Below are 58,096 nucleotides of genomic sequence, written 5' to 3' on the forward strand. Positions count from 1 at the left end.
ATCTATAATGTGCCTTGTAAAGAAAATTCGTATATTTGAATGGGCTTTCTTCAGGTGAGTTCTAGTGCCGCTGGCCGTGAGCTCAATGTTAACGAATCAACAGTATATATCAACAAGGTGGCTTTAAACAAACACACATAAAACAAAGTGACAGATTGATCATTTGACAAAAATGTTGTGACCAGAGGCTTGAAGTATTTGCTAATTTCATGTTCGTGGATACCACAGAACATTAGCATGAATAAGAATCACAGAGAAAACAAAATAAATGAACAAAACAAAATAGAAACAGACCCACAGATATAGAGAACAAACTGATGGTCACCAAAGGGCAGGGGTGGGGAAATGGGATTTTTTTTTTTTTTTAAGTGCTTGGCCTTGACAGTTGTGGTTCGTTCAGTTGGTTGGGCGTCATCCAGTGAGTGCAACAAGGTCACCAGGTTGATTCCCGCTTCATTCCTGGTCAAGCGCACATGCCCGGGTTTCAGGCTTGATCCCAGACAGGGGGTGTGCAGGAGGCAGCGATCCATGTTGCACTCTCGCATCAATGTTTCTCTCTCTCTAAAAATCAAATTATTCTTTTTTAAAAACAGCTGTTTGGTTGAACTGTTCACTCTCTTCCTCCTCCAGTAAGCCCCCCACCCAGGGAAGGACTTTCTGTCTGCCTGGTTCACAGAGAGGAGGCAGGTGCCCTACGGGGGTCCTCCGATGCTGGCTCTGGCAGCCCCTTCCCTGCATTTCCTTTTACAGCCTGTTGGGGGCGGTGTTCGAGGCAGAGTTCTGCCTCGCAGGACCCCTGAGCTCAGAACAGGGCCTGGCACTCAGTAGGTGCTCAACAAAAACATGTGGACTAAGCCCTCTCCAACCCCATCGCCACCCAGGTTTCTCCCCAACCCCCCGACTCCAAACCCCCCAAAGACCCAAAAGCAAAGGGCTGAGGGGGCATCAGTAGTTTTAAAAAAAGGATCGGTTTTTAATTTACAAGAGTTCTAAATGTACAGAATTCTCCATTAAAAAAATCGTTATACACAATAAATACAGTACAAAAAAATTTATCTTACAGTACTAGTTTTTTCTCCGAGATTTCAAAATCTGGCGCGGGTGGCTGGCGGCAGGAAGAACAGAGGGAAGACTGGTTGGGCGGGGGTGGGAAGAAGACCCCGGTTTCCTGTTTTGGAGGTGCTCAGATTTCAGTCGAGGGGCGGGAGGGTTCGAAATCATTCTCTCTCTCTTGCTCACTCGAGCACACACACAGGGACACAGGACAAGGAGCTGGGCGCACACACAGGGACGTGGCAGGTGCCCTACGGGGTCCTGCGGTGCTGGCTCACGCCGCCCTCCCCTGCATTTCCTTTTATGGCCTGTTGGGGGCGGTGTTGCGAAGCTGAGCGCGGCCTCCAAGGACCCTCCCAGCTCCGAGCGCGCTCCAGGCCTGGATGATAAGGCCACACAGACAAGCCTGGTACCCAGACACTCGTGAGCAGGGGGAACGATTAGGGTGCCCCCATCCCTGACAAACACATGTCCCCCAGGTGGAGGGGTGGAGTGCGGCTGGAGGTGGGAAGAAATGGGACGAGACACCAGTTTTACCCCTCCTTTACATTTACAGCCCCTCCCCTAAATCCACAACCCCCACCCAACATCCCAGCTGAATCTGGTGGTGGGGAAAGAGGCCTTTGTGACTCAAATAACTTAGGCAAGAAAAACTCAGGGGATCCCGGCTCGTGCCCCCAGGAGGCTGAGGTCAGATTCCCAGCTGCCCCTGGCGTCGCACAGAGCGGGGGAGGGAAGGGAAGACCAGCCCGGTGTTATCTGTTCAACGTCCTGGCGCCGAGGCCTCCGTTGTGACTGGAGGGTGGGTAGGCCTCCGGCCTGTGCAGGGGTGACGGGGAGGCGGGCGTGACTGCTGCTGGTGGGACGTGAGGGTACGGGGGTGCAGGTGTCCGGCCGGGGGCCTGCTGGAGGTTCAGGATGCTGTCGATGGCGCTCTGAAGGTGCTCGGTGAGCGTGTCGTCCTGCGGGCTGTCGCTGGAGAAGCTGGCCTGGTCCACGTCGGGGGACTCGGACTTGCGCCTCTTGGCAGGGGGCAGCGGGGGCGCCTCCCAGCTGGGGTCCCTGCTGCCACTGCCCTGTCCGGCACTGGCGGGGGCCTCCGGCGGGGCCCCCTTCAGCATGCGCTGGTACAACTCGTCCTCCACCGCAGCCAGCTCGCGGATCAGCCCGCTGGTGGCTTCGTCCACTTTGGCGGGCAGTGGGGCAGGACTGCTGGCCCGGGCCCTGCCCGGCACCGCGCCCTCGGCCGCCCCGCCGCCCAGGGCCTCCACGTTCTCGCGGTATGTCTTCCGCAGGGGCAGGCGGGGGCAGTGCGGGGCCGGCGGCTTGTGGTCTGTGGCAGCCGGCGGAGGGTGGTCCACGGTGCCATTCATCTGGCCTGTGGTGGTCTGGGGTGGCGGCGGGGGCCGGGGCGGGGGTTCCGCCGCCTTGAGGGCGGCATGGGGCGGTGGTGGGGGCTGGTGCACCGGATCCAGGGCCGTGTTGTGGACGACCTTGCTGAGCCCAGCCTCCTGCTTGATCTTGAGCTTGAGGCCGATGCGGCTTCGGGCCTCGTAGGTCTTTATGGGAGGGCGATTGCGGGAGGGCATCGGGCCATCCTCATCGGCATCTAGGGAGGCCGCCGAGGACGAGGAGGAAGAGGAGGACAGCGAGGAGGATGCTCGGGCCCAGGTCACGGAGGGGGAGCCGCCGGCCCCGCCATGTCGGATCACCAGCTTGGTGGGCAGGTGCAGGGGGGGCTGGGCGGGCGCCCCAGACGCTGAGGACAGTGGTGGGCCGTGGCCCGGAAGCCGATGTCCCTCAGAAGAGGCCGAAACAGGGAGGCCGAGAGAGCGCGAGGAAGACACGTACTCATCTGTAGAACGAGGGGGGCCAAGAAAACCCCCGGGGATCAGGGACTGCGTGGGCGTCCGGGCAGAGCACAGCTGGGAGAGGGGGCGAGCTCTGAGCACCTACTATCTGCGGGCCTGGGCTGAGCCCTGCCTTAGCGCTGAGACCTTCTCAGCAACTCGCAACCCCAGCAGCGTGCGGGGTCGGGCACACACATGGCACCTGCGACTGGACGCCGCTCACATTCTGCAACCTGGGCACTTCCTTGCTCCCCCTAGTCCGGGCTCTGCAACCTGCTTTCCCATCCTCCTGGAGGTGGAGGTGTGTGCCCTCCATGCCAGGATCCAGGGGTGGAAAGAACACGGCGAGAGGAACTCAGTTCTCAGGGAGACCAGCGCCTGGCCAGAGTAAGCTGCGGCCACGCGCCCCCCCCCCCCCCCCCCCCCCCGTCTAACTCTGGGGCAAGGAAAGACACCTCTCCCTCCCCTCCCTTCCCTTCCCTCTCACCAGGCTTCTCCTTGGCCAGCTGTTTGTCCAAGGCCAGAGTGGTCTTCTCCTCCTGAATGAACATTCGGTCGATCATCACCATCTCCGCTGAGGGGCTCACCCTCTGAGGGGGGAAAAGATGGGCGAGTGGAGAAGCCAGGAGCGAGGGAGGGGACGCGAGTACCTCGGGAGGATGGGAGCGGATGCCAAACCGTCCTTCTTGTGATTTGAAGGCCAGCCTCCCTGCCTCCCTCCCTCCTCACGTGGGGGAAGGGCAGGGTCCCCGGGGGGAGAAAGTGACAGCCCCCCTACCCGCGACTCCTCCAGGAGCAGGAGGCGGTACTTGTTGAGCATGGCCTGGGTGCGTTTCAGCAGCTGCGTGGAGACCGTCTCGAACTCCTCGTCCACTGCGGAGAAGAGCGGAGGCCAGAGGCAGACGTTGAGGGCGGCTGGCGGGGCAGGGCGCGCACCCCCCAGCAGGGACAGGGGGGGCAGCCCCGGAGACCTCACCTCGGTGGTAGTCGGTGGGGGAGGGCAGGGCGCCCTGGTAGACGTGGTAGGGCAGGAGGCGATGCAGGGCGTCCTCGAAGGAGGGGAAGGCTGTCTTGTAGTCTGGGTGCAGGACGGAGCCCTGATGTTTGTGCAAATGCTCCAGGAAACTGGGGGGCGGAGACCACATAGCAGAGGGGTGGTGAGGTCAGGAGACAGGACCCCAGCCCCAGGCCCCACGGCAGACAGCAGCAGGAGCAAGAGAAACTTGGGAAGCAGGCGCCATCGGGTGCTGAGCGTGCTTGACCTGTCTCACTGAATCTCTGCTGACAGCCGAAGGAAGTAGGTGCTATCGTCACCCCCATTTCACAGAAGAGGAAATGGGGCCCAGAGAGGTGAAGTACCTCCACCCAAAACTCAGTGAGGAAGAGGCAGAGCTGGGAGTCAGCTGCCGGAGCCTGAAACTCATCTCGATGCTATCCTGTCTCTTGCCACCGGGGGGCAGCATAGCCCCGCGCTGCCAGGCCCCAGAGCAACCCTGAGGAGAGCAGGAGGCTGATCAGCTGGTAAGTGAAGTCCTCTTCTCTCCCAAGGCTTTCCACCACAGCACAAGTTACAGGGAGTTCTGTCTCTCTGTCGTGGGATGGTCTCCCCCACCAGACAGGCTGGTCCCACCCTGTGCTGAAGACCAGCGGCCCCCACACACCACGGGGGGCAGGACTTGGTCTGTCTTGTGTTTCCAGAGCCCAGTACAGGACTGGGCAATGAGTGAGACTTGACCAATACTCTTGGTGGAAGGAGGGCAGGAGAGGGAGAGAACGCAGGCAAGCATGCACCCACCCAAACACCCATCCTCCACCCACCCAGATATCCCTCCACCCACCCAGATATCCCTCCAGCCACCCAGATATCCCTCCAGCCATCCACTCAAATATCCATCTATCCACCCAAATATCCATCTATCCACACAAACACCCATCCCTCCATCCACCGATCCCTCTATCCACCCAAATATCCCTCTATCCACTCAAATATCCCTCTATCCACTCAAATATCCCTCTATCCACCCAAACACCCATCCCTCCATCCACTCAAATATCCATCTATCCACCCAAATATCCATCTATCTACTCAAACACCCATCCCTCCATCCACACAAATATCCTCCTATCCACCCACCCATCCAGATCCCCATTCACCCAAATATCCCTCCATCCACCCAAACACCCATCCCTCCATCCACCCAGCCAGCCGTGTGTGAGGTGCTGAGGGTGCCAGTGACCAGGGCACACGGCGCCCCCTTCTGGAAGCTAGCAGCCTCGCAGTGCCAGGAGTGCTCTTGGTCTCATCAAATCCTCAGCCATCAGCCTATTATCAGGACCGTCACTGCCCATTTCCAGAGAGAGACTGAGGGCACGTGAGCGAACAGGCCCTGGGAAACCGCAGGGCTAAGAGGAGGTGGGCCGGGGATTTGTATCCGGGCCTGCCTCGCCCCACTTTTGCAGGGTGGGCCTCACTCCCCCGCACAGGCCTCTGGGAAGGCGCAGGGGCAGGTGGACCTGAGGGCGGCGCTGCCACTCACCAGGCTTCTTTGCTGGGCTGAAGTGCGGGTGGTTTCTTCAGGCCACTCAGCTTGTTCTCATACTGCGGGGAGAAAGGCAGTGAGGGGTGCACAGCGAAGCCTTCCCCCCCTGGCCCTGACCCTCTGCCCCAGCCCGGGACAGACAGGAGGGGTCTCCCCAGTAGGGTGCTGCCCTGCCCAGGACACTCAACCTGCGGGGGACCCTGCAGTGGGGAACGCGGCCCGGAGAGGGTGACGAGCAGGTACGAGCCCGGGCACCCTCAGCCAGGGCCCCTCCAGCCCCTTCTCACGCATGGGTCTCTCGGTCTCTGCCTGCCCCCTTCGGGACCCCGGGAGCCCTTCCGGTGTCCCCCTCCCTGCTCCTCACGCGGCCCGTGTCCCTTCTGGTCTGCAGACCTTCTTCCCACCAGCTCCTCATCCTGCCTCAGGTCCTTCACCGTGACCTCTCCCCTCTCCCACGCTGTCTTCCCGAGGGGCCTCCGGTGAATCCTGTCTCCAGTCTCTCCAAACGGTCCACCCAGCTGTCCCTCTCCTATCTGCAGATGTGTCCTGTCTTCCTGTCGCCCCCATTTCTCACAGGTGGTCTTTGCCTCATTTTCTCCCCCCTAGCCCCTGCCCGTCTGGGGTCTCAGCAGACCCTCTCGTGCATCTCTGTCCGCCTGTCCTGAGCCGACACCTGCAGTCTTACCTGCCTCTCCTCCTAGGTCTCAGCGCCTCGCCTGCTCCCGCCCCGTGACCGACCACACTGAGGGCTCACGGGGCCCTCTCTCCTCGCCGCCCTGTCACCTTGGTGTCTGGGGTCTGAGCAACTGTCTCATTCCTCGCAGGCCCCCTGCCCAGCCTGTCCTGCTCTTCACCCGCGGCCTGGACTCGCCTCACCACCGGCAGCCTGCCCGTGGCCCCTGCCCCAGGGGACGTGGCCCGGCCCCGGCCCTCCGCTCTGGCGGCCCCTTACCTGCAGCCCAGAGGACTTCCCGGGCCCAGAGGCTGCAGCCTTGGCCACACTCAGGGTCGGGAGGTTGCTGGCAAAAGCTTTGCTCTCAGCAGGAAGCAGAGGAGGGAGGCCTGGGGAATGGGGGGGGGAAACAAGGCTCAGAGGTCACCGCAGAGTCCCCCTCCTTGGGACCCCAAGCACCCTGCTCTGCTCCAGTTTTTTGGACTCGGCGACCCGGCCAGCCCTCGGATCTGGGGGACAGCCCTTCTTCCACTGTCCGTGGCCTCTGAGGTCTGAGCGCCCCTTGGGTTTACACCCCCAGCTCAGCCCCCACCCACCTTCAGGCCCCATTTCTCCTTCGTGGGCGGCCCCTCCCCTACCTGCGGTGGCCATGGGTGCCGGGGCAGGGGGATGGCTGGGGGCGGTGGGGGTCCCAGATGGGGCCTGCCCGCTGACCAGCACAGAGGCAGTGGGGCTGGCGAGGGGCCCCAGGCTGGCGGAGGTCTGCGGGGCGGCGGGGGGTCCCCCGGCCTTGCTCTGGAGAATGATTCCGGGCGGCACCTGAGGAGGGGACAGGTGGTTGAGGGGTGGGGGGCACACGCTAGAAATGGGGTGGCCAAGCACCAGGGCTGGGGGTGAAGTGGGAGGGGCTCCGACCAGGCGACAAGGGCAGGGCGGGGCTTGTGGAGCGTGCAGGGGCCGAGCCGTTACCTGGTGAAATCTCTCCAGAAGAGCCTTCTGCTGGGGCAGTGTCGAGAAGGGGGTGGTCACCATCTGGAAGGTCCGAGGAGGCGGTGGGGGGGGTGCTGAGGGCTCGGGGACCAGATGGAGGGTTGGAGGGGGTGTGGGGGACTTGTGGGGCCCCTGGCCGGGAGGGAACTGAAGCTGGAATTCGGGTGGCGTGGGGGCTGGCAGCCTGGTGGACGTCTCGGAGGCGGCCACGACGGAGGAAGTGGAGACAGGTGGGAGGTGGGGGGCTGGGGGCAGTGGCCCCTCGAGGGGCTGGGAGGGGGGGCGCAGGGGGGGCTGGGGTGGGCCTGGGGCAGTGGGGGCAGGGGTGCTGGCAGGTGGGGGGACACCCAGCTGGTTCTGGATGACAAAAATGCCAGGCAGAGTAGGGGGAGCCTGGGGTGGGGGACAAGGGTGCAGAGCAGGTTCTGAGGGGGGGCGGGACAAGCTCTGGGGCTGGGAAGGCGGGCGGGAGTGGGGTCGGGAGGGTGGGCGAGAAGGGGGCCGGGCGGGGTGTGGGGAGGGCAGGTGGGGGCTGTCTCCCAGAGGGGCCTGGTGAGGTAGTGACGGGGACGAGGAGGGGCCTGGGCCCTTCAGTGGAGCCGCTGCTGGGATCTGGGCAGGGGAGGGAGGTAGAGGGGAGGGGGCAGGGGTCAGAACCAACCTTGGCTCCCATTGCCCCAAGACAGTGGGGACCCCGGCCACTCCCACCAGAAACCACCCTTCTAAGCAACCCCCTGTCCTGGAAGAACCCCACTATGATAGAGGCTATCCTAGCCTCTCTCAACTCCCCACCTCACCCCTGCACCTGTCCTCCACCTCACCCCTGCACCTGTCCTCTACCTTGTCCCCTCCCTCACCCCTGCACCTGTCCTCCACCTCACCCCTGCACCTGTCCTCCACCTCACCCCTCCCTCACCCCTGCACCTGTCCTCCACCTCACCCCTCCCTCACCCCTGCACCTGTCCTCCACCTCACCCCTCCCTCACCCCTGCACCTGTCCTCCACCTCACCCCTCCCTCACCCCTGCACCTGTCCTCCACCTCACCCCTCCCTCACCCCTGCACCTGTCCTCCACCTCACCCCTCCCTCACCCCTGCACCTGTCCTCCACCTCATCCCCTCCCTCACCCCTGCACCTGTCCCCCACCCGTCCTCCACCCCGTCCCCTCCCCCACTACTGTGCCTGTCCCTCACCTCACCCCTCCCTCACCCCTGCACCTGTCCCCCACCTCATCCCCTCCATACCTCTGCCCTCTGATCTCTCCCCCTCCCCATATGCCCCACACCCCACTCCCCCATAAAGGCGAGCTCTGCAGGGTGGGGGCAGCAGCAGAGGAAGCAGCAGGCGCCACCACACCAGCTGTCCAGCGGGGAGGCGGGGGCCAAGGAGCGGAGCACAAGCAGCAGGGGAAGGAGGCGCTGGGCGGGGCAGCGACCCAGCAGCCAATCCCGGCCTGTCTAGCTAACCAAGGAAAACAGACACTGGGGTGGGGCTGAGGGCCTCGGAGGGCACAGTGGGGGACTAGGGGACCCAGGGAGCTGAGGATGAGAAAGGCAACTGAGGGGCAGGGCCCGGCCCCTCTGGACACCAGCCTGTGAACCCCAGGCCCCATCCTCTGTGTGCCTGTGTGGTCAGGGCCGCAGGCCTACCTGGGTGGCCCGTGAGCCTGCAGGGACGGACATGTGTGTGCACACGTGAGTGTGGTGTGTGTGCGCGTATCAGACCTGCACACCAGATCCGGGCACAGTTCTAGTCCACAGACACAGCGACCCCGCCTGAAGCACGCACGTCTCAGCCACAACGCCTGCCCCCTGCGCTCCCCTCCCCACAGGTCACCTCCCCAAGAACCATGACCTCAGCCGCTGCCTCCGGTGACTGTGCCGCCATCACCAGCACAATCACAGGACCCCCACCCTGGTGACAGCTCACACCATCCAGCAAGCACGCTGGCCACCTGCGGCCACGCGTGTGGTCATCCACGCCCCAAGAGCTATAATCACGTGACACTGATTTCACAGATGAGACATGGAAGCCAGGAGCGGAAGTGACCGGTCCAGAGTCTCCCTGTCTCACCACCACCCAGGACTTCAGAGCTGACCCAGGAGGACTCAGGGGCTTGCCCAAGGCCACCCAGGGCCCATGCTTCGAGGCTGGGGCTCTCTGCTCTGAGCCCCCAAAGTGGGCTGACTCATGACTTCAGAGACATGACTTGCCTGAAGGCTCCGAGCCTCTGGACCCTTCAGCACCCCCTCCAAGCCTGGCCCTGAACGACTTCAATTCAAAACAAAAACAAATCACTCACCCACTCAAGCCGTATATCCCAAGGGCTCACCACCCCCTGAGGGGGCAACCCTAGCTCTCACAGGGAGCCGGTGAGACTGTCACCTGGATAAGCCCTCTGGAAGGCAGTTTGGTCTGGTGACTTGGAAAAGGCCCAACCTCCGACCTGCTGGTCCACTCCAGGCATCTGCCATTAGGAGCCCCCGGGCCCTTGTTCGCAGGACCCTCTACCGTGGGAGTATTCATGAGACAAAACAGGAAACCAGCCCAAATGACCCAAAACAGGTGTGTGGCTGGGTGAGTCAGAAGAGAGCTGGCCCTCTCCACACCTCCCTAAACACATGGCCAAAACACACGCGTGGGAATGGCCGGGAAGCAAGGAGAACACTACGAGACGGCTGGACACTGGCTAATTGCCTCATGGACCTGGATTAGATAACAGTGCTGTCTCCGTGCTAAATCTGCTGGATTTGAATCTCTCTACCATAGTCAAGTGAGAGAATGTTCTGTTCCCAAGGGCTGAAATACTCTACTAAAATATTAAAGGGTAAGGGAGCCTGATGTCTGCAACTGATTCCCAAGTGACTTGGGGGAAAAAATGCTACCGAGAGAGCTAAGGATTCAGGGAATGTAGCAGAGTATTTGGGTCAAGTCTGGTGTGGCAGCCAGCCTCTGGGACGGCCCCCAGCGATCGACCCCACCTCCTCATATCCAGTCTCCTGCGACACTATACTAGGGTTGGTCTCCGTGACCAAGAGAACCGGCCAAAGTGATCATATGCTACTTCCAATGTTAGGTTACAAAAAAGAAGGTGGCTTCCATTCTAGGCACAGCCCCACTCTCTTTCCGTGGGATCATTAGCTTTGGTGGAAGCCCCTGCGGGGGAGCCGAGGCCTCCTGCCACAGCCACGGGAGGGCCCGATCCCGGAAGCCAGGTCTCAGGCCGGTCAGGCCTCCAGATGACTGCAGCCCTGGTTCACATCTTCAACTCCAGAGAGGTGGCCAACCAGAACCCTCCAGCGACTACTTCTAGATTCTTGCTACCTAGAAACTGTCTGAGACAAGCTGGTGTTGGTGGCTTTAAGGGGTTAAGTTTTGGGGTAATTTGTTGCACAGCCCACACATAACTGATACATCTGGTCAAAGGGTAAAGAACTCCCATGACTTCCGTGCACTATTCATGCAACTTTGCATGTATTGGAAATGGTTTAAAAATGAAATTTAAAAATACCCAAATTTAGCCCTGGCTGGTGCTGCAGTGGTTAGAGCATCAGCCTGGACACTGAAGGGCTGCGGGTTCGATTCCTGGTCAAGGGCACATGTCTGGGTTACAGGGTCAGTCCCCGACCCTGTCAGGGCAAATGCAGAGGCAACCAATTGATATCTCTCTCATATTGATGTTTCTCCCCCACCCATCCACCCTCTCTAAAAATCAACAGAAAAAATATCCCTGGGTGAGGATTAACAAAGATAGATAAATAAATAAATAAGCAGTAGAGGAATACACACACACACACACACACACACACACACACCACAAAGTAAAAAACCAAATGATATACTGGGGAAAATATCTGCAATTCACAGAACAAAGTTCATCTCCCTCATATGTAAAGAGCCTCTAGAAATCACTAAGAATGACAACCAGTGAGAAAAGGGGGGTAAAAGATATGACCAGACAATGCATAAGAAAGAAAACACAAAAGGCTAGAGTATTTCCAGAGACACGCAAGTTCACCTGTAATAAGATGCACATCAAAAGCACCCTACAGAACCATTTTCACTCATCACATCAGGAAAAAGTTGTGTCTCATAAAAACACTGTCGTATATTGCTGGTGGGAGTCTAAACTGGCATGATGACCTACAGCTCCAGAGGAACGCCACTCAGCAGCAGCTACCCAAATGATAAGTGCACATCTGCTTTGTTCCAGCACACAGGCTTCTGGGAAGTGGTCAGACGACACCCCCGCTCGTGTGGGAAATAAGACGTGAACAAGATCTACTGCAGCTCTGTGTGGAGCGCCAGAGCCTAGACGTAGTCTAATATAGCATTTACTGGAGGGGATTGGTTACAGGATCCCCCCCACCCCCGACACCAAAACCCTCAGATGCTCAGGTCCCTTCCGTAAAACGTTGTAGTATTTGTATATAACCTACGCATATCTTCCCATAAACTTTAAATCGTCTCTAGATCACTTCTAATGCCTAATACAATGTAAACGCTATGTAAATAGTTGTTACATTGCATCATTCAAGGACCAACTTTCTGGAAACTTCTTCCCCTGAACAGTTTCGATCCGTGTTTGGCCGATTCCGTGGATGCAGAGCCTGTGGATACGGACTGTCCTGTGCCGGCTCTGGGCAGAGAGCAATGGGACAGCAGTGTCACCCCCAATGGGTACCAGGCCGATGCGCACACAGAACTGTAAGGGTTTAGGAAAACAAGTTACTGTGGCTGCCGGAGGGAACGGGGGCTTGGCATGGGGTGGGATACTTTCCCCCTCTTTTTGATGACTGAACCATATGAAATAACGCCTACTTTAAAAAATGAAAAACGTTTTCAGTGAATGGAAAGAAAAAAAGGATGAAAACTTTCCGCATCAAAAACATTACCAGCCCTGGCCGGTTTGGCTCAGCGGTTGGAGCGTCGGCCTGCGGTACAGAGAGACCCGGGTTCGGTTCCCGCTAAGGGCACGTACCTCGGTTGCAGTTTGTCCCCGGCCCTGGTCGGTCGTGCGGGTGGCAGCCACTCGATGTGTCCCTTCACGTCGATGTTTCTCTCTCTCTTCCTCTCTCTCCCTCCCGCTCTATCTGAACAAAAAATAGAAAAGTGTCCTCGGGTGAGGATAAAAACAAAACAAAACATTACCAGCGGCCCTGGCCAGTGTGACTCAGTTGGTTGGAGTGTCGTCCCGATACCCAAGGTTGCGGGTTCGATCCCTGGTCAGGGCACACACAAGCAACCAATGAATGTATAACTAAGTGGAACAACAAATCTCTCTCTCTCAAATCGCTAAAAACAATCAACAAATAATGCCACATTCACATAACTTTTATATTTTATAAAATATATTTTATATTTTATTAATTAATTGCTCACTGTGCCTAATTATAAACTTTAGGTATGTGTATATCGGGAAAAACAATTCACAGAACAAAGTTCGCCTCTCTCACATGTAAAGAGCTCAGTACTACCCTCGGTTTCAGGCGTCCCCTGGGGGTCTTGGGAAGCATCACCTACAGATAAAGGGGGATGACTGTATGGACAGAGACCCCCAAGCCCGAAATGTTTCCTCTTGGCCCTTTAGAGCAAGCCTGCCTGGCCTGTTGCACTTTGTAAGACTCTCAGCATGCCGGCCCTGTCCAAGCACTTGCTGTACTCCAGTTGTCCCTCCCAGCAACCTGGTGAAGTGGATACTACTCTCCTCTTCATGTTACAGGTAAGGAAACTGAGGCACAGAGTGGCAAGGTCACAGAGCCTGTGGTGGCAGAGTCAGGGTTCCTGAGCCTCTGTTCCTAATGACCACCCACAATTTTCCGGGACGGCGAAGCACACCTGGTGCCCACTCGTCATGGCCCTCCCTTGACCTCACGGTGGCGTCCTCGGCACAGGGCGGGTGCTCCCGGGGGTGGCCGGAGGCGGTGGCTGGGCTCCCTCCCCCACTCACTCTCGCCGGGCTGTGTGCCAGGCAATGTCTGGGCACTGGGGATACAGCAGGGATGAAATAGACAAAACCTGCCCTCGTGGAGTTTATACTGTCTCCGTTTTAAAACTGAAGTCCTTTATCCCAAGAACCTCCTCAGTACTGGGTGAACTGGGATGGCTGGGCAGCCGATGAGGGAGTCTCGACGGGCACCCGGCATCCAGCAGGTGCTTGGCAAGTGTCTGCAGATAGCACAGGACACGGGACACAGGACAAACGCGCCCTGGCCGGGCTCTCCACCAGAGCTCAGAGAAGGGACCCTCCCCGCCCTGGGCCACAGCTGGGGAGGAGGCTGGAGGAGGGGAAGCCGCCTGCCGGAGGGACCCAGGCCTGCATGTGACCTTTCCAACTTGGGTCTCTCCCAGGCCAGGCGCCCCTGGTCCTGTCTGACTGCCTGTTCTTCCTCCCTGTGGGGAGGTGACCTGATGCCATCATGGCCCATGGCCCTCTGGATAGGACCCATGCTCCACCCCGTAACAACAAAGGTTAAAATAATAACAGTACATATGTATGAAGGCCTTACTCTGCGCGAAGCATGTGTGACCTCATTCACTCCTAATGGCTCGATAAGAAATGATCACCCCGTTTCCCAGATGAGAAAAACAAGGGTCAGCAGTTCCAGGGGATGCTCAGGGTCAGCAGAGCCTGGCACGTACCAAGTCCCACCCTCCTCTTGACGGAAGGAAGAAACTGGTTGCTTCAAGTCACATGATACTAAAATCACATGCGAGTGAAATCCTGACTGTTTGGGGCCAAGGCCCAGGTGATTTCCGCCATCCTGGACCTCACTGATGCTCTCCCCTCCCCTTCCTTCCTACCCCAATCTACCCTTCCACTGGTCCTTTTTGAATGAGCATGACACCCACCCCTCCAGAATAAAGGGTGGCCGGCTCTCCCTAACCTCTCGTGTGCCATATGAGACAAAAGCTAAATTTCCGAATATATAAAGAGTTTCTACAAATCAACAAGAAAACAACCAACAACCTAAGTGTCAGAAAGGCAAAGGGTATGAACAGACGATTCCATAGAAAAGAAAACACACATAGTTTTAAATCTGTGAAAACCTGCCCGGCCTCATTCACAGCAGAAGAAATGCAAATTAAAACAAGACAGTTTTTTGCCTACTGGACAGGCCAAGTTGAATATATTGCTGAGGCCGTGGGAAAATAGGCATAGACCATATATACTGATGATAAAGAAGAAACCAATTTATACTCCATGGAGAGCAATTTGGCAATACCTGTCAAAACTACAAATACATCTGCTCTAAGACACGCCAACTTTCTTTTTTTGGTGGTTTGCGCCCCTAGCGGGAACCGAACCCGGGACTCTCTGGTCCGCAGGCCGACGCTCAACCGCTGAGCCTAACTGGCCAGGGCGCGACTTCCTTTTTGAGAACTTATCCTACAAAGCGACGGATGCACAGTCATTCTTTGCAGCTTTGCTTATAATAGGTTAAGACAGAAAGTGACCAAAATGCCCCACAACAAAGAGTAACGGTTAAATAAATAGCAGTACATTCACATGATGGAATGCTATGCAGCTGTATAAAAGCATGAAGTAGTCTCCAAGATGAATTGAAGGGATAAAAGCAAGGCGCGAACCTGCACGCAGAGGATGCTACCACTTTCGTCAACATGGAAGGAAAATAATCCAGGTGTCATTTTGCTGTCTGTGCACAGAAAAGGAGGGAGAGAGGGAGGCTAAGGTACAGGGGAAGGGGCTTCTCATCTGTATCTTTTGAAATGTGAACTCTCTGGATGTTTTATTGATGCAGATATGAAAATGATAATTTTAGGAAGTCATCAGTTTCCTGCCACGTGTATCAACTTCCTGCCTAGCGTGTGGGCTCCCCCGGGGCTGGCCCTGGTCTCAAGTGTCCATGACTGTCAGGAGACCCTCAGGGAGTATCTGAGAAGCAAAGGAGAATGCCATTTCCCAAGCCAGCGAGACAGAGAGGCAGGCAGGGCAGCCAGAGGAAGGGGAGCGGAGGAGAGCGCGGGGCAAGGCTGGTCTGGGCTAGGACAGACTGCTGGGGTTCTCTACCTGGGGGGCTGGCGCTGGGGAAGCCTGGCCGTCGGAGGCCTGAGGGCCAAGGCCACCTCCTTTGGCGACTGGGTTGGTCGGGGCTGGGTCTTGGGCGGGAGCCGGGGCGCTGACTATGACCGAGGCGGGCACGGAGAGGTGGGGGCCCTCGGTGGAGAGGGGCTGCTGGCTCCTCTCCTGAAACGGGCAGCCCGCATGGGTCACCAGGCTGCCCCCGGGAACCTCCAGATCCCCCACCCGGCACCTTCCACCCCACTGACGGTCCAGAGAGGGGGTGGGAACTGGGGATAAGGGGCACCAAGAGGCTGGCACCTGAGGTCCAGGCACCAGGAGGCCACAGTCTGGGCAGCTCCTTCCACGAAGTCCCTGCCTCACCTCACCCTGCCCCTCTCCCTCCCGGTCTGTCCATCTGTCCATCCGTCCAATGCTCCTGTGATCACTCCCCAGCACTGGAGCAGGAGGGCTGTCCGTCTGTCAGCCGTTCACTCTCCATATCTGTCTGTCTGTCAACCAGTCCCCTCTCCCTGTCGGCCTGTCCCTCTCCTGTGTCAAGTCAATTCCTCTCCCCGTCTGCTGTCAGTCGGCCCCTCTCCTTGTCAGTCTGTCTTCCTGTCCATCAGTCCCTGTCACCCCCGGGCCTCGCAGGGGACACTGGTACCCAGGGCAGGGGTGTCATCTCTGAGGTGCTCTCCTAGCCCAAAGACCTCCCCAGTCACTGTCTGGCTGTGCCCAGCCCCTCTCCACAGCAGCCCCCTCCCCTAGCCCCCCCCCCACACCCCTCCTCGCCTGCCCACCCGGCCCTGGTTACCTGGGGCAGGAACATCTGCAGGGAGTCCTGAGTGAGGATGGCCGTGGCGGCAGAGGGGGGCAGCACGATCTTTTCTGGGCTGGATGCCAGGACCGGACTGGGCTGGGGGGTGGTAGCCTGAGGCGGGTTGGTGGCCTGGGGCGTGGGGGCCTGTGTGGGGGGCTGCTGCTGTGCCTGCGGCTGCTGCAGGCCCAAAGGCAGTGGGGTGCTGACTGTGGGGGGCACCTGGGGGGCTGCCTGCACCGTGAGGACAGGCGTGGCCTCCCCGGCGGTGGCAGGGGTGGCCGGCTGCACCAGACCGTCGGGGGTGTTGAGCATGGCCACGGCGCTGGGGGGCAGAGTGACGCCCTGGAGGACAGTTGCAGCAGTCGGCCCGGTGGGTGCCGGCTGGCTCTGCGTGGGCAGGCTGCCCGCAGCCAGGGACACGGGCATCTGGAAGAGGGCCGGCTGGCCCACCTGGATGGGGGCAGCCGAGAGAATGTGGGCGGCACTGTGGGCCCCGGAGTGGGGGGCCAGCACCGGGCCCAGGCTCAGCGGGCCGGCCAGGTTCTGGTTGGTGAGGATGGGGTTTGCGATGAGCTGTCCGCCTGCGTGGGGGGCCGCGGCCGCCAGGATCTGCCCACCCACATTGGCCGGCAGGGCCGAGAGCGACTGGGGCAGCTGGACGGCGGACGCGCCAGGCAGCAGGAACTGGTTCTGGCCGGGCAGCATGTGCTGGGCGGGGATGATGATGCTGCTGCCTTGGTTCAGGAGGTGGACGCTCATGGGCTTGCTCAGGGCCCCAGGGGGCTGAGGCGGGGCTGCCCCCGTGGTGGTGGCCGGAGGCTGCTTGAAGACATTCGCCTGCAGGGCGGGCGCTGGGAAGCCCGACAGCACCACGTTCTGGCCGGCCTTGCCTGCCGCCATGAAAGTCAGGTTCTGGGGGGCCTTGGGCTGCTGCGGGAGGCCCCCCGCCTCGCCCTGGATGGTGAGCGTGGCGCCCGTGGGGGCGAAAGGCTTGGGTGTCAGCTGGTAGAGCTTGGGGGGCAGCACGCCGGCAGGCTTGGGCTGGATGGGCGTGGGCGTGCGGTGCAGGATCACGTTGGGCGCGGGGACCAGCGGCGACGTGCTGAGGCCCGGGGCCACAGCCAGCTGCTGCCCTGAGGGCGCCCCGGTGGCTGCCGAGGTGGCTGCTCCCGCCCCTCCAAACACCGAGCTCCCGTTGAGCGTGGTGGCCACGGCGGCCGGGAGGTTCTTCTGGATGACCAGGCCAGCCCCCTGGGGTGAGACGCCGGCTGACGCCAAGGTTACTGGCTCCGAGGGGCCGGCCGCCGAGGCCAGGTAGCCGCTGACAGGCACCTGCTTGGCCAGGAGCTGGGAGGTGGGCGGGTTGAGCGCCATGACCGGCTGGCCCACCACCTGGATGGGGGCCAGGCCGAGCGTGGCCGCGGTGGCGCCTCCAGGGCTTCCGTTGGGCAGGCCCGGGAGGCCCGGGATGGGCTGCAAGGTCACGTTGCCCAGGCCCACGGGCTGCAGGAAGGGCTGCACGCTCAGGGCTTTGTTGACCACATCCTGGGGCGGCACCAGCGTCTGGTGGGTCAGCACGGTGGGCGGGGCCTGCAGTCCCAGCAGGTCCGTGCCCCCCGGGAAGAGGGCCTGGGGCCCCGAGGCCACAGCGGCAGCCCCTCCGGCACCTGCTGGGCCTGCCCCGCCATCCGCGGGCTGCAGGGTAGGCAGCTGGAAGGGGCCCAAGTCCAGCTCAGCCTCGGCTTCGAGCGTCTGTTCAGTGATGTTGGCCTCTTGGAGGCTCTGCTGGAGGATGTCGCAGGGCTGGTCAGCGCCCCCGCCGCCCCCGCCGCCGCCCCCTGCCGTGGGTGAGCCCAGGATGTCATCTTCCAGGAAGTCTAGGTCCACGCTGGGGGCTGGTTGACTAGGCTCTGGGTTCAAGTGGTTGCCAGAAGCTTCTTGCACATGTAGCTGGAGGCCAAACAAGGTGGGAAGAAAAGAGCTGAGATTAGCAAAGGGCTGGGCTCAGGGCACAGCGGAAACAGCGCCCTCCGGTGCCAGAGCGGCCGCCAGACATCTGGGGGCTGGACCCGGTCTGAATCCCAGCTCCCCCACGGCGGCTCTGTGGAGCTTGCGTAACCTCCTCACCCATCTTACACACCAGTGAGTGCAGTGAAAACCATTTACTAAACAGTCGTTCGGGTCCCTAATTCTCACCTGCGATTCCAATACCCCAAAGGCTCTAAAAACCGCAAATGTTTTCATAACACACTGGAAGCAAGACTTGACCAGAACCGACGTGGCACTCTCGGGGAAAAGCATAATTTATCCACGTAACGTGAGCCGAATGTGACCACGGGGAGGTGAACGGGCGTGTTGTACGTGCACCACCCCCCAGCATCACCTTCCCTGAATCCAAACAAGCCTGGCCCCAAAGGGCTCTCATGAAAGAGCGTGTGGTTCTATTCAATGTCACAGCAGTAGCTGCTACTGCACGTGGGTCAGACGTTTCGTAAGTGCTTTCCACGCACGATCCGGGACCCGTGGGTCTGACTGTGTATATGCACATTTGAGCAGAGTCCACAGAAAATAAGTTTGCTCACAGCATGGAATCCTGTGATATGTGACCAGAGAGCCTCCTGGGATGGTCGTGACCTGCACTGACATCACGTATGGGAGGTGCTTAGGCCCCGACCAGGGACTGCGTGGGTATTAAAGTGATAGCAAAGCTCTGGCTGGTTTGGCTCAGCAGTTAGAGCATCAGATCGCAGACCAATGAGACCTGGGTTCGATTCCGGCCAAGGGCATATACCTCGGTTGCGGTTTGTCCCTGGCCCTGGTCAGGGTCATGCAGGAGGCAACCAGTCGATGTGTCTCTCTCGCATCAATACTTCTCTCTCTCTCTCCCTCCCTCCTAATCTGTCTAAAGATAAATGGAAAAATGTCCTCGGGTGAGGATAAAAAAAAAAAAGTGATAGCAATGATGAGAATAATGATCACGGAATAAGAATATAGGTTCATCATCACTCCTGGGTCTATAAAAGTAATAACATGAAATGATGTCTATTTGTTGGGTTCTGGATGTAATCATTTATATTATAAAAGATAAGTTATTCAGAATGTTGTTACAGTTTTGAGAACTAAATGAAAATTACTGTAAAGGGCCTAGCATGTAATACGTGTTCAGTAAATGATCGTTATAATGATGAAGAGGGAGGGGGGAGAAGGGAGGAGGGGAAAGGAGGGGGAGGAGGAAAAGGAGGGGGGAGAGAAGAGGAGAGGGGAGAGGAGAGGAGGGGGGAGAGGAGAGGGAAGGACGCTGACAATCAGTGATGGGCTAAGCACAGCCGTGCTCAATAAATGTCCACTGTGATCCCTGCTCTGGGCTTTGTCCATCACCCCACCTTCACTTTCCAGATGGAGACAGGTCTGTATCAGTTGTTGCCCTTCTCCCACCCAGGTCACCCCCCAACAGCTGAGCAAGGACAGACGCTCCAGGCTCCCACATCCCCTTTTTCCCAGAGAAGTGGGCCCAGTGAACCCCAGAGCTGGCATGTGCCTCAACTCCCCAGAACAGCTCTGCACCAGCTGACCCCCGAGGTCCCACCCAGGCCAGGGCAGTCAGGGTGGTCCAGCAGCAAAGCCCCGCATACCTCCCACCCACAGTGCTCTGGGGGCTGCCGTCTACCCTCCACCCAGCATGACCCCCCCCCCCTTGCCTTCAGGGCCTCCCTCCCACTGGCTGTCGCTGCCGTGGGCAACTGGGGTGAAGCCCGGGAGCCTGCGGCCCTCCCCAAGCCCAGAGCCACTTACCCCGGGACCTTCATAGAAGGCACTTTGGGCCTCCCCGGGATTATCCAGGAGGTCATCGCTGTCGAGCTGCAACAAGACCCACCCCCGCCCAAGGTCAAAAGTCAGCTGGGCAGCGAGCCAGCCCCTGCTCTAGAATAAAAAGACAAAGATGAAGTGGGGGGCAAGGCGTCCCCAACACTGAGTCTCTCAGCTTGGCTTCCGAGTTCTCCTGACTCGAGAATCCTTTGCCCATGCCGTGCCCTGCCTTCTGCCCTGTGTCTCTTTGGTAACACATCCTTCAGGGCTTGTCATACATGTCACCTCCTCCCAAGAACTCTCCGTCCCTCCTCACTAAGTCAGTCCAAGTACCCGGACGTCCCACCAGCCAGGCGCCCAGCTCGGTGCTGCGGCTGTCTCGGGCGGGCAGGCACTGGGCTGGTTTCCAGGAGCGCCTTCAGTACCTAGGACAGAGCCCGGCCTCCACCTAAGCGCCCAGGGACCGTCTGTCCATGGCCACAGCGGCCTCCCAATGTCCCTCTCCATCCTGATGTCTCCCCAGACTGGTATATCCAACCGTCCCCCATGGATTTCTGGAATCCACCCCCAACTCCCAACTGCAGAAACCAGTATCACAATCCACTCAGTTGCTCAGGCCAAAATCCAGGAGGTGTCCTAAATACTCTGTCTTCCTGACATCAAGTCTAGTTCACTGTCTCCCAGACAGACCCCAGAGCCAGCGCCTGCCGGCGGCCCACCCACTGCCCTTGCCTCCACCGCCCCAACCGGCACCTCCCGCGCTCCCTGCGGTGTGGGCCGCACGGCACCCTGCTCCTAGTGAGTCGATGTGATGGAAGCGAAGGTGTGACTCTGGACACTGGGTCATAAAAGGCACTGAGCTTCCTCCTGGCGCTCTCCCTTGGGTCCCTGGCTCTGGGGGAACCAGCTGCCGTGTTGTCAGGATACTGAGGCGGTCCCAAGGAGATGTCCTCGGGGGGAGGCGCTGAGGCCTCCGGCCAACAGCCAGGGGAGTGAGTCGTGTGGAAACACGTCTTCCCGCCCCAGACAAGCCCTCAGACGACAGCAGCCCAGCTAAGCCGCCCCGAGTCCCGACCCTCACAAACTAACTGTGAGCGCTCTAACAAATGTGGCTTCAAGTCGCTAAGTGCTGGGCCGATTTGTTACGCAGCCCTAGATGATGGATACAACTCCTTGTGGCTCAAGAGTTCTGCCCCCCCCCCTGTCCCACCACTCTCCAGGGTGATCAATGAACATGATGTCCTCCTGCTTAATAACATGCCACAGCTGCCTGTCGTGTTCAAAATAAAACCTAAACTCCTCGGTCCAGGTCTTCCAGACCCTGCGTGACTTGGGGACTTGTCTCGCCTCCAACTAGTCTCCCCTTCAGTCGACCCCACTGGCCTTCTTTCTGTTCCGCAAAGGTGCCAATGTTTCCTGCCTTTGTACCCGCTCCTGGCTTACCCAGAGCACCGTGGCACCTCCCCCGGACCCTTCAGGTTCCCCTTCGATGTCACCTCCTCAGAGTGACTCTCTCTGACCACACTGGCTAAAGAAGCCCCTGCCCCACCCCCATTCATTTTCTTTTCAACCTTTTTTGTTAAAGTGACGTTCATTTCCCCTCCCGTTCTGCACGGGGCGCCTCCATCGCCTTTACTGGTTACTGGGGACTCAGCTGACCAAGAAGTGTCTACGGCGCGAGGATAGGAATCTGCCATCCCTTTCGCTCTGTCACTACCCCACTGCCTGGTTCACAGAAGTCAGGGGGCAGATGTCGACTAAGCCAGGGACCGTGTCGGCTCCCAGTCCCACAGCCCCTGCCCTGGGCACCTCCCTGCCCCACACTCACCTTCTCGGATCCATGGAGGAAGTCATTGAGGGCCTGAGGGTCACTGGAAGAGAAAAGGAAAGGCACTGAGGAGGCCAGGGGGCGGTGGGGGAGGGGACGGGAGGGCAGGGAGGGGGAGCCCATTACTCACCAAATCACGTCTAGTAAGCATCTCCCATCCTCATCATCCATCGCCACTGGGCGGGGCGGGGAGGGGCGGGAAGAGGGCAAGGGAGACGAGGTTAGATGTCAGCAGCATGCCGGGGCCTCCCTTCAAGGGCCGTCCCCTGGGTCAGGCCTCTGGAGGGTCAGGGTTCTGTTCCCATGGCACAGGTGGGCAGGTGCCCTCCCCGCAGAGCCTCCGGACCAGGCACCGCTGTGTGCCCTGCCCTCCTCTGCTCGCTCTCGGCCCCAGAATCTGACCATGGCGATACCACCCAGGACCAAGCGAGCCCTGATCACGCACAGCCCCGTGTGCAGCACTTCACACACTTTTAGCTCATCGTCACAGCATCCCTCAAGGTGGGTCCTGCCACCCCACTTTGCAGATGGGTAAGTGAAGGCACAGAGACCCTCACGCCCCACCTCCCGGCGAGCAGGCGGCAGAGCCCGGCCTTGCCCCAGGAAGCCTGGCTGGTGCGGCCACCTCCGCCCGCCCTGCCTGAGCACAGGGCCTGGCCCCGAGCGGCCGAGCTGGGGGTCTGACCGCCAGTGGAGGGGGGAGGGGCGTGCAGGTGGCAAGAGGGCCTCTCAGCCCAGGTTCTGGGTCCCCTTTGAAGACGTATGCAGAGAGGACCCAGGAAGGGCGGACGGGGACAGGGCGGAGGACGGGCGCCGGTCAGAGGGCCCTGGAGCCGGGCCGCGCTGTGGGCGTGAAGAGGACGAGGACGTGCGGGTGCCGAGCGTGTCCAACCCCCGGGACGGGACCGGGGAGGGGTGCCGTCAGCCCTGTCCTACAGGTGTGGGTGCAGCGCTCTGCCCTGGCCTAGCCTTCCATCTCCCCAAACACCCCTGCCCCCACACCACACACACCATCTCACGCGTGCCCTCAGCCGGCTCCCGGCCCCTCGCCCGACGGCAGTCCCTGAGCAACCCCATCTGAGGCCTCCTCGTTGCCACCCGGCTCCCACCCCCTCGGCTGCTGTGACAAAGAGCCGGGGGCCGCTCACAGCGGTGAGTCTGAAGAAGCTGACGAGGCGAAAGGACACACCTGCCAGAAGCCCGGCCCAAACACCAGCCGTACCTCCAGAGCTCACAGTTCACGCGCATCCACGCGCGCACACGCCCCGGGCCGTGAGCGAGCCCAGGCCACAACAGGGCAGGCCACGCAGACAGAGGCCCGGAGCCTCGCGTGCCAGCCTTCCGCCCCCCAGAGCTGGCCCCGGGGACCATCCCCAGAAAGACCCTTCCTCGGCTCCGCTGCATTTAGCGGTGGTGACGTATCTCTGACTCCACATCCCAGGCCCACCTACACCCCCTTCTTCCCGGGTCGCCAGGCTGTGTTGCCAGCTCTGGGACCTATGAGCCCCTGCCCCTGAGTCAACCACGAGGAGGGCATGGGGGGAACAAGGAAGGTCCCGCCAGCACCTGGCGTGGAGGCAGGGGGTGGCCCAAAGGGCCTGGGGGCCCAGGCCGCAGGCCCTGCCAAGAAGGAATGTTCCTCCCAGCCCAGTGGCCCCCGTCAACACACCCAGAGGCTGAACTGAGGGACAGCAGCCCCTCTGGGGATACATGGGGACCCTCCGCTGGTTACCTGCGCTACAAACGAATCATGAAGGGAAGGAGGGGGTGTCCGCTCCAGGTCTACGCAGGGCCCCCAGCCGGGGACTTGGGGAGTGTCCTTTCGGGGGCCAGCTGTGGAGACAGAATGAGAGATCTCGAGTGAGAAGGTCAGCGAAAGGACACAGCTGGGAGGGGAGCAAGGGGATGGGGAGGGAAGGGCTGAAGGTCCCATGTCAAAAGGACAGGTCAAATACAAGCTAAAAACCATCTAAAACAGCACTACCCGTGGTCGTGCATATGACATGCCCACACATGAATAGCAGAGTGTGCACACACGCAGCGCACGGCAGTGTGTAACAGGACTAGCACATCCTTTACTAGCACATCCATCCAACAAAATACAGCCAATTCTGGGTCTTTTGTTAAAATCCTCATCTGAGGATATTTTTTTCTCTGATTTTCAGACACGGGAAGGGAGGGAACGAGGGAGAGAGAACCACATGGATTGGATGTCTCCCACAGATGCCCCAACCAAGGCCAGGGCTGAACCTGTAACTCAGGTACGTGCCCTTGACCTGGAATCAAACCCCTTCGGTGTGCGGGCTGATGCTCTAACCACTGAGCAGCACCGGCCAGGGCCCACTTCTGTAAAGCTGCTGTGAACACTGAATGAGTGACTCCTGAGTCCCCGCCCCTGCGGAAAATACAAGGCACCAGGTCCCCACAGCCGACAGCACCCTAGCCTGCACCTGAAACAGCTTTGCTGACACGGGCCTGTTCTCCGCAGGGCACACCCCGGCCGCCCCGATACTAGGAACACCGGCCAGGGCTCTGACACTATGCTGGGCGGCCTCGGCAGTGACCTCAGCTGGACACACCGTGGTGTGTGTTTTCCACGGTTCTGCACACATCTGCAAGTGACCAGGAGAGTCAGTCGGGGGTTACAAATGTTAGCAAGTAGGTGAATTTGCAAATACAGCCCTGGCCGGTTTGGCTCAGCAGTTAGAGCGTCGGCCCGCAGACCAAAGAGTCATGGGTTCGATTCCAGCCAAGGGCACGTACCTGGGCTGCGGTTTGTCCTTGGCCTTGGTTGGGGTCGTGTGGGAGACAACCACTCGATGTGTCTCTCTCACACTGATGTTTCTCTCTCTCTCTCTTCCTCCCTCTCCTCCTCCCTCCCACTCTATCTGGAGATAAATGAAAAAATATCCTTGGATGAGGATTTAAAAAAAAAATCAATGGAAAAATATTCTCCAGTGAGGATTAACAGCAACGTAAAAACCACGAATACAGAATCTGTGAATAATGAGGTTCCACTGTAATGACGCCGAGTCACTCTGGCTGCGGGCCCACTGTCTGCTGGCGCTGGCGTTCAGCACTCTGTACCTGTGAGCCCATTTCACTTTCTCTGAATCCCCAGGAGGGCTTTGATTAGCCCCGTTCTGTAGATAAGAGAACTGAGGCTCCGACAGTGAGCGACATGCCCAAGATCCCGCAGCTGGCGTGGCCGGGATGGCCGAGCGCCAAGGCAGGCGCGGCCCCGAGCCCCCACCTTGACTGCTCTCACACACAGGATGCTCACTGCCTTGTTTCTCTTTTAAGATCTGACACAAATATGGCAAAAATGTCCAGATAAGATGGAGCGGGGTGATGGCATGCTCGTGCGGGCGTTTGTGACCATCCCGGGAATGCCGGGGACAGTCAGATGCAAAGCGATAGAGAGAGCGGCCTGGAAAAGGGAGGAACGTGAGCGCAGACGGGCTTCCCCTCTCCTCGCCCCAGAAAGATCTAGAAAGCACTGTCACAGAACCTTGTGTCCCACCCAGATGCCAGGTACACAGCCCGGGCCTGGGGGCGCTCACGAGCACCCCGGGGTATTTCAAGGGAGCAGCCGGGGCCCTAACTTCTTCCTTCACCCCGCCTGAGCTGCCTGCTCCCAAGCTCCAGCAGCCGTTCCCTGAGCAGCCTCTCCAAACCCGTCCACAGGTGGATGTCCACTGACTTCTCGAGATTCCTGACCTATGTGTTGTATTCCCGGGGTAACATACAAGAAATGAATGGGGGAGGGAACTGACCTACACTGTGATGTAGTGTGGGTGAGGAAGACTTACAATTTAACAGTCTGATTTGTGCAGAGCAACACATGTGAGTTTCACCTTTAAAAACTACAACAACAAAAGGGACCTGGAGAGTATTATGCTAAGTGAAATAAGCCAGTCAGGGAAAGGCAAGTATCACATGATCTCACTTATTTGTGGGCTCTAATGAAGAAAATAAAGTGATGAACAAAACAGATTCAGAGACATGAAAGTAGGGAACAGACTGAGGAACCTCAGAGGGAAGGGGGGTGATAAGCCAAAGAACTTCTACGCATATATGCAATAACCAACGGCCAGGCAACAGTGCGGTGAAGGTGGGGACAGGCGCGGGGAGGAGGGTTATCAATAGGGGGGGGGGGGCAGGAAGGAGGGATAACTGTAACACTTTCAACAATAAAGATAAATTTTAAAAAATGAAAAAGAATCCAGGATCGGGTGGTAGTGTGTGGCTGGAGAGGGGAGGCATGAACGGGAAAATGCTGATAAACTGTTAAAGCTGAGCCCTGGCCGGTTTGGCTCAGCGGTTAAAGCATCGGCCTGCGGTCTCGTGAGACCCGGGTTCGGTCCCCGCTAAGGGCATGTACCTCGGTTGCAGTTTGTCCCCGGCCCTGGTTGGGTTGTGTGGGTGGCAACCACTCGATGTGTCCCTTTCACATCGATGTTTCTCTCTCCCTCTCTATCTCTCCCTCCCACTCTATCTGAACAAAATATCAAAAAAAAAAAAAAAAAAAAAATGTCCTCGGGTGAGGATAAAAAAAAAAAAAAAAGCTGGATGACGGGTACCTGGGGCTTCATCCTATCTTCTTGTTACTTCGTATGTTTTTGAAACTTCCCACAATAAAGAGAACATACAAGAGTATGTCAACGATCAGCAGGCCTGGACCCCTGAGATGCCCCTGCCATCTGGGTACCTAGGTGGGCATCTGTCTCCCGCTGGGTTGATGCCAAGAGACCCAGCGTGGTGTGACAGCCCTGGGATAGGTCAGGGGGGTTCAAATCCCTGCTCCCCCATGCACAGGCTGGGTGACCTTGGGCGATGACTTCGCGTCTCTGGGCCTCGGCGTCCTCATCTGTGAAGCGAGCCTGATCCGAGGCCCCGCCTCTCACGTGGTAGAGAGGTTCTCAGAACAGGGCCCGGCTGGGGTTTGTGCAGGGCAGGCGCAGGTATTGATATGACTGGTCTCGATATTATTATTATTATTTTTATATTATTATTATTTGATCCTCACCCGAGGACATTTTTTTGCATTTATCTTCAGATAGAGCGGGAGGGAGAGAGGGAGGAGGGGAGAGAGAGAAACATTGATGTGAGAGAGACACATCGAGCGGCTGCCACCCACACGATCCCAACCGGGGCCGGGGACGCACCGTAACCGAGGTACGTGCCCTTAGTGGGAACTGCACCCGGGACTCTCTGGTCCATGGGCCAATGCTCTAACCTCTGAGCCAAACTGTCCAGGGCGGTCTCGATACTATTTTGTGAGTACCACTAAGTGCCCTCTGCCCCCAGTCCCCTCTCCACACGGTCTCACACTGGTTCTCAGGCCCCAGCCTGGGTCTAGACGGTCAGATATCGGGAGACGGGCCATAGCTGCTGCATTTTCCGAAAACGGCCCAGGTTCAGAGGAGCCGCCATCTACAGGGCTGCTGTGCACACCACCGGCCCAGTGCTCCCGGCACGAACGGAGAGCTCTGTGCTGGGCAGCTGGAGATTCGGGGTGTCTGTGGGTAAGAGGAGGCCTGGGTTCCCATGCCAGCATGGCCACTTCCCAACTGTGTGCCTCCGTTTCCCCATCTGGATCCTTTCCCACGAATACCTTTAACCCCCACGTATTTGTAAGCCACATATACGGGTCACACAGGCACGCCTGCGAGACACTGCGGGTTGGGTTCAGCACACCGCAATGAAGCATTGCAGTAAAGCACGTGAGTCAGAATCTTTTTGCAGGTAGAAGGTCATGCCTCTACTTAGTACAAAAAAGATGCAATGTCTGTGAAGTGCAATAAAACGAGGTGTGCCTGCCATCGCTTTAACTGCCACTGTGGACAGTGTGTGGTGTGGCCACTCCCAAAGCTTTCTGGCCACACAGCCTGGTGCCCTTTGCCACGTGTCACCCTTGAGCACATGTGGGAGGGTTTATATGTCATCTGCTTACGGTCTGACTTGAACTGCTGGGCACTGAGTCTCCTTGAGTCCTTCCAACCCTCTGTTATCACCCCCATTTCTCAGGTGAGATCATCGATGCTAAACAGAGTGGTCATGGGGAAACTAGAGGCCACACACAGCAATGAACATGCCGGCTGCCCGCATGCTCAGGGCTAAGCAGGTCCCCACAGTGATCCATCAGCAGGCAGAGGGAGCCTTTAAGGACACAAATGAACCCGACTTTGAAAATGAGAGTATGAATGCTGCTGGGGGACTTAATGATGCTAAGGGATCGTGATTAAGATTCTAGGTGTGATAACGGGACCATGTCCTCTTTGTTGTTGTTATTAATCTTCACCTGAGGATATTTTCTCATTGGTCTTTAGAGAAAGTGGAAGGGAGGGAGGGAGGGAGAGAGAGAGAGAAACATCAATCAAGTGAGAGAGACACATCGACTGGGTGCCTCCCGCACGACCCTCACCAGGGCCGGGGATTGAACCTGCAACCCAGGTACGTGCCCCTGACCAGGAATTGAACCCGGGACCCCTTGGTCCGAGGGCTTATGCTCTAACTGCTGAGCTGAACTGGAGATGGCCATTTTTATTCCTTAAGAGTCCTTATCTTTAAGAAATACACCCTGAAATAGGTAGGGGTAGATGATAGAATGCCTGTCATTTACTGCAAAATAACCCAGCTGTGGGTGTCAGGGGACACAGAGACCTACGCTTTCCAAGACGGTAGCCACTAGCCACATGTGGCTATGTACATTTAAGTTCATAAAATAAAATTAGGGCAAAGGACTTGAATAGACATTTTTCCAAGGAAGATACACAAACGGCCATAAGCACATGATACTATGACCAGTGCCACTAACCATTAGGGAAATGCAATCAAAGCCACAGGCACTGACCCTGGACCTAGCTCAGCGGGTTAGAGCACCATCCAATACGCCAAGGTTGCGGGTTCGGTCCACAGTCAGGGCACGTACAAGAATCAACCAATGGCCCTGGCTGGTTTGGCTCAGTGGTTAGAGCATTGGCCCGCAGACCAAAGAGTCCCGAGTTCGGTTCCCTCTAAGCACATGTACCTTGGTTACAGCTTTTCCCCGGCCCCGGTTGGGGTTGTGTGGGTGGCGACCACTCGATGTGTCTCTTGCACATCGATGTTTCTCTGTCTCTCTTCCTCCCTCTCTCCTTCCCACTCTATTTGAAGATAAAATGCAAAAATGTCCTCAGGTGAGGATTAAAAAACAAACAAACAAAGAATCAACCAATGAATGCATAAATAAGTGGAACAGTCTGGCCGGTGGGGCTCAGTGGATTGAGCATCATCCCACGGACTGAGAGGTCCCAGTTCAATTCCCAGTCAGGGCACATGCCTGGGTTGCGGGCTCGATCCCCAGTAGGGGATGTGTAGCAGGCAGCTGATCGATGCTTCTCTTTCACATCAATGTTTCTATCTCTCTCCCTCCCTCTCTCTCTCATAAAAAAAAAAAATCAATAAAAAAAATTTATAAAATAAGTAGAACAAATCAATGTTTCTCTCTCTCAAATCAATAAATACATATAAAGAAAGTAAAAAAAATAAAAATAAGTTGAAAAAACCAGACACTACCTCACCCCATTAGGACAGCTACTATCAATGAAACAGAAAAACACAAGTGTTGGCGAGGATGAGGCGAGATGGGGACCCTGTGCACTGCTGGTAGGAATGTAAATGGTGCAGCCAATGTGGAGACCAGTGTGGTGGTTCCTCAAAAAGTTAAAGATAGAATCACCACACGATCCAGCAATCCCACTTCTGGGTGTACATCCGAAAGAACTGAAAGCAGAGGGTCTCAAAGAGACATCTGTACACCCACGCTCAGCAGCGCTATTCACAAAAGCCAAAGGCGCAGAAACAACTCACCTGTCCATCAACAGGTAAATGGACAAACAACCCACGTGCTCATCAACAGGTGGCTGGACAAACAACCCACCTCTCCGTCAACAGCTGAATGGACAAACAACCCACCTGTCCATCAACAGCTGAATGGACAAACAACCCACCTGTCCATCAACAGCTGAATGGACAAACAACCCACCTGTCCATCAACAGCTGAATGGACAAACAACCCACATGTCCATCAACAGGTGAATGGACAAACAACCCACGTATCCATCAATAGCTGAATGGACAAACAACCCACATGTCCATCAACAGCTGAATGGACAAACAACCCACGTATCCATCAATAGCTGAATGGACAAACAACCCACCTGTCCATCAACAGCTGAATGGACAAACAAAACGTGGTGCGTAGAGACAGAACACTATTCAGAAAGGAAATTCTGACACAGGTTAAACACGGATGACCCTTGAGGACATTATGCTAAGTGAAACAAGCCAATTACAGAAAGACGAATGCTACTTGATTCTACTTTTGAGGTACACACACAGAGAAAAAGCAGAATGGTGGCTGCCAGGGGTTGAGGGAAGGAGGATTGGGGGTTATTTTAATGGGTGCAGAGTTTTGGTTCTACAAGATGAAAGCTCTGGAGAGGATGGTGGTGGTGGTTGCACAACAATGTGATTGTACTTAATGCCACTGAACTGTCTATGTAAAAATGGCTAAGATGGTAAATTTTACGTTACATGTATTTGCTGTATCAGCCAAGGGTATTTTTTCCATTGGTTTCAAGAGAGAGAGGAAGGGTGGGGTTGGAGAGAGGGAGGGAGACAGAAACATCGACTGACTGCCTCCTGCACGCACCCAACGGGGGTCAGGGATTGAACCGGCAACCCTCTGGTGCATGGCTGATGCTCTAATCACAGAGCCATACTAGCTAGGACATGTTACAAGTATTTTACCACCATTTAAAAATTGAAAAGAAGGACAATTAGGAATATCAATGTTTTAAATAAAAATATATTTAAAAATTAAACATTTAGTTCTCAGTCACCTAAGCCACATTTCAAGTGCTCAGTAACAGCCACGGGGCTGGTGGCTCCCGTCTGGATGGCACAGACACAGAACACGTCCACTGTGGCAGAGACGCTGCTGGACAGCTTCGTCGGTAAGAATGGTGGGAAAGTGAAAGCTGGTGGGAGTTGGCTGATTTGGGGGAGGGCGTCCATGTTTTACTATTCTCTCTACTTTGTGCACATTTGAAATTTTCCATAATAAAAAATTTTTTAGTCTGGTCAGTGTGGCTCAGTGGTTGAGTGTCAACCCACGCACCAAGAGGTCGCTGGTTCGATTCCGGGTCAGGGCACATGCCCAGGTTGTGGGCCTGATCGCCAGTGGGGGGCATGCAGGAGGGGGCCAGTCAATGTTCTCTCTCATTGATGTTTCTCTCTCTCCCTCTCCCTTCCTCTCTCTAAAATCAATAAAGAAAAAAAATTATTAAAAAATTTTAACTACAAAGATACTTTAATATTAAATATCTTATGTCTGTTGGATTGTTTGATTGTTTATTGTGTCCCCCCCCAACCCACCGCACACCAAAATGTCAACTCCATCCAAGAGCAGGGATTTTTGCCTGTTTTGTTCCCTGCAGGACACCCAGTACCTACATAGTGCATGGCACACAGTAGGAGCTCAATAAATATCTATGAAATGAATCTGCAGAAGTAAAACAAACCCATTCATTCATTCATTCACTCATGGAGCGGCCTGGTGGAAAGGGCATTTATGAAGCATCCACTAAGTGTCCAGCATGGAGAGAGCTAAGGATGCTGTAATGAGCAAAAGCAGATTCAGTCCTTGACCTTGGGGAGCACACCCAGTGATTCTCAACCAGTGATGGTATTAGATGTCCCTCTCAACACACACATACTCAAAAGCTTCTGAAAAAGTGACTCCTAGGGTGACACAATCCAAGTACAAAGTTTGCCAACCCAAAATTGTTCACACGGGAGCGGAAGCTTTAAGAGCCGTCACATGGTTTCTGCCTGCGTCCCAGAATTAAGTGGACACATGGACAGAGCCACAGCCAACCTAGGAGGGCGCACACATGAATGAGAACAAGATTCTGCTACTGTAAGCCACTGAGATCTGGGGCTCACTTGTTACTGCACATCACTCAGCCGATGCTGACGGATGCACCTTGAAAAGCCCGCATGGCCCCAGTGCTTCCTCCATGTCAGGCCTTGTGCTAACTCCATTCCCACTGACCCCTCCCAGGCCCCGGTGAGGTGGGAAGAATGCTGACTCACGTTTCACAGCTCAGGAAACAGAGACTCAGAGGGGTCAGGACCATGCTACGGGACAGAATTCAAACTCAGACCCTGCGATTCTGAAGAACCTCATTCCTCACCACCTGCTATAAAAAGCAGGAAACGCTGGGGCTGAAAACCACAAACAGTTCAAGAGAGCAGCCATGACGCAACAATGACAAAGTGTCCTTCCAGAAACTCGTGTGAATTCCTCCAGCACTTGTAATGCAATTGGAGTTTTGCGCTGTCATCGGGAGCTGTACAGAAGCCAGAAAGCTTAGCAGGATAGGAATTAAAGGCCCCGTCAGCTCCAGAAACAGGCAAATTCTAATTTCCCAATACGCATTTTAGTGACCCTCAGGTTATTTGCAAGTCATACAAATGAAAGATGACAGTACTGTGTCACTCATTGGCTGATGGGAAATGGCAGGACAAGAAGATAAATGGCCAAGTCTGGCGGCTGCTCTGCCAAACAAGTTTCCCCAGCCCCCATCTTCCTCCCAGAAGCCTGATGCTGCTCAGGATAACACTTGCCAATTCCAAGATGTAAACAAAGGCTGTTCTGAGTCAGTCTTTTCTAAACAATGGGGCATGCCTCTGAGGGTTGTGAAATCAAATTAGCAGGTTGTGACCAGGGTTTTGTTTTGTGTGTTTTTTTAAATTTTTATTTATTGATTTAGAGGGAGAGAAGGGGAGGCAGGTTGATTTATTATTCCACTTATTCATGCATTCATTGATTGATTCGTGTATGTGTCCTGACCAGGGACTGAACCCGCAACCTTGGCGTATCAAGATGACACTCCAAGCAACTGAACTACCCAGTCAGGGCCAGATTTTTTTTTTTTAATTAAATCATATACAGTATAAAATGGAATGGGATAGAATAGAAAACATTAAAAGGCACCACACATGTTAAGCTAAGCATCGGTTTGTAACACTGGTTTCAATTATGTGTGTCTGTATGGGTACAAATTTCCTACTTTGAGTTGTGGTCAAAATAGCTTTAAAATAATTGGACTATGCTAGTGGCACGCCTATCCCCTTTATCAGTCATTCACTTTCCCAGGCTTCCTTGCACCTAGGTTAGCCATAGTTTTCTACAAACAGTAAAAGTCAAAGTATATAGAGTTGAGTTCTGCTCAATGAGACTTTTGGGGAAAATGAGCAAACTTCGGGAAGTTTTTCTTCCAGAATATCAAGACAGAACTCTAGAGAGAAAGTCTTCTGCTTCTCGAGTCCAGCTTTGAATATAGTTGAGACAAGTGGAGCTATGGCAGCCATTTTGCAACCATGAGGCAACAATCCTGAGGCTAATAAGGCCCCCAACGGAGGACAACTGTTGAAAGGAGGAAAAGACTGGGCTACATGCCTCCAGACTTCTTAATCCTTACAGTTTAAGCCCGTATTAGGTTTTCCTTTATTTGCAGTCAGACACAACCTGACACAAACGAGCGTGCACTTCTGATAACTTTGCAACCCATCACAAGGACTCTTCCATGGTCAAGGACTATACTCTGAATTCGCTGAGAAGAGAGGCCCAGCCAAATGGGAGAGAGCTGATGGTGAGGGGATCTGGAAAAAAGACTACCTTGGTGGCTGCAAAAGTGGCCAGAAACTCTTATCCGCCCTAGTCCCACACTCTTTGCAGCTCCTCCTACCAAGAGATGAGGTCTGTTAACCAACCCTTGAACTTGGGCTGGCTTTTGCACTTGCCTCGGCCACCAATGTGGCAGAAGTGACGGTGTACGTTCTTGAGGCTACACCTAAAGCGATCTGGCAGACTTCACCCCTTCCCCAGCTGCCACCCCTTCCCGGCAAGCCTGCTACAGGACGAGAGACACATGCCTGTGACCGCCATCAGCTCAGCTCACAGCCAGCCAAGCCCTGGAAGCAGAGTTACCTACCTTGCTCACCTATAGCCGACCACAGACGCTCAGGTAACACCAGAAGTACCCAGCGGTACCCAGTCCAAATTCCAACCCTTAGGATCACGGTTTTGCTTTCAGCCACTTGGATTATCTTGTTTTCCAAAGATGGCTGTAACAATGTCTCCAATCCCCTAGATCTTCCTGATGTGATCTTGCTACTCCCCTTGAATGGAGGGAAGTGTGTAACTACTTCAACCAGGACACTGCGACAGAATAAGTGTCACCATGAGACTTCTGAGGCTAGGTCCCCAAAGGCAGTTCAGTTTTTGCCTTGTCCACCGGGACATGTAACCCAAAAGCCATCAGAAAGAAGTCTCACTACTTCGAGGCCACCATGACAGGGGGGTGCCAAAGCTAGTCTCCCGAAAAGACCACAAGCAGGTACCTGGTTGATGGTCATATCTTAGGTCGTCCAGCCAGTGCCGAGCATGTGCGTGGACAAGCCTCCTGCCCCAGCCTGTGAGTCTTCCCAGGCAAGACCCCAGACACCATGCACCAGACAGCCACTGTGTCAAATTCCATGTAAAATTCTTGACCCATTAAACCTGTGAGCACAATACAATTGTTGCTTTAAGCTACTACATTTGGAGTAATTTGTTCAACAGCAGTAGTAACCAGAACGGCCTCTAATATTGGGGGTTGTTATATAGCAACAGCAGATACAGCCCTCTAGAGACTAAGGGCTAACCTTGACCTCACACCTCTGACTCACCCAAGTCTTACATTCCACCTCCTGATCTCTCCGCTCTATCTCCTCCTCTCCAGGGCCACCATTCCTGCCCAAATCTAGGCCTCCCCATCTCTTGCATCACCTATCCATCCACTCAGCCTGTGTTAACATCTGGCTCGCTCCTAACTGTCCACACCCATTATTACAATACGCAGGCACTTCCTTACTGGCTGGTTAATAATGTTGCTCCCAACCCCAGAACCCCACCTGCGCACTCAGGACCACCTGAGACCCCCCCGCCATGACCCAGCAACTGAAGGGAGAGCAGGGAGCCCGCGGACCTCCTTCCGCACCATGCCTGGTGTCCTGATGGGTGCCCACGAGCTGCTGCTTGTCACTCGAGTGTCACTCAGCACCTCCTGTATTCCTGCCCCATGCCAGGCACTGAGACACGCGGTGAGCAAGCATGCCATACCGTCCCCAAGCCCCAGCCCACCATAAGCACAGTAGTCATACCGCACACAAACGACCGTATAAAGCCCACCAGGCTTGCCCTGGCCTCTGCTCCTCTGGGCCAACCCACTTCCTCACTGGCCACCAGCCGACCTGCCCAACCACAAGGCCGACCCCTGCCTAGCAGCCCCCCTGGGAAGCTGGAGGTGAGTTGGGAAGGCCAGGCGTTTAAGGGGGTCAGGGTCTGTGCCCTCCGCCCTTGGCCGCCACCACTTCCCGCTTTGTGATCTTAGCCAAGGTGTGCCAAGCTCACTAGTGCCAGGTGCTGGTTTAAGTGCTCCTTCCTATTTCATCTTCATGACAGTCCGATGTGGCAGGCGCCATCACCCCCATTCCCACTTCACAGAGGAGAAAACAGGCAGAGAAAAGGGTGAGGTGAGTTGCCCAAGGTCACCAGTTAGCAGACTGGCAGAGCTGAGATTTGAACCCAGGCCAACAGGCTTCCAAGCTCATGGGAACTACACGGTGGTGCCAACCCGGCTAGCTTCCCCACCAAACCCCAACCAGTGACTTTCTGCAGTGCCGTACAGGTCCCCACCGTCCGTCAATAACCCACTCGGGCCCTCTTCCCCTTACACTGTCCTGAAATGTCACAGAGCAGTCATTTCCCACACAGCTCGGCCAGACAGGCAAATCAGGTGAGGCACCGTGGAGTGGACCCTATGCCTGCAAGTGACGCTTTCATGATGCGTTTCTCTCAGGCATCTGCCGCGCGCTCAGTGGTGGTCACGACCCGGAATCTGATCGTGGCCCTTCCTTATTTGGGCAGGAAAACATCTTTGCAGATGTAATTAAGTGAAGGATCTCAAGATGAGATCATCCTAAATGATCTAGGTGAGCCCTAAATCCAAGGGCCAGTGACCTTTCAACAGAAGGGAAGCCACGTGAAGAAGCCACGTGAAGACGGAGGAAGGGATTAGAATGAGGTAGCCACAAGCCGAGGAGCCTCCAGAGGCGGGGACAGGCAGGACTCTCCCCCAGCCCCAGCGGAGAGCGCCCCTCTCCCCTGCCTGCGGGCCTTGCCCACACCCCGATTTCGGCTTCTGGCCTCCAGGACTGTGAGACAATCAATTTCTACTTTTTTTTTTTATCATCCTCACCCGAGGACATTTTTCCATTTTTTGTTCAGGTAGAGTGGGAGGGAGAGAGAGGAACAGAGAGAGAGAGAAACATCGATGTGAAAGGGACACATCGAGTGGTCGCCACCCACACAACCAACCAGGGCCGGGGACAAACTGCAACCGAGGTACGTGCCCTCAGCGGGAACCGAACCCGGGTCTCTCCAGACCGCAGGCCGATGCTCTAACCGCTGAGCCAAACTGGCCAGGGCAATTTCTACTTTTTTAAACCACTATGTTTGTTATACTTATGGCAGCCACAAGACGCCAACTCAGGATGTACATTTATAAGATACATACGTGTCACCTGTACTGAGTACATAGTATATATACCAACCACCAGGTACGGCTGTCCAGGTTGGTCGCTGCACAAAGGAATCCAGCCATGGGGACCAGTGGGGCCTCAAATCCAGCTGAGGTTCTGCTGACACCAGTGAGACCCGGATAAGGCAACGTCCACGTGGAGAAAGGACTTGCTTCTCTTAATTCCCACAAAGGAAACTGGCTGGGCCCGTGGCCTCCCAAAGAGGCACCTTTTACAATTCCGAGCAAAGGCCCAGGAAAAGCTGGCTTTGCCTGGATACGCCTGGATACGCAGCCGCTAGCCGTTAGCATGCTGTGTCTATTTCAAAGCCAGAAAAGGAAAACAGGCAAAAAATGTTGATTCCTTGCCCGCTCCTACAGGGGAAGGGAGACAGAGCAATTTGAACAGCAATTAAAATCGACACTATCTTGCCCTGGCCGGTCTGGCTCCGTGGTTCGAGTGCCAGCCCATGAACTGGAGAGTCCCGGGTTCGGTTCCCACTAAGGGCATGTACCTTGGTTGCAGTTTGTCCCTGGCCCCAGCTGGGGTCGTGTGGGTGGCAGCCAGTCAATGTGTCTCTCTCACATCGACATTTCTCTCTCTCTCTTCACCCCTCTCTCCCTCCTGCTCTATCTAAATATAAATGCAAATAAAAAAAAAAGTCCTTGAATGAGGATAAAAAGATAATACTAATAAAATTGACACTATCTTTATTCTGAGTGACCTTTAGAGTTCTAAAATCACTGAATTCGTTTCGCAACAGGAAAGCGTGCGCTATAAACCCTGGATTGCTCATTAAAGACTCAGGTGTCTAGCCCCTAAAAGCCCAGTTCATACAGGTAGTTACACCGAGAAATGTTTTGCGTGTTCTTTCCTTTCCCGGTTTGCCATTCGCAGATGTTCTAAATGGAGCTGCAAAGCTGCGGGCCTGCCAAGAAAACCAGGTACCTCAAAGCCTTTAGATTTTCTTTCTTCCCTTTTACTGAGAAAAAAATTGGTTGTTCCATTTATTTATGCATTCATTGGTTGATTCCTTTTTTGGTTTGCTTCTTCTTCTCCCTAGTATTATTATTTTTATATGTCTTATTTCATTGGTTGAATCTTGTAAGTGCCCTGACCAGGGATCGAACCCACAACACTGGCATATCAGGGCGATGCTCTAACCAACTGAGCCATTCCGGCCAGGGCTAGGTGTTCTTTTTGTTGTTGTTATTACTAGTTTGTAAAAACCAGGGAAACTCAGAAAGGGGCTGAAAAGGCGAGGGGGTGGGCTGAGGGAACAAAAGGAACGGTTCCGTCGCCTGGGCACGCGGCCTTCAAGGCACCAGAAGACAGAGAGCTTCGAGTTCAGGGGCAACGAGGGAAGAGAAGCAAAGGGGAACCAAGCCCGCGCCTCAGCCACCGGTTCCTAAACACGAGCAGGGCAGCAGGTGTGGGTGGGGCCAGAGAACGCATTTCTAACAAGTTTTCAGGTGGTGCTGGTGCTGCTGGTCCAGGGACCACACTTGGGGAGACACTGCCTCTAGAAGTTTCTGTCTCTCTGGGGCTCTTGCTCAGATTGAACACAAGCCACCGATCCCTAGCTGGTGTCCAGGCCCCTGACAAACTGGCCTCAGAGGGTCGTCCCCAAGGCTCAGGAGGTCCAACAGCCACCCCCAGACTGACATCCTGCTAAACAGAACTTGGATTTGCTTCATTCAGCAGCTTCCCCTCCCAAGAGGATGAATCACGAGTATAGGCCTTTGCCTCTTTGCCAGAAACGTCTTTTCTCAGCCTCCTCTGCAGCCAACTGTGGACATGAGAAAGATTTTTACTCTGGACAAAAAGACAGAGCCTTAATTCAGGAAGACTATTTGTCCCTGCTCCTTCTTTCTGCTTGAAAGGCAATGTGAAGCCTAATGACAATGGCCGGTGCTACAGCAATCATTTTGCACTCCTGAGGGGAAGGTCAAGACAATGAGAGACAGATCTAATGGTCCGGCAACAATGAGCCGCCCAACAGCCCTGGAACAGCCTTTTACCAGAAAAGTCTCGTTCCAGAAGAGAATGAAAAGCCTGGATTAACTTAAGTTAAACATACACCTAACTCTATGACCCAACTGTTCCACTTCAAGGTATTTACATAGCAGAAGTGAAAAGCATGTCCACAAAAACATTTGTAGAGAAATTTCCATGGCAGCCTTATTCACAAAAGCCCCAATATGGAAACAGCACAGGTGTCCACCTACAGGTAAATGGATAAACAAACTGTGTTCTAGCCACACAATGGAACACAGCTGAACAATAAGAGAGGAAATCAACTACTGATACACCTAAGGGACATGATGAATCTGAAATGCATCATGCTGAGCAAAGGAAGCCAGACACAAAGACTACCCACTGTGTGTCCCCTTTATGTAAAGTGCTAGTTAAACTGATGGGGAAAAATCAGAGGTATTGTTGCCTAAGGGGTGGGGGGAGGGGCAGAGATATCAATGACTAGGAAGGCCCACCAAGGAGTCTTGCTCAATGATGGAAATATTCTATATCTGAACTTGGGTGACTGTTACATAGGTATTATGTGTCAAGTTCATTAAACTGTGCTAAGCTCTGTGCACTTTTTTCCCACTGATTTTTATAGAGTGGGAGGAAGTGGGAGAGAGAGAGAGAAACATAGATGTGAGAGAGACACATCGATTGGCTGCCTCCTGCACATGCCCTGAACCGGGCCAGGATTGAACCTGTAACCCTTTGGCGTGTGGGCCAACGCTCCAACCACTGAACCACACTGGCCAGAACAGATCTGTGCTTTTTTTTTAAGGATGAATGAGAATCTTTATTTTATTATTTTCCATAGAACATTGAGAAAGCAATTGTTTTGGGTATATTTTGTGGATGGTTATATTGCTGAACTCTCCTGTTCATTCTAAAAGTAGTTCATTTGAGTCTCTCCACTTGCATTTAGGCCACAGAGAAGTTAGAGAAGATTCTGGCCATTATGGCTCAGAGGTTGAGCGTCAACCTCTACACCAGGAGGTTGCTGGCTCGATCCCCAGTCAGGGCACATGTCCAGGTTGCGGTCGATCCCCAGTGGAGGGGGCAGGCAGGAGGCAGCTGATGAATGTTTCTCTCTCACGGATGTTTCTATCTCTCTCCCTCTCTCTTCCTCTCTTGGGCTCCGGCAGAGGGAGGGCATACTGGACTGGAACTGTGTGGGGACACTCGGGATTTGGAGGGTGCTCAGAGCTTTGGCTGAGTTGAGACCACACAGGACGGTGGTATCTTACTCCTTCCCAGGGCTCTGGGGAGAGGCGGCGGCCCCTCCCTTAGACCTGTGCATTTTATCGCACATAATTCCATCTCAGTAAAGCACAGCTAATGTGCAAACAAACAAAAAACGAAAAGCCCACACGATCGATTCTTGTTATTTGCAGCAGTTGTGTTCTATAAAGCTCCACGAACGCTGAATTAGGGACTGATGAGCTGTATTGATCCTGGGGGAAGTACAGGTTCCTACGAGCCTCTGGCCACAACGTTTTCATCAACCAATCAATACATCACCATGTTTTACGTGTGTTTCTGTTTAAAGACACCTTATGTAATATATATTGCTAATTGGTTCACACCGAACTCTCGGCCAACAGCGTGGTAACTCACACCTGCAGGAAGCTTCTCAAACACACAATTTCTCCGTGAGGCACATCAGAGCCTTCTTGAGCTGCGGGAGCCAGCCAGCACTTGCACGTTGTGTTTGGGGGCATGTCAAATGGCTAAATCACCAACAAAAAGACACAGAAATGTGAAAACATGGCACTAGATAAACCAAGAAAAAGACACTTGTGAACAGCATGAGAGCTGGAACAGGAAGGCCCGGGTGGCTCCCACCTCGGCTGGGAACAGGCACACAGGCCCACGCTTGCAAATCACCGGGGCAGCACTGTGATTCTGGGATTACAAAGCAAGTGCGGATTTTGCGATGACAAAGAAATTTTAGCAGGTAGATGAATTCGCAAATGTGGCCTGGGCCAATAATGAAAATTGACTGTCTAGGGCAATATCCCCTTTCCTCAGAGATTTCACTTACAGGAATATATTCTACAACCTGATTCATCCACAGTTACACACTTAGAAGTTTTATGGCAATGTGTTTAACAGCAAGATATTGGAAACAACACATTGGCCATCAGTAGAAAACAGGTTAAATAAACAATGGCCTATCTAAACAGGGGAACACTATACAGCCATGAAAAAAGAATGTGGTATTCAAGCAATCAACAAGCATGTGAAGAGATGCTTGACATTTTCAGCCATCAGGAAAATGTATCAAAACCACAAAGAGATATCACGTCACACCTACTAGGATGGCTATCAACCAAAAAGACAGATAACAGCAAGCGTTGGTGAGGATGTGGGGAAATTAGAACTGTTGGTCGGAATGTGCTGTGCCCTGGCTGGTTTGGTTCAGCGGTTAGAGTGTCGGTCTGCGTTCCAGAGAGACCCGAGTTCGGTTCCTGCTAAGGGCATGTACCTCAGTTGCAGTTTGTCCCCAGCCCTGGTTGGGTCGTGCGGGTGGCAGCCACTCGATGTGTCCCTTTTGCGTCGATGTTTCTCTCTCTCTCTCCCTCTCCCTCCCTCCCACTCTATCTGAACAAAAAATGGAAAAATGTCCTCGGGTGAGGATAAAAAAAAATTGGTGTGGCTGCCCTGGCCAGTTTGGCTCAGCAGTTAAGAGCGTCAGCCCATGGACCAAAGGGTCTTGGGTCCAATTCCTGGTCAAAGGAACATACCTGTGTTGCTGGTTCGATCCCCAGCCTGGTTGGGGTCGTGTGGGAGGCCATACAATTGGTTGCCTCCCACACGACCCGGACCAGGGCCAGGGATCAAACCTGCAACCTAGGTATGTCCCCTTAACTGGGAATCGAACCCACGACCCTTCAGTGCTTCAGCCAACACTCTAATCACTGAGCCACACTGGCCAGGGCTTAACTCTTGTTTAAATCAATGAGCCTATGGTAAAAGTGGTTTCATTATACATCATTTCACTTCGAGTCCCAGAACCTACCTACAGTGTTCAATGAGAACTTAATGTACACTCTGTGATGTTCACACAAGGATGAAATTGCCTAATGACACATTTCTCCAAACACACCCCTGTTGTTAAACAGCACAGTGACTGTATATATCAATACAAATACTCGTTTTTTTCAAATGAGGATGTTCCCTGAATACTGATAGGGAAGGCTCTCCAAGACTATCTGCTTCATGAAAAAGTAAAATGAAGAACAGTACATATAAAACGCTACCATCTGCTCAGAAAGGGTATGAGAGAGATACAAGAAGACATATTCTCAACGCCGTTGTATGTCTGAAGGAGTCAGAAGACTCCAGCACTGCACACTGATTCCTAGGACAGGCCCCGCGCAGAGGGGAACAAAGGTGGAAGGGAAACATTTCACTGCATATTTTTCAAAATAATTTTTGGCTTTTCAAGTCGTGTGAATGTACTAGCCATTTCCAAAACTAAATTAAAAAAAAAAAATCTGTTGGAAAAAAATAAGTATTATTCAAGCCACTACTAGTCAGGTAAACTGTTACTTGCAGCCAAACGCGCACAAACTAAAAAGCTCCTCAGGGTTTGTAAACGGAAGCCCTGGGATTCGAACCCAGATATCCCGGACACTGACGCCTGGTTCCCAAGACAGCCCACTGCCTCCTTGCTGACATCCATGTGGACTCTGGAAAACTGCGCAGCTGCTGGCGCTGACAGCCTTCCCTCCCTCCACCCGCCGGTGGTGGAGACACCTTTCTTCCCGGATTCCGCACGAGTCTTTCTGGTGACTGCGATCGCCTGAAGATGCGGTGCAGCGGGGCTCACACTCCCGTCGGGGCCGGAGCCAGCCAGAGACTGCAATCTCGTACAGCAGGCCCAACTTCTGGAATTGGCTAACTCGGGACATCTCCATGACAAGACACCTCCTGGCGTTTCTTAATCTCTCCACCTTCTCTAGGTCTGCGAGCATCTGGCTAACCCTGTCTGCGAGTTGGGTAGCAGGTGAGTTGCTAACTGGCCGGGCTTCCCCTCCAGTCCCTTCTAAACCAGTCCCAAAGCGATCCTTTTTTTTTTCTTTCAAATAATTTTTATTTTTTTGGAGAGAGAGGGAGAGAGATAGAGACATCAATTGGCCACCTACTGCATGTGGGGATTTGGCCCACAACCTGGGCATGTGTCCTGACTGGGAATCGAACCAGTGACCTCTTGGTGCACGGGTCGATGCTCAACCACTGAGCTACACCAGCCAGGCACCAAAGCAATCTTTTTTATTTAAGGTCATCATTCCCCTTCTCAGGATCCTTCCCAGACCTCCTACTGCCCCACAATGAAAGCCAAATGCTACCCAGGGGTACTGAGGAGACAGAGAGAGGACAGTAAACATCCCTGCCCTCCTGGAAGTCATGTTCTACCAGCAGGAGTCAGACTTGACATACAACACACTGTAGAGCAAAAAGGCAGAACAGGATGGGGTGGGGAGAGCGGGGGTGCCTTGTTAGCTAAAGGGGTCAGGGCCACCTCGTGGAGAAGGTGAGTTTGAACAGATATGCAGGAGGGAAGGGAAGGAGCAATGTGAACACATGGGGGAAGGGCACTCCAAGCAGAAGAAACAGCAAATGCAAAGGCCCTGGGGCAGAAACATGCTGAGGGTGCTTGAGCTAAGAGTCAAGAGGCAAGATCAGGCAGACCATGAGGCCTGGAGGGCCAGGGCAAAGACCTGAGCTCTATTCTGAGTCCAGAACCATGGAGGGCTCTGAGCAGGGCTGGGATGTGGTCTGACTTGGGTTTTCACAGGATCCTTCTGGATGCTGAGTAGAGAACACAGTGCAGGTGGTGAGAACGGGAGCAAGGAGCCCAGAGAGGAGGCAACGATGACAAAGGGTGAAAAGCAGCCAGATCTGATCCGATGGCAGAGCAACAGGGCCTGCAGATCTATTGGCCTGGGGTGTCAGGGAAAGAGCGGAGTCACGGGCCCTCCAGAATTTGAGAGGGTGGGAGAGCAGAGCAGCTGTGACTAGGTAGCCAGGCAAGGTCAAGGGCAGATGCACCTTTATAGAAGCTCTCTCGTTTGATCTAGCACCTTCTTCAGTTAAAGCCATTTCTCACTAAGGTACTCTAACGGTCCCAAAGCTGCTGATGAACTTATTAACAGAGGGGATGACCCCTGAACCAGGGCAGAGGAGGGGGAGGGTTGCTCACAGAAAGAGAAATAGTTGTAGGGGGACCATCACCCCAGAAATGTGCAAGACCTCCAAGTCTTTCTCTCATAGCAACATTTTTTGTATCTTGTTTCAGAATCTGTCCTGATCCCAAAGTCTAAACAGAGTTTCCAAGCTTATATCTGATTTTAAATCCTTAAACTATCTTGGGTATATGGTGTGAGGTAGGGATTTGATTTCATCTTTCTCCATAGGAATGACTTTTTCTTGCACCAGCTCCATTTATTAGTAGTCTCTCCTTTCCCCACCAACCCAACCGGTAGCCACTTTGGCCTCATTCCAGACATCCAGACGTGCCTGGCTCCTGCCCTGGGCTCTCCGTTCTATTCCATGGGTAGAATGTCAATTTCTATTTATTCCTTAATTTTAGAAACAGAACAGATTCAGCTGGACAGGTAATCAATCTATGCACTGACGCTGCAGAAGGTGTCTGATGGTCAAGAAAGTGGGCTGTCTTCAAAAGGCACCATGTCCCTCTGCTGGATGATCAAATCCTATTTTTTTCAGTATCCAAGTAAGTTGACTTATATATTATCAACTTTTTAATTATTTTTTTTTGTTAGTCTTCACCCAAGAATATTTTTTTCCTTCGATTTTTAGAGAGTGAAAGGGAGGGAGGGAGGAGGAGAAAGAGAGAGACAGAGGGAGAGAGAGAAAGAAACATCAATGTGAGTCCTGGCCGGTTTGGCTCAGCGGTTAGAGCATCGGCCTGCGGTCCAGAGAGACCCGGGTTCAGTTCCCGCTAAGGCCATGGACCTCGGTTGCAGTTTGTCCCCGGCCCTGGTTGGGTCGTGCGGGAGGCAGCCACTCGATGTGTCCCTTTCATGTCGATGTTTCTCTCTCTCTTTCTCTCTCTCCCTCCCACTCTATCTGAACAAAAAATGGAAAAATGTCCTCGGGTGAGGGTAAAACAAAAAAAAAAGTAAAAAACAAAACAAAAAAGAAACATCGATGTGAGACAGACACACCGATTGGTTGCCCCCTGCACATGCCCCAACCAGGGTCTGGGGGTCAAACCTGCAACCCAGGTACTTGCCTTTCACTAGGAATCAAACCTGCAACCCTCTGGTGTTCAGGCCGACACTCTAACCACTGACCCACACTGGCCAGGGCTGTATCATCATGTTTTTAACTAAATTACTCCTCCCAAAAGAGAGAGAGAGAAAGCACACATAAAAACATACTCAAGTCCTGGCCGGTTTGGCTCAGCGGTTAGAGCGTCGGCCTGCGGTCCAAAGAGACCCGGGTTCGGTTCCCGCTAAGGGCACGTACCTCGATTGTAGTTTGTCCCCGGCCCTGGTTGGGTCGTGCAGGTGGCAGCCACTCGATGTGTCCTTTTCACATCGATGTCTCTCTCTCTCTCTCTCTCCCTCCCACTCTATCTGAACAAAAAATGGAAAAATGTCCTCGGGTGATGGTTAAAAAACAAACAAAAAAAAACTCAAAAAGAAACCAAATGATTAAAGATAATAAGTGTACGGACACAAAAGGATACATATCAAAGGATTCCATTTATACGGATGTCCAGAAAAGGTAAATCTGTAGAGAGAAAGCAGACCAGAGGTTTCCAGAGGCTGTACGGAGGAGAAATGGGGAGTGACCGCTTTTGGGCAACGACTATGATCTAGATATACAGGCAGACAGACAACTAGACAGAACACTGCGAATGTACTAAAAGCCACCGGATTGCACACTTTTAAATGGTTATTTTGTTAGGTGAATTTTGCCTCAAAAAAAAAGTTAATGTAAACAGAAAATAAATATACAGATGAGGGTTGTATTCCTATCAGAGGCTCTTTCTAAACCACTGTATAAAGTTCTCTCAGTCACTTGAAGTGATTTGCCCAAGGTCACAATTTGCAACAGAACTGGCAAAAATTAGGCTAATATGTTTAATCATCAAGAAATTATTCAAAATATAGATTTTAGTTTTTATCATCAATGATGACCACTGATAAATAGAATGTCATTTTAAATGTTTGTTTTAAAATCTTCCTCACCTGACTTCCGGTCAAGACGGTGGCAGAGGTGACCACAGCACTCACCTCCTCCCACAACCACATCAAAGTGACAACTAAACTACAGAACAACCATCATTCAGAACTGCCTGACATCAAGCTGAGGGGAAGTCCTACAACTACGGAATTAAAGCAGCAGCCACTTGAGACTGGCAGGAGGGGCAGAGGTGGACGGGCTGGTCCCACACCCACGTGTGGTGGATAAAAATCAGGAGGGACACCTCGGCTGGGAAGGTCCTCCCTGAGGAGTGAGGGGTCCCCAACCCAGGAAGAGAAATCCCATAACATCTGGCTGTAAATACCAGTGGGATCTGAGGCTGAAGCTGAGGCTGCTGGAGCCCAAAGCAGCTCCTCTTAAAGGGCCTACGCACGGACTTACTGGGTCTTGCTCCCTCCAGGCTCCAGTGTGAGGGAGGCAGCCTGAAAGGCACCAGAGACATACAGGGAAGAACTGAGTTGCTTGGCATTGTGGTGAGAGCTGGAGAGGCAGCCTTGTCCTGGACAGACGTCCAGGTGGAGGTTGTTGTTCCTTTGGGGAGCCCTTCCCCTACGGGCAGGCACACAGCCCCCATATCTGGGACTCCAACAATCTGGCTCACACTGTTTGCTCGGCCCTAGTGATTCCCTGAGGCCCTGCCCCACCCAACTTCCAGGACTACCCAAGCTGTTTCCAGTGGCCTTACTGTAGGATTGGCCTGTCTTGGCTCCTGTTTCAGATTTTTCTGAGTTTTCTCAAACAAGCAGCATCCAGCCTCAGAGAGCCCCATACCTCTTGCAAAGTGGCCCCAGGCCTCGCGATAGAAGCAGCCAGCCTTGGTTCACAGCTTGGCTTTGCCTGGGCACTGCCAATGCCCAACACAGAAAGCGGCCATCTGGACATGGATTTGTAGCTTATGCCTGGTGGCCCCGGGGTAGAACACAGGCAGTGGCTGACCTTCCCCAGAGCCAGGTTCAGACCACATCGAAGCACCACCACCCAACCACTTCCACAAGTGACACACCCAGAGAGTGAACTCAGTGGGTACCAGAGCCCTGCTGAAGTAAGACTTGCTCTGTGTGGTGGGCCTCTGCACAGCTGATCCTCCAAGGCAGTAAGAGGTTGGTGGTCAGTGGGCACAGCCAGTCCTTGCAGCTGATCAGCCTGAGTAAATCCCTCCCATTGACATGCCAACAGCAATCAAGACTCAATTCCAACAGAAGAAGGTACAGTCCACACAAGAGGTGTACCTCGTGGGCCCAGCTGGGGTGATCAGAGAGGCTGTGCCACTGGACCCTACAGGACACCTACAACAATAGGCCACCCTAGGAAGTCTGGAGGCATAGCAACTCTACCTAATACAAAGAAACAAACACAGGGAGGCAGCCAAAATGAGGAGACAAAGAAACAGGTCCCAAATGAAAGAACAGAACAAAATTCCAGGAAAAGAACTAAACAAAATGAAGATAAGCAACCTAACAGATACAGAGTTCAAAACACTGCTTATAAGGATGCTCAATGAGAACACCAAGGAACTTAGTGAGGACCTAAAGAGCATAAAAAAGGACCAGTCAGAAATGAAGGATGCACTAACTGTAATAAAAAATAATTTACAGGGAATCAATAGTAGAGTAGGCGAAGCCAAGAAGCAAACCATCGACTTGGAATATAAGGAAGCAAAACATAACAATCAGAACAGGAAAAAGAAAAAAGAATCCAAAAAAATGAGGATAGTGTAAGGAGCCTCTGGGACAACTTCAGGCGTGCCAACATTCACATCATGGGGGTGCCAGAAGGAAAAGAGAGAGAGCAAGAAATTGAAAACCTATTTGAAACAATAATGACAGAAAACTTCTCTAACTTGGTGAAGGGAATAGACACACAAGTCCAGGAAGCACAGAGTCCCAAACAAGATGAACTCAAAGAGGCCCACACCATGACACATCATCATCAAAATGCCAAAGGTTAAAGACAAAGAGAGAATCTTAAAAGCAGCAAGAGAAAAGCAGTTAGTTACCTACAAAGGAGCTCTCATAAGACTGTCAGCTGACTTCTCAAAAGAAACTTTGCAGGCCCAAAGGGAGTGGCAAGAAATATTCAGAGTGATGAAAAGCAAGGACCTACAACCAAGATTACTCTATCCTGCAAAGCTGTCATTTAGAATCGATGACCATGTAAGGAGTTTCCCAGACAAGAAAAAGCTAAAGGAATTCATCACCACCAAACCAGTATTATATGAAATGTTAAAGGGTCTTCTTGAAGAACAACAAAATGATGAACAATAAAATGGCAATAAATACATATCTATCAACAATTGAATCTACAAACAAAATGAACAAGCAGAACAGAAACAGACTCATAAATTTAGAGAACTTTTTAATGGTTGCCAGATGGAAGGGTGGTTGGGGGAATGGGTGAAAAAGGTGAAGCGATTAAGAAGTACAAATTGGTTGTTAGACTGACAAACCTCAAAGGGAAGGGTGGGGGAGATAAACCAAAGAACTTATATGCATATATGCATAGCTAATGGACACAGACAACAGTGTGGAGAAGACAGGAGGGGAGTGGGAGTGTGGAGGAGGGGGTTAAGGGGAGACATCTGTAATACGTTCAACAATAAATATAAATTTAAAAAGAAAACAAATAAAATAAAATCTTCCTCCCGGGTTCGGTTCCCGCTAGAGGCACGTACCAAAAAAAAAAGAAAGTAAAATAAAATCTTCCTCACCTGTTTTAATTAAATTTACATTGGGATGTACATTTTATAATGTGCCAGTGTCGACATATATGTACGTTGTTTATAATTAATAAGTGACAATGAAGAGCCTGGACTTTGGAACCAGATCTGTATTCAAATCCCACCTCTGCCACTTCATTGATCTGTGACCTTGGGCAAGTCATTTCAACCTCCTTGTACCTGTTTCCTTCTTTGTAAAATGGGATTAAAAGTAGTGCCCACCTCCCAGGGCTGTGAGAATTAAAATGTGTCGATATGTGGAATTATATATATATATTTGAGGGCACATGCTAACCATTTTTACTGCCAAAAGTGTTGCATCCTCGACCAGGTGAACAACCAACAGTAATTAATCATGTTGACAGCGTGTAACTCTGATACGATATGATATAAAGGGCACTTGTCCGCTGTGGTCTTCCTGCCAAAACCCCAAACCCCAATCTAGTCATGAGAAAAACAACAGCTAAACCCCAAGTGAGGAACAGTCTCCAAAACACTTGACTAGGACTCAAAGCTGCCAAGGTCCTCAAAGGCAAAGAAGGTCTGAGCACTGTCAGCCCCAGAGCCTAAGGAGACATAACAGTGGCTCTCTGGATGGGATCCTGGGGAAGAAAAAGGACATTAGGGACAAGCTAAAGAAATCAGAATCCTTTCTGGAGGGGGTTGACGGTACCTGCACCATGATGGTCTCTCAGTTGTAACCAATAGACCACAGTGATGTAAAAGTTAACATTCGGGAAAATTGAGTGTGGGGTATGTAAGACCTCTGTGCTTTATGTTGTTGTTGTTAGTCCTCACCTGAGGATATTTTCCCATGGATTTTTAGAGAGAGTGAAGGGAGGGAAGGAGAGAGACACAGAAATTGGTTGCCTCCCGCACGACCCTGACTTGGGCCGGGGATCGAACCCACAACTCACTGGTCCACGGGCTGATGCTCTAACCGCTGAGCAAAACCAGCCAGGGCAAACTGTGCTATCTTTGCGGTTTTTCTATAAATCTAGAATTCTTGGAAAAGAAAAAAATTATATATATTTTAAAAACCTCAACAGTCTTCAATGAATCTTAAAAAAAGAAAAGGCGTTGATAGCTGCAGCTCTGGCCGGCCTCCTGAGACCCTGGGCTGGCCCTCTGGGTCTGCCTGATGGAGCAGACACAGCCAGAGGGATCCGCCTGTCCCTCAGAACTCCAGAAAAGGCCAGAAGCCCTTTGCCTTCCTTGTTCTCTTACAATCTCAGCCCCACACAGCAGCCGCTCATATCCCTCCTCAGAGCAAAAGCCCAAGCCCTCAGCACAGCCCACCAGGCCGTGCACCATCTGTCCCCATTCCTTCTTTGTCCTCATCTCCCACCCTCTTTCCTTCATTCACCCCCTCCAGCCTCCTCAACATTCCTCCAAGTACCAGGCACACGCCTACCTCAGGCCCTTTGCACCAGCTGCTCCCTCTGCCCGTGTCTCCTATTCTCCATTGTCACCAGGCCAGCAGACTCCAGGACCGGATTTATGGGTTTACGGCTGCTATCCCTACCCCCACCTGCACCTTCCACCTCCTCTTGTTTTACTTTTCTTCAAAGGGCTGATTACCATCTGACATGCTGTAAATGTGATTTATCTTATCTACTGCTTGTCTCCACCAAGAGGGGTGAGCCCAGGTTTCTGTCTGTTGTGTTGGCTTTGTGTAAACACTGACTGAATGGCTGCAGGGCTGACCAACCGGGGGACATATCCACAGGCTGACCAGAGACCCATGGGGCTGGGCTCAAAACGGGGAGAACCAGAGGCTCAGACTCTCGGATGGGAGTGAGACTCAGGGGCTCAGAGGAAACCTGGTAGTGGGATGTGGGAGAGGTGAAAGGTCACAGGATAGTAGGTGAAAGGTCACAGGAGGGGGGTGAATCTGGGCCTCAGCACAGAAAGCCGGGGTCAGAGAAGGGAGAACTGAGCAGAAGTGCTGATGGGGCAGACGTCATGTGGGAAAGAGCAGTTCAGAGAGACAGAGGGACAGCAAGAGGAAGAGGGACAGAGAGGTGGCACATCTCCACAGGACTTACCCTCCCTCCACCTTGTACACCAACCCAAGAGGCTAATTAATCCAGTCAGTCTATGCCAGTGGTCCCTGCCCACTCAATGCCAGGAGCCACCCCAATTACAAGACAACCAAAACTCCAGGCAAAGGTGCAGAATGTCCCCTGGGGGTGACACCGCCCTGGGAGCCCCAGCAAGCCCAACAGGAGCCCACACACGGGGGACAGCCCCCCCCCCCATGTCCACATGAACAATGTAGATGTCTGGTTCATGGACGCTGTGCAAAAGAACATGTCTCAAGACCACAGGGCAAGAGTTAAGGAGCTAAAACCTGCAGCAGGGACTGAGGTAATGGCTCTCAATCCTCACCCAGGAAGAAGGATTCTAGAACACGCGATGTGGGGCACACCTCTGTCAATTTCTATCTGGCATCATGCACAGCCTGGGGCTACTTTCTCTATAATTCCACCCTTATGAAATACGGGGCAGAAGTGGACCAAAGAACAGGTTCTAGAATGCACTCCTGAACTGGAAACATCCCAAATGTCCAACAACAGGAGAATGCATGACAGCGTCAAGGTACACCCAACACAATGGACTACTACACAGCAATAAAAAAGGAGCCAACCAAGTACTGATACATACAATGCAGAAGAACCTCAAAAAGAAGATGCCCAGTGAGAGAAATGCCGCTGGAGGGTTTCACATGCAAAGCACCTCATCTATGGGGTTGGAACCAGGAGGGTGGCTCCCTGGGGGCTGGTCAGAGGGATGAGAAAGGACACAAGGCATCTTTCAGGAGGGTTCTGTTTTCCTATCTAAGAGCTGGTCGGATGGGTGTGTCCACTGTTTGTAAAACATCCAGCCAGAGGCTTATGATGTGTGTACTTTAGTGTGTGTTGTAATTTAACCAAAAGTTCTCAAAAGGGGAAGAAAACAATAAAAAAGAGTAACTGTCACCCTCATCCACTGCTGCCAGAATGTAAAATGGTACAACTGCATAGGAACCAGTCAGGCAGTTCCTCAACAGTTGAACACAGAGTTATGCTGTGATACCCGAGACATGAAAATGCTTCTCCACATAAAAACCTGGTCCTGGCCCGAGACATGAAAATGCTTCTCCACATAAAAACCTGGTCCTGGCCGGTGTTGTACAGTGGTTAGAGCACTGGCCCACACACCGAAGGGTTTTGGGTTCGATTGCTGGCCCCATTTGGGGCGTGTATGGGAGGCAACCAACTGATGTGTCTCTCTCACATTGATGGGTTTCCTCTCTCTCTCCCCCTCCCCCCTTCCACTCTCTCTCTAAAAAACAAAACAAAACAAAATCAAACCTGTATACAAATGTTCACAGCAGCACTACTCATAATAGCCCAAAGGTGCAACCAATCCAAAAGCCCATCTACTGATGAGTATGAGCAAAATATGGCCCACCAGACAGTGGAACACTATTCAGCCACAAGAACGAACGAAACACTGACACCTGTCACGGTGTGGACAAGCCTAGAAAACATTATGCTGAGTGCAAGAAGCCAGTCACATAAGGCCACATACTACATGATTCTGTTAATATGAAATCTCCAGAACAGACAAAGCTATAGAGACAGAAAGTAGATAAGTAAGTGGTCACCAGGGCTAGGATGAGAGGAAGGAACACGGGGTGACAACTGAGGGGCACAGGGTCTTTCTTGGGGTGATTAAATGTTCTAAAATTGATGATGATTACACATCTGCAAATGTCCCACACACCACAGAATTGTACACTTTAAGTGGGTGGACTGTTATATCTCAATAAAGCTGTTTTAAAAAGGTTATGTAAGAAAATGTCTTATAACTGCCAGGTGGGACATACATGTTTTCTACTTTTCTGCATGAATCTTCTATTTCACAGTTATTTTTAAAAGCAGCAAATATGGCCCTGGCCTATTTGACTCAGCGGTTCAAGCCCATGGCCCAGAGAGTCCTGGGTTCGGTCCATGCTAAGGGCACGTACCTCAGTTGCAGTTTGTCCCCGGCCCTGGTTGGGTCGTGCAGGTGGCAGCCACTTGATGTGTCCCTTTCACATCGATGTTTCTCTCTCTCTCTTCCTCTCACTCTATCTGAACAAAAAATGGAAAAATGTCCTTGGGTGAGGATATAAAATAAATAAATAACAATAAATTTTTTTTTTAATTAATATATTCTCTCGCCCTGGCCAGTTTGGCTCAGCGGTTGGAGCATCGGCCTGTGGACCAGAGTTCCAGGTTTGGTTCACTCTAGGGGCACGTACCAAAAAAAAATTAATATATTCTCCGAACCTACATTATGCCCGAATCTTTACAGCAGCCTCCTCACTGGTCTCCCTGTCCCCACCTCAGTCTAGTCTTCAGAGATCTGGTCAGAACCTGAGTCAGCTCATGTCCCTCTCTGCTTAGAACCCTATCCAAGTTCTCTCACTCACAGTCAAGTCCAAGTCCTCACTGTGGCCCTCAAGGCCCCATAAGATCTGCCACTGTTCCTTCTGCCCTCACCCCCAACCCGTCCCCTTTGCTAGCTCAGCTCCAGCTACATGGGCCTCCGCAACAGTCTTCAAACACACCAGGCATGATCCTGCCTCAGGGCCTTTGCATGGCTGCTCCCTCTGTAGGACACTCTTCCCAAACACCCACATGGCCTAACCCCTCACCCCCTTCAGGCCTCTATTCAAATGTCACCTCCAAAAGTGTAGCCCCAACTTCCTGCATCCTGACTCCCCTTTATCTTGCTTTATTTTTGTTAGGCATATTCACCATTATCTGATGGTAAATATTTTACTGACATATCTTGTTTATTGTCTGTCTCTGAAATAGCTGCTTAGGAAATATTTACTCAACACTGGGTAACCGTGTGCAGCTGCACAGGCTGTGCAGCACTCGGCCCTGGGGGGGCGCCATTCCTACTCACGACACTGTAGACTTGGGTATACATATGACCACAATTTTTTTGGCAGATGGCATTAAAGGATCATGAGAAAGGGACATCTGTTTTTAGTGCCACAAAAGTGCCACGGTGTTGGAACGCTGATTAAATGAATTAGTCTGTGTAAAGTACATGTTTTGGGGCTCACGGGACATGCTAGAGAAGCCAGCACTATTACCAGAAGTAGCTATTGTTGCCCTGGCTGGTGTGTCTCAATGGTCAGAGCAATGGTCTATGGACCAAAGGGTCTCGGGTTCGATTCCCAGAAAAAGGCCCGCACCTGGGTGGCAGGTTCAATCCCAGCCCTGGTCGGGTTTGTGTAGGAAGCAGCCAATCAATGTGTCTTTCTCACATCAATGTTTCTCTCTCTCTCCACTTCCCTTCCACTCTGTCTAAAAAAATCAATAGAAAAAATATCCTCGGGTAAGGATGAACAAAAAATAAAATAAATAATAGAGCACGTGTGGCCAAATCTTCATATACATGGAACCCGGGGATCCTAAGGGGATCATTCTGCTGTTCTACTTGGTGTACATTTGGACATTTTCATGTTTATTTTCTCAACACGCGCACCCTTTGTCCCAGCAATTCCACCTCTGGGATTTTAACTTACACTCTACTTACATTCACACAAATCAACAGTTGTACATGGCTACTCGTTGTAGCCTTGTTTGTGAGAGCCTGGAGCTACCCTAAGTGTCCGGGAAGCAGGACCGGCTCGGTAAGTTAGGGCCCTCCGATGGGACGCTACACAGTCTGTTTATATGTAGCTGTGAAGGGTGCCGATAAGTTACAACCTGCTGGACATATTCTTTTTTTTTAATCCTCACCCGAGGACATTCTTCCATTTCTGGTTCAGATGGAGTGGGAGAGAGAGAGAGGAACAGAGAGAGAGAGAGAAACATCGATGTGAAAGGAACACATCGAGTGGCTGCCACCCGCATGACCCAACCAGGGCCGGGGACAAACTGCAACCGAGGCACATGCCCTTATTGGGAACCGAACCCGGGTCTCTCTGGACCGCAGGCCGAAGCTCCAACCACTGAGCCAAATCGGCCAGGGCCCTGCTGGATATATTCTTAAAAGGAAAAGGGCAGATTGGCGTTAGAACATCCTGTGATTAGTGCCTTATAAACTCGCATGCGTGCGCACAAGTGTGTGTGTGTGTGTGTGTGTGTGCGCGCGCGCGCGCGTGTGTGTGAGATGCTTACACAGGCACAGAACATCTCCTTGGAAGGAGGCCCAAAAAGTGGAACTGTTTTCCCTATGGGCAGAGGACCTGAGTGGAGGTGGCTGGGAGCCGGGGGAGGGAGTTTTTCACTAGAAATCTTTGATACCATTTGAGTTTTCAGTATGTGCTCTCTATGCCAAAAAAGTTAAATATATACACTTTTTTAAAGCCCCAAAGAAAAGCTGTTTCCTAAGTGTGGCCCCTGGGGCTGGATTAAAAGGATCAGGTTGTCCCTTCCCCAGGGATGGGCAGCCAGGCTCAGACTGAGGCCTCCCTGAAGGGAGAGCAGAAACGCCCCACGGGCTGCTCCAGGGCTCCTGGAAATGATTTCCAGACTCCTTCTCCCCCGGCCGAGGCTGGGGGAGGGGGAGATACAACCCAGAAAGAACAGGAGGGAGGAATTAAAAGGAGAAAAGAAGGGGGAGGAGGAGGGAGAGAGGGAGGAGGAGGCGTGTGTGCTGTTGGAACAAAAGAACATGACTGAGCAGGGAGTGACTGGAAATGCCACTTTGGCTAGAGAAATGGCCTCCAAGTTTTATCCATAATTGATAAAAAGTGGAAACAACCCAAATGCCCATCAACTGATAAATGGATAAACCAAATGCGGTACATGGTAAACTGGAGTATTACTCAGCCATAAAAAGGAATGAAGCCCCGACACACGCAACCACATGATAATGCTTGAAAACATTATATTAAGTGAAAGAAACCAGACACAAAAGACCCCATATTGCACCAGTCTATTTATATGAAATGTCCAGAATAGGCAAATCCATAGACAAAGAAAGCAGATGAATGATTCCCAGGGGCTGGGGGGGCATAACTACAGTTTCCTTTTGGGGTAATGTAAATGTTCTAGAACAAGACTGAAGTGATGGGTGCCCAACACTGTGAATATACTAAAAACCACTAAAATGTACACTTCTAAAGGGAGAAATTTGTGGTATGTAAATTATCTTGATTTATAAAAAGAAGATGAAAAAAAGAAATGAAGTAGTGACCAGTGCTACCCCACAAATGAACCCTGAGAAGATAGTGTGTGAAAGAAGCCGGACACAAAAGGTCACATATTGCAGGCTTCCACTTATGTGACATGTCCAGCACAGGAAATCTGCAGGGACACTGAGCACATCCGAGGTTGCCAAGGCCTGGGCGAGGGGGTGGGCCTGCCCGCTCCTGGGTCTAGGGTTTCTACTTGAGGGGGTGAAAATGTTCTGAAACTACACAGATGTGAAGGATGCACAACTCCGTGAATATACTAAACCTATTGACTTGTACATTTTTAAATGGGTAGATCTGATGGTGTAAATTATATCTCAATAAAGCCGTTTAAAATTTTAAGCAAGGCCCTGGCCAGTTTGGCTCAGCGGTTAGAGCGTCAGCCTGCGGTCCGGAGAGACCCAGGTTCGGTTCCCGCCAAGGGCACGTACTTCGGTTGCAGTTTGTCCCCGGCCCTGGTTGGTCGTGCGGGTGGCAGCCACTCGATGTGTCCCTTTCACGTCGATGTTTCTCTCTCTTTCTCCCTCCCACTCTATCTGTACAAAAATGGAAAAATATCCTCGAGTGAGGATAAAAAAATAAAATAAAATTTTAAGCAAGAAAAAAGTAAATAAAGAAAAAACTAATCACTGTGTGTGTCTCCCCCACTCGACCTCAACCCTCCCAACTTCACACCCCAGTTTGCACATTAGCTCCGCAAGGCCCCACACTCAGAGGCTGGACCCCAGGCCCCGCCTCCTTCTGGCTGTACTTCCTGGTCCTCACGTGTACTTCCGGGTCGGTCCCCAGGTCAGGCCGGGTGGACTCCCTCCGTACCCACCAGGCCCTGGGCAGGAGTGCCATGAGGGTGGGCACGAGGCTTGGGCCTCCCGCTCCCTCCACCGCTCGCCCCTCCCCCAGACCAGCAATGGGCACAAAGACGCAGACAGCGCAGAGGAACGTGGCATGTGCTGGGCTTGCAGAATTTCCTAAGTGTGCGCAGTGCTGATTTCAGAGGTATCGATTCGTTTACACGTCAAACAAAACAAAACAAACCTTTCGGGGCGGGGAGGAAGAGCGTAAAGGGGGGTCACATGTATGGTGACACGGTGCCGTAAAGAGACCAGACTTCCGGTGGGGAACACACAATGGACCAAACAGACGTCGTAATACAAACGTCGTAATACAAATGTCGTAAAAGGTGTACACTAGACATTTATGTAAGGTTATTAACCAGTTACCCCAATAAATAAAACAAAAACCATAGAAACCTCTATACTTCAATAAAAGTTAAAAACACATACACACATGGAAAACCAGACGGGAGGGACCGGAGAGAAGGACCGCCCGGCGGGACCATCGGCGCCTTGCGGTGCCTCAGGAAGTTAAGTTGGTTGAGAGAGATGTAGGGCTGGTATGAAGCAGGAGCGGAAACCTGCACGGTTTGAAGCAATTCGTTTATGAAAAATAACCTACAGACATATGTTCTTGCTTCAAACAGCCAAGGTGTTGAGTCCACGGAACTCCTGGCGACGGCCTTCCGGGCTCCAGTCTCTCCCTCCAGTCACCCACACCCAGCTTTCCCGCTGGGGAGGGGAAAAACCCAAACCAAAAAGCTGATTCATGCACTCAACAGATACCCACCGCGCACCTACTGTGTACCACAGGCCTGGAAGACCCTGCATGGTCCTAAATTCTCATAGAGGGAGCACCCCATGATTAGTACACAAATTAACTTACAACCATGTGGTTGACAAGAATAGTGGTAAGTGGCTAGGGGTGATCACAATGCAGGAAGGAATGACGGGAAAGGGAAGGTTTCAATTTTAAAACAGACTGGTCAATAGAGGTGACACTGAAGCAGAGACCAGGGTCATGCAAGTATGTGGGGGAAAGCCACTCAGGCTGCAGGAACAGTAAGTGCAAAGGCCCTGAGGCAGGAATGTGTCTGGCTGGCCCCAAGAACTAGATCATTGTAAGGTGGGTAGAGAGCATTAGGAATGATATCACAGGGAGTGGGGGACATGGGAGGCAAGTGGATGTTTTCCTAAGTGTTCTCATCTTAAGAATTGCTTCCATGATTTTTTTTTTTTTAATCCTCACCCGAGGATAGTTTTCCATTGATTTTTCAGATAGCGTGGGAGGGAGGGAGAGATAGAAAAACATTGATGTGAGAGGGACACATTGATTGGTTGCCTCCAAAACAACCCCAACCAGGGCCGGCAACGCGAATCAAACCCGTGACTCTTTGGTCAGTGGGCCAATGCTCTAACCGCTGGGCCTAACTGGCCAGGGCAGAATTGCTTCCATGCTCCTAACATGCTCCTCAAACTGGGGACACATGGGGAACTGAGGCAGTACCTTGGAAGTCCAGAAGTTGCCCATTACTGTTCAAAGTTTCTCACACTTCCAATTTCATTGTCAGTGTTTTCTGAATTGTAGGTTGCAATATGTGAGCAGAAATGAAAGCGATGTAATGGGTATCAACCACCATTTAAACAAATAAAGAAAACAAGAGAATTTTTAAAATGCATTGCTGAATGATTCAAAGGTAGTCAAGCTAAGTATTCCACAAAACTCTGGTGTCTGGTGTGTGTGTGTGTCTGTCTGTCTGTCCTGGGTCGTGGTGTAAAATATATGTCTTATTGTGAATTGCAAGTAAAAAGTAAACAGTTAATCCGGATG

At 53.1% G+C, this 58,096-nt stretch overlaps 1 protein-coding gene across 1 annotated transcript; it reads right to left on the reverse strand.

Moving 5' to 3' along the window:
• Positions 1 to 950: 950 nt before the first annotated feature.
• On the reverse strand, positions 951 to 51,483 carry BICRA (BRD4 interacting chromatin remodeling complex associated protein). Its single transcript, XM_036274181.1, has 16 exons — positions 51,399 to 51,483; positions 50,911 to 51,354; positions 23,320 to 23,420; positions 21,718 to 21,763; positions 21,588 to 21,630; positions 19,745 to 19,810; positions 15,947 to 17,902; positions 15,139 to 15,315; positions 7,086 to 7,718; positions 6,755 to 6,935; positions 6,396 to 6,505; positions 5,441 to 5,502; positions 3,880 to 4,028; positions 3,682 to 3,776; positions 3,391 to 3,493; positions 951 to 2,908 (listed from the first exon to the last, which is right to left on the reverse strand). Exons 4-16 carry the CDS (start codon positions 21,756 to 21,758, stop codon positions 1,809 to 1,811), a joined length of 4,716 nt encoding a protein of 1,571 aa, XP_036130074.1. The 5' UTR covers positions 21,759 to 21,763; positions 23,320 to 23,420; positions 50,911 to 51,354; positions 51,399 to 51,483; the 3' UTR covers positions 951 to 1,808.
• Positions 51,484 to 58,096: the final 6,613 nt, after the last annotated feature.

The sequence above is a fragment of the Molossus molossus genome, unplaced genomic scaffold, assembly GCF_014108415.1.
Source record: "Molossus molossus isolate mMolMol1 unplaced genomic scaffold, mMolMol1.p scaffold_m16_p_21, whole genome shotgun sequence".
In the NCBI taxonomy this organism is placed as follows: Eukaryota; Metazoa; Chordata; class Mammalia; order Chiroptera; family Molossidae; genus Molossus; species Molossus molossus.

Excerpts from the sequence above, each read along its gene's own strand:
- BICRA (XM_036274181.1), bottom strand. The coding sequence starts at position 21,758 with ATGGATGATGAGGATGGGAGATGCTTACTAGACGTGATTTG. Across the intron at positions 17,903-19,744 it reads CCTTCTATGAAGGTCCCGGG|CTACATGTGCAAGAAGCTTC; the intron begins GTAAGTGGCTCT and ends TTTGGCCTCCAG. Across the intron at positions 3,494-3,681 it reads TGCTCCTGGAGGAGTCGCGG|AGGGTGAGCCCCTCAGCGGA; the intron begins GTAGGGGGGCTG and ends TTCCCCCCTCAG.